Below are 72,089 nucleotides of genomic sequence, written 5' to 3' on the forward strand. Positions count from 1 at the left end.
TGGATCAATTTCTTTGCTGAAATCGTTGAAATTACATTTGCAACACAATCAGACTTTGTAGATTTAGTTGAGATGAATTCATCATTCTTACATTTTAAATCAATCTATTTTTGTCTACAGTTCACAATAGTATCATGAACAGTCAACCAATTCATTCCAAGGATAATGTCAAATTCGTTAAATGGTAGTAACATCAAATCAGTAGGAAAGCCGTAACCTTGAATTTTCAGTGGATAGAGTTTGCATATCAAATCAACTACAACACTTTGGCTTAATGGATTTGTTACTTTAACAACATAATAATCGACTCAACTGGTAAATTCTTTTTAGTTACTAATATTGTGCATACTTGTGAATGTGTTGATCTAGGGTTAACTAATGCATACACAGTAACATCAAAGATAAAAAAAAGGTACAAGAATAAACATTTGGAGCTGAGGCCTCCTCACGTGTGTGAATCGCATAAGCTCTAGCTGGAACCCAAGCTTCAAATCGAGCATTTGTATCTTTGGTCCAACTTCTGCGAACTCTTGCAGCACCACTATTTCCTGGTCTTCTGCCTCTAGTAGATGTAATGGCTGGTTTTGCATTCTGATATTTGGTTGAGTTAGTTTGCTTTTGACAATCCCTTTTGAAATGACCAGGAGATCCACAAACAAAGTAGGATCCATCTTTCAATCTACATTCACCGAAGTGATTTTGACCACAATGATTATACTCTGGTTTGTTTGTACTTCGAACGCTACCCATGCTAGCTACTGAAGGTGTTGATGATCTCATATTGTTCTATCTAGATCGATCTCTGCCCGAAAACCCAGTTGGTTCTGAAACACGATCATCAGATTATTTCATCCGCTTCTTTGAAGGAGCATAAAATGTTTGATTTGAATTTCGTTGATGAAAGTCACGATCTTTCATCTCTCTCTATTTCTTATGATTGTGCATCGCTTCTATCTTATGAGCTCTATCAGAAAAATCCACAAATTATCTTATTTCTATTACACCTACTAAACATTTGATCTCATCGTTTAAATCGTCTTCAAAATGAATACACATTTCTTCTTCCAAAGATACAATTTCACGAGCATACTTATTAAGTTGAACAAACTCATGCTCATACTCTGCCACTAATCTGTTACGCTGTTTCAACTCAAGGAATTTCTTTTTCTTCATATCAAGATATCTTTTACTGATGTATTTCTTCAGGAACTCAGTTTTGAAGAATTCCCAATTCACTTGTTCCTTTGATGCAACTGTAGTTAGAGTTGGCCACTAGTAAAAAGCTTCCTCTTTTTTCAGGGATGCTGCATATCTCAAACAATCCTAAAGAGGACACAACATTACATCTAAAACCCTCTGTGTGTTCTCTAACCAATATTCATTTTTAACTGTATTATCACTCATATTACCATGGAACTCTTCAACCCCACACTTTTTAATCTTATCAATAGTAATTCTATGAGTATTTGGTCATATAGGGCTTGGAGGACGAGCGAGCAGAGGTTGTTGGAAACACGAAAATATACACACTTTTTCATGCCCTTTTTAACTCAAATCCATGCAGTTTCGCTAAAATTCTTATCGAAAAATATATAATTATTATAAAATAATTATTTTGTACTTAAATTATTAACATTTTGAATTTTAATTAATTTTATAATTAATTCTGATTAATTTTGATTATTTTCGACAGATTTGCACAAAGGGCAAAAAACGACACGACTGACACTACTAGAAGCACAAAATCGAGAAGCAATTTTGAAGCATCAAGGCAAACTAATTTTTCAGCCTAAGACGGTCCAAATTATGTGTATTAATTCATAATTAATTTTAATTTTAATCCAATTTAATTTTGGTTAAATAAATTATTATTAATTAATTATGAAAAGAGGCTCAGTTGAGCTGAATCGAGAAAATCAATCTAACTGAGCACTGGAATGCCCAAAATCGTCCCACATGCTGACCCAATCAGCTTGTTTGGCTGATTATTTGCCTTTCAAAATGGCCCTTAAAGACTCCTTCAATTTGCATTCAAACCCCTCCACTATTCATGCCTTTCAAGATTTGCCCCTACCTAAAAATAGCATCTTTGAAATCTTCAAACATGCCACATGTGTGGCCAGCCATGGGGGGAGTCTTTGGCTACTGATTTTGGCTATTTTTAGCAGCATTCTCAACCTATAAATACCCCCTTGTCTGCTCACTTCAAACATATCTCAAAGTCGTTCATTTATTCACTTCTCTCTCATTTTTCTCTCTTCATTCCCTTCCATCATTCTTCATTTTCTTCCCCTATTCCCTTGCTGATTTCACCTCTTGAAAAAGAATAATTAAACCACCATTTGTAGCAGCATTCAAGTTTTCATGGAAGCCTCGGTTCAATAAGAACAAGCAGAGAAAGAGGAGCGGAGCAAACTAGTCAAGCCTCGGAGAAACACCGAATTTGATTCTTGTTCCCTATCCTTTTAATTTTGTTGTTATGATGAGCATGTCTCTGAATATTTGTGATTTTGATATGTTTAATTTAATTAACATGGCTTAAATTTAATTTGTGTTAGGTTGATTGCATTTTGTCTACTTAATTTATTAAAATTGTGTTTGTGTTGTTATAGGCCTCGGTAAGATGTTTGATTAAGTACAACCATGACTAAGTTATTCTTGCATTACAATTGTAAGGTAACTAATGAATTAATTATTTAAACGAATTGAAATTGTAATTAATTGACACGATACTTAATTAGTGCATGTTTAATCATCTAAGGTGGCTGGGGGCTAAATTAGCAACGGTATCTAACGATACATTAGCCTTGCATAACTTGCAAGATTATTGTGATTAAACTGTTTCAAGGTAGAAATACATTGTTACCTCACATAATCTTTATATGCTTATAAGATTGAATTAATTGTTTGAATTGGCATAGAGATATGTATAAGAGATTATTTTAATTTCATAAGTATGTATGTGCATTAACACATTTGCTTATTAAAATTTGTTTAATCGGTTGAATTGATGTAGAGATATAGTCAAGAGATAAATGGATTTTGGTAGGTACGTATGTTCATAAGTTAGCAAATTACTGAGCTGCCGTGAATTTAATCGTAACAACATGAACATTAGTTTAATAATTCTAAGTTAATAAATGTAATTAATCTAACGCAATTTTGTCATCTTGATTAAAATCACCTTTTGAAATCGTGCATTGGAACTTTTATTTTATTTTTATTTATTTTACTTTGTTAAAATCCTAGTTTTTAATCACCTCTTCAAATCAAAATATTTTTCTTCACCAAAGTATTTTTAAAATTGCATTCATAAATAATTCTTTTCACAGTCCCTGTGGGTATGATAACTCGACATTTACTTGTCACTTTATTACTTGTTGCGATTATGTACACTTGCACATTTTCGTTGTTCCAAGTTTTTGGCAATGTTGCCGAGGACTATTTTAAAAATTCATTATTTGTTAATTTTGCATTTTGGTTTATTTTTCTATTTAATTTTAACTTAATTAATTTTTCTGTATTTATTTCAGGTGTTTATGAGCATTAATTGAATCATCGATTTACTCCCCGTAGACCTTGAGATTGAAAGAACTTTTCGACAACGAAGAAGATAAGCAAGTCAAAGAAGGACCGAAGAATGAACTTTGAAAATTTTGATGATAGGGATAGAGCTCTAAGACAGTATGACGTGTCAGTGTTTCATGATCTTAATCAGAGTATTAGGAGACCTGAAATCAAGGCACCACAGTTCAAACTAAAGCCAGTCATATTCCATATGCTTCAAACAGTGGGTCAATTTAGTGGAATGGCTACCAAAGATCCTCACCTGCACTTAACACAGTTCATGGAGGTGAGCGATTCTTTCAAGTTAGCCGGAGTACCCAAAGATGCACTACGATTGAAGCTATTCCCATATTCACTAAAGGACAGAGCTCGAGCCTAGTTGAACTCATTGCCACCAAATTCAATTTTTTACATGGCAAGAAATAACAGAAAGATTCCTCATGAAGTATTTCTCTCCTAGCAAGAATGCTAAGTTGAGGAACGAGATCACTACTTTCCAACAAATGGATGATGAGTCCTTGCATGAGGCATGGGAAAGGTATAAAGAATTATTACGAAAGTGCCATCATTACGGAATCCCATATTGCATCCAACTTGAGATGTTTTATAGCGGTCTCAATGCCCACACGAGGATGGTAGTGGACGCTTTTGCTAATGGTGCTCTCCTTTCTAAGTCTTATAATGAGGCTTATGAAATCATTCAGAGGATTGCCAACAACAATTATCAATGGCAAACCAATCGAGCTGCGTCAGGAAGACGAGTCGCTAGAATACATGAAGTAGACACTCTCACTTCACTTGCATCTCAAGTATCCTCGATTTCCTCAATGCTTAAAAATTTTACCACTAATGGGTTTAATAGTTTTGCAGCACAGCCACAGAATCAATTTGAAAATATAGCCTATGTCTATTGTGGGGAAGATGATTTGTTCGAAGAATGTCCATCGAACCCAAGATCTGTTTATTACATAGGAAAGCAAGGACTACAATCCAATTCCTATAACCCATCGTGGCGAAACCACCCTAATTTCTCCTAGAGTAACCAAGGGGCTGGACCCAGTAACACATACGCCTAACCTAGACTGACTTAGCCACCTATTTTTACCCAACAAGTTCAAAAACAACCTTAAGCTGAACCATCCAATGGCTTAGAAAACTTGTTGAAGGCATACATAGCCAAGAATGATGCCTTAATCCAAAGCCAAGCAACTACATTGAAAAACCCAGAAAACCAAATAGGCCAGCTTGCAACTAAACTCAAAAACTGACCACAAGGTGTTTTACCTAATGATATGGAGAATCCGAGGAATCTAGGAAAAAAGCATTGTAAAGAATTGACATTAAGGAGTGGAAAGACATTAGAGCCCAACACCGTCGAAGTTTAAAATGAGCCAGCTGATGCTCAAGACTCAGAGGAAGTTCAACCAAGTGTTGAAATTTTAGTTTCACTGGAACCTGAATATGCAAAATTTGATAAGGTAACTTCTGATCTAGCTAATTTTGATAAAATAAAAATTTCGTTAGATGCAGAATTGCCACAGAAGACAAATCAACCAGTTCCAGTAAAGAAGCCTCCACCATCCTACCCTCAAAGACTTCAGAAGCAGAAGCAAGAAGTTCAATTCAAGAAGTTCCTAGACGCTCTCAAGCAACTTCATATCAACATTTTGTTGGTTGAAGCACTTGAAAAAATGTCGAACTACGTCAAATTTATGAAGGATATACTGTCAAAAAAATGAAGACTTGGAGAATTTGATATGGTAGCCCTAACAAAAGAATGCAGTGCATAACTTCAAGATAAACTACCCCTAAAAATGAAGGATCCTGGATGTTTTACCATACCTTACAGCATTGAAGCAACATATTGTGTTAAGGCACTATGTGATTTGGATGCGAGTATCAACTTGATACCCATGTCAATATTTAGGAAGTTGGGGATAGGTGAAGTTAGACCTACTACGGTTACACTTCAATTAGTAGATCGATCCTTAGCACATCTAGAAGGAAAGATCGAGAACGTATTGGTACGTGTAGAAAAATTTATTTTTCCTACTGACTTTGTTATTCTAGACTTTGAAGCAAACAAAGAAGTTTCAATCATCATAGAAAGGCCTTTCCAAGCAACTGGAAGGACCTTTATTAGTGTGCAGAAGGGCGAGCTTACTATGCGTGCTCAGGACGATCAGGTAACATTTAATGTTTTTAAGTCTATGGGATTTCTTGGCACAATTGATGATTGTTCAGTAGTGTCTAATTTAGAGGAATTAATCATGGAAAAGGAACTCAACTATGTTGAGGACCCATTGGAACAAATTTTGACATCAGACCCTCCAAATGATGAAGAATATGATGAATACTTAGCTTTTTTAGAAGCTAATCAAAGGGGATTTAATCCGTAATCCCGTTTTGAATCTTTGGAGATAGAGAATAGGGTTTATGCCCAACCAAAAGCGTCAATCAAGGAGCCACCTATATTAGAACCGAAGGTACTTCCCTCATATTTAAAATATGTTTATTTAGGTAACGCTTCTACTTTTCCTGTGATTGTTTCAGCGGAATTAACCGTTGAGCAAGAAAAGAAACTCATCCTAGTATTGAAACAATTCAAGAAGGCTATTGGTTGGAGCATAGCCGATATTCGCAGCATTAGTCTGTCTGTATGCATGTACAAGATCATCATGGAAGATGGCGAAAAAGGGATGATTGATGGACAACGAAGACTGAACCCCATCATGAAGGAAGTGGTAAATAAAGAAATCATCAAGTGGTTAGATGCGGGTATAATTTACCCCATCTCAGATAGTTTGTGGGTAAGTTCGGTCTAGTGCGTGCCAAAGAAAATAGGTATTACGATCATTAAAAATGAGAATAACGAGTTGATACCGACTAGAACAGTTACAGGATAGTGAATTTGCATCGATTATCAGAAGCTGAACAAGACGACTAGGAAAGATCACTTTCTTTTGTCATTTTTGGACCAGATGCTCGATAGAGTCGCAGGGCGAGACTATTATTGTTTTCTCGATGGATACTCGGGGAATAATCAGATTACAGTAGCACCATAAGATTAACACAAGACAACATCCACCTGTTGCATTTAGATGCATGCCATTTGGTTTATGTAATGCACTTGCTACATTTCAAAGATGTATAATGTCTATTTTTACTGATATGGTTGAGAAATACTTGGAAGTTTTTCTGGATGATTTTTCAGTATTCGAAGATACATATGGTGATTGCCTAGCCAATCTAGCCAAGCTACTAAGGCGATGCAAAGAAACAAACCTCGTACTCAACTGGGAAAGGTGTCATTTCATGGTATGAGAAGGTATTGTTCTAGGGCATCGGATAACGAGACATGGAATCGAGGTAGATAAAGCAAAGTTAGACGTTACTGAGAAACTCCCACCTCCAACATTTGTAAAGAGTGTTAGGAGCTTTTAGGCCACCCCAATTTCTATCGAAGATTTATCAATGACTTCTCCAAAATTGCTAAACCCTTATGTAAATTATTGGAGAAGGACATGACATTCAAATTTGATGAAGAGTGCTTAAGAGCTTTCAAAGATTTGAAGAGTTAGTTAGTTTTGGCACCCATAATCATCACACCAGAATAGGATTTACCATTTGAATTTATGTGTGACGCAAGTGACTTCACGATAGGAGCTATCATGGGCCAACAAAGGAACAAATGTTTTTATCTCATCTACTACGCAAGTCAGACTCTAACAAGAGCTCAACTGAATTATACGATAACAGAGAAAGAGTTACTTGCTATTGTGTTTGCTTTTGACAAGTTTCAATCTTATCATGTAGGTACCAAAGTGACAGTCTATACGGACCATTCGACAATTAAGTATTTACTTGCCAAGAAAGACACTAAGCCGAGACTGATCCGATGGGTACTTCTACTTCAAGAGTTCGATCTAGAAATTCAAGATCGAAAGGGAGTAGAAAACCAAGTAGCAGACCACTTATCCAGATTGGAGCCGTAAGAAAGGAATTCTCCACTTATACCTATTTAGGAGACATTTCCAGATGAACACATACTAAAGGTAAATCATGTCCATAATACCTCTTGGTTTGCTGATATTGCTAACTATTTAGCTTATGGTTTGATGCCGATTGATAAGAGATATCATTAAAAGAAAAAGTTTCTTCAATATGTGAAGTACTATTTCTGGGAAGAACCATACTTGTTTAAAAACTGTGCAGATCAAATGATCAAGAGATGCGAGGCAGAAGATGAAGTACATAAGATTCTATATCATTGCCACTCAACTCCAACTGGGGGACACTTCGGATGTACATGTAATGTGGCCAAAGTATTGCAAGTCAGATTCTTTTGGCCAACACTATTAAAATATGCATATGCTTACATAAAGAGTTGTGATCGACGTCAAAGGGTTAGAAATGTCACCAACAGAAATGAGACGCCCCAGACAAACATCATTGAGGTAGAGTTATTTGATGTTTGGGGTATTAACTTTCTCGGTCCTTTCCCTCTGTCTTTTGGTTACAAGTACATATTGGTAGTAGTAGAGTACGTGTCTAAGTGGGTTGAGGCTGAGGCATATCCGACGAATGATGCTAAGGTTGTGATGAAGTTTTTTCAGAAGCATGTGTTCACAAGGTTTGGAATCCCAAGAGCTATCATCAATGATGAAGGGTCCCATTTTGTAAACAAGTGGTTGAAATGGTTACTCGAAAAACATGGAGTGAAGCACAAGGTTGCCACAACTTACCATCCACAGACGAATGACTTGGAAAACAAAGAGATCAAAGGCATACTCGAGAAGGTAGTTTGCCCCGACCCACAAGATTGGTCCAAAAGACTGGATGATGCTTTATGGGCCTACAAGACAGTATACAAGACACCTTTTGGGATGTCACCCTATAGCTTAGTCTTTGGGAAATCCTGCCATCTGCCCTTAGAGTTAGAACACAAAGCTTACTGGGCTCTCCAACAACTCAACTTGGATATTAAGCTTGCTAAAGAGAAACGGATGCTCCAACTTAATGAGTTAGAAGAGTTCCGAATGTTCTCATACAAGAATGTCAAATTACTCAAGGAAAGACTTAAGAGATGGCATGACAAGGACATTCGGGTTCGAGAATTTGAAGTAGGTCAGCAAGTCTTGTTATTCAATTCCAGATTAAGGTTCTTTCCAAGTAAGTTAAAATCATGTTTGTCCGGTCCATTTACGATTCACCAAGTTTATCCATATGGAATTGTCAAACTTTAAAGTAAGGGAGGTAATTTTCGAGTCAATGCTCAACACTTAAAACATTACTAGGGAGATAAAATTGAACGGGATCAAATCTCGTTCATTTTATCAAATGTTTTCAGGATTAGTTTGTTTAAATAAATTTTGTCTTGGAGATTAGAATTTAAGTGGGACCGCTTGTGACCCCTCCAATCTTTCCTAGGAATTGATTTTAGCATAATCTTCTGAGAAATTGTTCCTTAAATGGAAAAATAAATTTTTAGTTTTTCAAATAAAATGGTCAATTTTAATCCAAGTTTTAATTGCAACTCAATTTCAAATTTTCTTTAAGTCTAGGTACTTAATTGAACTATTTTCAAATTTTGGTTGCTCATTTTGTAAATACTAAAATTAGATTTTTTTGTAAATTTCAAAAGGCATCTAGAATAAATGTTTTTATTTTAATTTAATAAATAAGATGATAATCATTAATATATAATTATATCGATTACAATATATATTAATTATTATCAACTTTGCATAGAATTACGATTAGTTTAAATTTGATCATATTTTATTTAATAAGTATTTATTTTAATAAATTAATAGCAAATAATAAGTTAATATGCATTATATTAATTATTCATTGTTGTTAACTCTATGTAGATTTAGAACTTGGAATATCTTAATTATTAATTTGTTCTAAGAATTCTAATTAAACTCCTACTCCCTTTACTATAAATTTCACCCACCTTTTCCATTTTTTTTCACTCATCCCTCCATCAATCCTAGCATCCAAAACCCACCAAGTACCAAATCACCTAGTGCCAAACTCTCTAGCCGCAACACCACTCAGCTCTACACGTCACCCCCACGCCTAGCAGCAGCCCCATTGGGCGAGAGCCCACACGCTTTCAAACAACTTACTGCTGCTCTTGCCGCTTCATGCCAGACATTCTCATGCATCTGCTCGTGCACGCCAATGCACCAGCCCTGCTATTCGCCAAATAGTGTCACCTGCTGTTCGCGCATCTACTCACACCGTGCCTTGCTACTCGCACCAACACCCTTGACTATCACACCACACCATCAAGGCATCCTACAACCATCCCTAAACCAACTCCTTTTGCTTTATATTATTTTCTTTGAGTTCTTAACTTTTATAAAAAGGTGGTAAGACAAATTTTTCTCCTAAATTTCAATTTTATTTAATTATTTAATTTTTCAATTTATTGAATTATTAATATTTTATACTAATTAAATTTTTGAGAAAATATTTATTCTATCTTATAATCAGGTTAATCATGCCTCACAAGATAACTCGTGCCTCTGCTCAAATTGATGAATCACAAAACAAATTTCACTGTGAAGAAGCCAAAGCGAGATACGAAAGCGTTTTCAAGAATCAACAGATGCACATAGAAAAAGGCTTTACGCTGAAAGAAAGCAACTATATTGATTTCATGGCGCGCAGCAACTATATTGATTTCATGGCGCGCATTCGACAAATTGATGAAGCTCTCAATTGGGAATTATTTTGTGAGAAAAGACCTAGTGCAGATGAGGAGTTAGTTCGTGAATTTTACGCGAATTTGACCTCAAGCGAATTGACGGAAGTATCTGTTAGCGGAATCAAGGTATTGATAACCTCAAATGCTATTAATGAATTCTTTGAATTACCTGATTTTGAAGACGACAAATATTCCTCCTTGATAAGCAATATTGAGTTTGAAAATCTACAACAAAATCTCAAGGAACTTACATTTCCAGGTTCTAAGTGGACAGTGTCAAAGCAAGGAATTCACACTTGTCGCAGAGAATATTTGACACCACTAGCGAAGGTATGGTTCTATTTCATTCGATTCAGCCTTATGCCTATTTCACATAGGACTACAATTTCATTAGAGCAAATAGTCTTATTATACTCGATTTTAACTGGAAAGACCATTGATGTAGGAAAAATCATCCTCAAAGAAATATAGAATTGTGCCGCTAGACGTTCTAGCCCAACTTACTTTCCCTTTACGATAACAATTTCATGCTTTAAAGCCAAGGAACAATCACAGATTGGGACCTCTACCGAATAGTTGGAGACTTTGTTCTATAGCAACGAGTTGAAGAGAGCGAGGATCCCAAAGAAGAAGAAGATCCCACAGAGATCGAATCAATGCAGTCAGCTGAATGTTCAAGACTCAATCGCCTCGTCCAAATCTTCGAGATGAGCTGTCAAAGTTGATGGACATAATGCAATATATGCAGTGGCAGCAACAAGCTTACTGGAGATATTCAAAAATACGAGATGACTCAATGAGAAGCGTTTTTACAAAAATATTCAATGACCCATTTATTTTTATACCTAAGTTTCCAGGTTTTATATTTGAACCATGGAGTTCACTATCAAAGAGGGAGCGAAGCGATCCATGCAAAAACAAAGACAATGGAGCAAAAGATGAGTCAAATTCAGAGGGATCTGCAAATAAATAAAAAGAGGGGATCTTGACTTTATTTTATTTCAGTTATTAGGTTATTTAATAGGATTAAGTTTTATTAGGAATTTTTATTTTTCGCATAATAAAACAAGAGGTGGAAATCATTAATAAAAATGAACAAGTTGCAAAGTATAAAGTGTGGCAATAGATATATACATGTCTAGGATTGGATCTAGAGAGAGCTTGGTACTTAAGCAGTCAAATTGACTCACCTCCTCTTTTTTAGGATCATACCTGGTATATAGTATCTATTAACTTTTAACCATGAGGACATTGTTCATCTTAAGTAAAGGGGACCAAAAATTTGAAATTATTTCCACTCAGAATAAATTTTTCTTTCAGTTATGATTAGGTTATATTTTTTTCAAAAATTTGAAATTTTGTTAAGTATGCTTAACTTCAGTATGAATAAAGTTCGATTATTTCAATAATTGTTATGTTAACTGAAATATGACATAAATGTATTTTTAATAAAGCATGCAAATCATACCATAAAATTTTTAGTTCCTTAGGAAAGTTAGGATGCATGAAAGTTTAAGTCTCTAGAATTGACTTAGTAGTTTCTTGAGGCGAAATCCTAGGAAGCATGCAATGTTGAAAATTATTTAGGCAACTTTTTGTTTGGACTGTTTAAGCCTTTCAAGCCAACCTTGATGAATTTTTATCCTTTGAAACCCAACTTTGAGACTATATGGCCTAATTTTGTTTGAACCCTTGCAATATTTAGCCATCACTTTTCTCTTAATCATCTTTAAATTGTCCCAAACACTAGACTCAATACTATTCAGAATGTTCTTTGAAAATAAGTTTGGGGGAGTTGAAAAGAAGTATCAAATGCTCAAAAAAATTGTAGTACATATAGTAAAATGCTCGTGAAAAAAAAAGAAAAAAAAGAAAGCATATGTACTTGAAAGAAAATAGATGTACAAAAGAGCATGTGAAAGCAAAGTAAGTTGGTGTATTAAAGGTAATTATTCCGAATGTCCAAGTGAAGCTGAGTCTAGGGTTTTTAGCCTAAATTTATCTATCTTTTACCTACCCCTAGCCTAGCCACATTACAACCTTTTAAAAGACCTATGGATTCAAGTTTCTATGCTACCTATATTAGTGGGGAGAAATTGCTATTTTCAACATATGAAGGCATAAATTAAACTTGATGATTTTAGCTTAATCTTGAATAAGAAAATAAAACCAAATTGGTAGGGATTTAGCATGTCTTTATTAGGAAGCATTTAGTCTATTTTTTCTATCATAATAATAATTGAGATTAATTTGAATGATATGTATACATAAGTAGCATAAATATCAAATTTCTTGTTTTTGAGCATAAGTATACTAAAATCATGATTTTGGGAAGAATGTTGTTCTGGAGGAATTTTTCCAAGGGGTTTTTTAGAAATTCTTTTCAAATTTGTGCATTACTCGGGATGAGTAATAAATTAAGTTTGGGGGTGTGAAAACACAAAAATATACACACTTTTTCATGCCCTTTTTAACTCAAATTCATGCAGTTTGGGTAAAATTATTGTCGAAAAATATATAATTATTATAAAATAATTATTTTGTACTTAAATTATTAACATGTTTAATTTTAATTAATTTTATTATTAATTTTGATTATTTTCGACAGATTTGCACAAATGGCGAAAAACGGCTCGATAGACACTACTAGAAGCACAAAACCGAGAAGCAATTTTGAAGCATCAAGGTGAACTAATTTTTCAGCCTACGAAGGTCCAAATTATGTGTAGTAATTCATAATATAATTAATTTTAATTTTAATCCAATTTAATTTGGGTTAAATAAATTATATTTAATTAATTATGAAAAGGGGCCGAGTTGAGTTGAACCGAGAAAACCAATCCAATAGAGCACTAGGCAGCCCAAAACCGTCCCACATGCTGAATCCATCAGCTTGATTTCCTGATTATTTGGCTTGCAAAATGGCCCTTAAAGACTCCTTCAATTTGCATTCAAACCCCTCCACTATTCATGCCTTTCAAGATTTGCCCCTACCTAAAAATAGCATGTTTGAAATCTTCAAACATGCCACATGTGTGATTGGTCATAGGGGGAGTCTTTGCCTGTTTATTTTGGCTATTTTTAGAAGCCTTCTCAACCTATAAATACCCCCTTGGTTGCTCACTTCAAAGACATCTCAAACCTGTTCATTTCTTCACTTTTCTCTCATTTTTCTCTCTTCATTCCCATCCATCGTTCTTCATTTTCTTCCCACATTCTCTTGTCGATTTCACCTCTTGAAAAAGAGTTATTAAACCACCATTTGGAGCAGCATTCAAGTGTTCATAGAAGCCTCGGTTCAACAAGAACAAGCAGAGAATGAGGAGCGGAGCAAACTAGTCAAGCCTCGGAGAAACACCGGATTTGATTCTTGTTCCCTATCCTTTTAATTTTGTTGTTTTTATGATGAACATGTCTATGAATATTTGTGATGTTGATATGTTTAATTTAATTAATATGGCTTAAATTTAATTTGTGTTAAGTTGATTGCATTTTGTCTACTTAATTTATTAAAATTGTGTTAGTGTTGTTATAGGCCCTAGTAAGATGTTTGATTAAGTAAAATCATGACTATGTTATTCTTGGATTACAATTGTAAGGTAACTAATGAATTAATTATTTAAACGGATTGAAATTGTAATTAATTTGTCACAATACTTAATTAGTGCATGTTTAATCATCTAAGGTAGCTGGGGTTAAATTAGCAACGGTATCTAACAATACATTAGCCTTGCATAACTTGCAAGATTATTGTGATTAAACTGTTTCAAGGTAGAAATACATTGTTACCTCACGTAACCTTTTATGTACTTATGAGATTGAATTAATTGTTTGAATTGGCATAGAGATATGTACAAGAGATTATTTTAATTTCGTAAGTATGTATGTGTATTAACACATTTGCTTATTAAAATTTGTTTAATCGATTGAATTGATGTAGAGATATAGTCAAGAGATAAATGGATTTTGATAAGTTAGCAAATTACCGAGTTGCCATGAATTTATTCATAACAACATGAACATGAGTTTAATAATTCTAAGATAATAAATGTAATTCATCTAACACAATTATGTCATCTTGATTAAAATCATCTTTTGAAATCGTGCATTGGAACTTTTATTTTATTTTTATTTATTTTACTTTGTTAATATCCTAGTTTTTAATCACCTCTTCAAATCAAAATATTTTTCTTCACCAAAGTGTTTTTAAAATTGCATTCATAAATAATTCTTTTCACAGCCCCTGTGGGTACGATAACTCGACATTTACTTGTCACTTTATTACTTGTTGTGATTTGTACATTGCACATTTCCGTCTTCCAGTTGTCAAGCCGTAGTATTAGTTCGTATATAAGCATTAAACATGTCTTTCATCATGTGAAAGAAAGATTAGAAGACTATTCTCTAGGCTCTTGAAACTCAGGTACATTACGAGCAACCCCTTGATTGGTGGTTGAAAAATTACTTTGTGCGTCAATGGGTACTGTTCGATTGAAATCAGTTGACATTTTTAATCTATTAGAAAATAAGTCAAACTGATCAGGAGTCATCACACTATCACGGGCTATAAAATGGCATGTATTCCTAGACTCAATACATGCTACCTTCTGTCCTAAAATCAACTAAACCGTAGCTCTAATACCACTAAATGTAATACCCTATACCCGATACAATTACTGTCCCGAGCTGTAAGATATTACAGCTATAAAACTTTAACATATTTCATAAATTATATCAAACATAATCAAAATAATTCATCACCAATCATTTCCATTCAAAGTCTCATTCCTTATAACCGTTTCATATATTCGTTTCATTTTATACATTTAACACCCGATGAACCAAATGAAATAACGTCAGATACTCAAGAACAATGCTCACAAAAAGTGTGACTGTAATTGTAACTGTAAATGCTTACACTAGCTATGAAATGGGTCAGTTCACACGAGCTGTGTGTCAGGATCTTAGGCTAAATGATGCTACTCACACGAGTCGTGGAGAATCCACAACAAATGCAGGACCTCAGCCAACGGTAGGATATTCAAGACCAGCACCCAAAACTGTAAATAATCCCTAATGACATGACATTTGCATCCTAAGCATTCACGAGGTTCATATGGACCATTTTTCATATCTATATCATTTAGTCATATACATATTATTTCATCACAAGAATTCATCCATGTAGTTTCCCATTTTCAAACATAACCTTTAATTTAATTATCATTTCAACTTAGTTCATTTAATCTTTTACCATTTAACCAGTAAATGAACTCAATCATGACATATATAGATAGATTAATATCACAAAACAACTAATTAATTTTTACTAAGTTATGAACTTACCTCGACTAACATGGATGCAAAAATAAAGCCGACGACTAATCCAAAACCTTAGTTTTACCATGATTCAAGTCTAGTTTATTTGTTTCTTGATCTAAATAATAATTTAACTCAATTAAATAATTCAAGTAGCTTAAATTTAAAGATTCTAACTTATAACCCATTTTAATGTAAAATTACGAATTTACTCCTAACATTTTAACTTTTGTTCAATTCGGTCCCTAAATTCCAAACTCACGATTAAACCACAATTAATGAAATATCATAATGATTTTCTTTAACGTCCTTTACAACCCATAGCTTTCATCATTTCATAAAATTACCATTGAATTTTACCATTTTCTCAAATAAGTCCTTAAGCTCAAGTTCATAAAAAATCACTTAACAAAATGTGTCTATTTAACAACCAAGCTTAATAATCTATCAATCAAATTCACTAACACTACAAACTCATTCATGGAAAGTCCCTAAACCTTTAAAAATTTTACAAATTAACCCCCGGGCTAGCTAGATTAAGCTAATACGAACTCGAAAACATAAAAATTACTTCAAACTGGACGAAATATTATACCATGCATACCAAGATAGCTTAGCCGAAACTTGAAGATGAAAAATGGTGGTATTTTCCTTCTTAATTTTTGATGATGGTGGAGAAGAAAGATGATAGCTTTCTTTGGTTTATTTTTGTTTTAGTTTAATTTATTTAATTACTAATTTACCCTTAGATTATTAACTAATAACTAACAAGAATTTGTCCATAAATGTCCACTAGCCACTTTCATGGTTTATTTACCATGTAAGTTCATTAATTTACTTTTTTAAAGTTATTTAACCCTTTGAACTAATAGAAACCCACTTTTGCAACCTTTACAGTTTAATCCTTTTTACTAAATTAACTATCTAAACCTTAAAATTTCTTAATGCAAATTTAATACAACTCTAATATAGCTCTATAGGCATTAAATAAACATTAAAATACCAACTTGCTCGTCGGAATCGTGGTCCCAAAATCACTATTTCTGACGCCACTGAAAATAGGTTGTTATAACATACCTTCATTAATACTCCATACTTATGTTCATGGACAATCTTATTAATTAGTTTTTAGTTGATTACGCCCTAAGTACACTTAGAGACAATGGTTGGATACTCGGGACCAATCAGCCAACACACCATAATAATAGAAATCGTGGCATTAGTGTTTGAAAACCAGATTAGAATCACACCAAAGTGCCATAAATGGAAACACCAAAGTGCTAATGACAAGAGTGCCAAAGTACTCATATCAGGAATCCCTTATTGGCAAGCTAATAGTATCCAAGCCAACTCACTAAGCTACTAGGGCTCATTTATCAATCTAGATTGCCAGAAATTTTTTTTACAATAATTATTCGTTTTAGTGTTGATTTTCATGACTTATGTTTCTATAACAAAATTTAGTAAAAATTCCATGGCTTATGCCATCATAACATGATTTAATAGAAATCTCACTCCATGTATTATGCCAATATCATTTCTGTCATAAATATGGTTTTTAGCCATTTTGTAACACCCCAAACCCAACCTAGACGTTATAGCCAGATTTAAAGGTGTTACCATAAATCAATTGAAAACATAATAGAAATCTCACTTCATGTATTATGCCAATATCATTTCTGTCATAAATATGGTTTTTAGCCATTTTGTAACACCCCATACTCGGCCTAGATGTTATGGCCAAATCTGAAGGTGTTACCGTAAATCAATTGAAAACCTAGAATTCGTTTGTCTTGAAAAGAAACCATTAGTTTATATTTTTGTAGAAATTCGATTTATTAGAAAATGCATCTTTCCTCCTCGATTGGAGAAAACTTTTGTTCAGATTTACATATTTTAAAATGGTTGAATTTGCAGCAGAAAACTTTTAGTTGAGTGCAATTCTGAAAACAAGGTTGTTTAGAAAAGTCCAAAATTTTGATAATCATATTCAAATTAGCCGAAAAGCTTAAATAATTAAAACAGAAAATACACAGCAAAAATAAAGTCCAAACATGAAACAGTCCAAGATAGTCCAAAAATGCCGAAATAATAAAATTAAGAAATATATAATGATTAATTTATTTATTTTAACCAAGTTCCGTCACACCGACCCATCCTAAGTATGAGGGTTACCTAATTGACAAACAACAGAAAGTGAGTTTTTGAAACTTATTGTGTAGCATATCATATAGAAATCAATTAGACATATAGATATATATATATATATTAGAAGCAGAGCTTATCAAAACATAACAGATGCAAATATATATAATCCTATCCCCATCCACTACACACCATCTCTGCCATCCCAACACTCCATATAGGGTATTATAAACCCATCCAACCCTACACACTGTTTAGTGCTGGTATGACACTTTTCAGAATATTTGCAGCTGAGCTACCAATTTATTAAGTGATTTATCGCTGTTTACAAAAAAATATATGGTTGTGCCACCAATTACGATAGAGATAGCCTACACTTCTATCATATACACAAGTCCCATCCCAAATGCAAATGCAGAACTAACAGATGTCAAATATTTTTATGATATACATGCTTATCATGACCAATACAGAACATACATAACACTTTTCAGATTATACATACTATAGATTTATCACCTCATATATGCGTTCATATGTCATATTTTATGCTGACAGATGGTCAAATTTCATGTTTTATAACTTCATTGATCACATACAAACCCTATGGAAGGCCTACATTCGATTCAAATGATATTTACGGCCTTAGGCACGCGTATGGCCTACACGACCTCACACATGCCCTTGTATGGCCCACACGGCCCAATTGGCCTAAACTATGTGTCACACACAGCCCAGCACACAGCCTGTCACATGGTTTTGTTGTTCGCTAATTTTCAGGTTTTTCGTTACACTCATTTATTGTTTCTGAAGTGAATCCACTCGCAAGACTTCCAAAACCTAAAATGATTAACCCACCTGATTAGCAATGATTTCCCAATTTTCCAACTAACACTTCCATTCAAAAACGTTAGTATAAACATTATTAATCTAAAATTTAGACTCTTAGGTGTTCTAACACTCACCCAAAAATCCACAGCAGAACCAAGTACCACTGACTCACAATAGGAAAATTTTGAACTTCTTGATTAACACCTAACAACAAAAATTTACGAGATTAAACCACGCTCCAATGATAATTAAGCTATTAATCACAACCCTTATACAAAACTATAGAGAACACTTACCTATGAATTCCCGTAGAATCATAATCGCACAAAAGAATAAGGTTGAACCCCATACCAATTCACAAGGAAGAGATTAAAACAAAATAACAAAGAAATCAAGAACAAAATAGCACAGGAGGCGTAAATGAAAGAAGGGAAAATAAAGAAAGTACAAGAAAGGAAGGAACAAAAAGAATAGAACGTGGAAGCACAATTGGGAAATGTGGGGAATTTGGGAAAGATTAAATGAAGTAAAATAAAATAATAAAAACCTTTTTTTTTCTAGCCATTTAATTTTTGAAAAGAAAACAATAAAAGAATCATGATAACCATCTATCAGATACCGATAACCACACAAAATTTTTTAAGAATTTGAATTTAACTTATTCACGAGAACAAGGCAAAGCATAAAAATTTTCCACTAGCTCGTGCAAAAAGTCGAACACATGATTAAAAGGTTTACAAGGACTTAACCATTGAACCATTAAGCTTATCATTAACACAGATTGACCAAAAATAATTTTTAACCCCAACAAACAGAGTTAGGTCTAGGGAAAAAATACTTGAATTTTCCCCAAAGATAGATTTGAACCCAAGACCTCAAATACATAAAGAAGTCTGGAAGCATGCTCTCTTATGATCCAAATTTAAGATTGCCACTATGGCCATCGCCAGAGGCTGCTCGAAAAGGCATAATGAGTATATGGGATCAATCGGACATTATTAAGGTATGGTTTCTTTTTATCATGAGACTCATTTATGAAATGTTCGTGCTACTGCATTCATTTGCTGCTAACCTAAGAAAATGCAGGTAAGCGAGGATGAAATTACATTCTTAACCGGAGGTGATGACCCTTATGATGATAACGTGGTGATGAAGAAGCTTTTTCATCCTAATCTTAAGCTTTTGGTTGTAACCGAGGGATCAGAGGGTTGTAGATATTACACCAAGGTATGATTATCTCTTCTTTGCTTTTCTTTGAAAAAAGATTGGATGTTATGAATTTCACTAATAATTCTCACAATCCAAGTGGACTTTTTGTGGACTATAAAATCCTCTATGGAGCCAATGCCCTCAACTAAAGATTATCCGAGTTCTAATGATGCACTGATTAAATAAGTGATATCAACCTATATATCCTTTGCAGGCATTTAAGAGCAGGATTCCTGGCATTAAAGATAAACCTGTAGACACGACAGGTGCTGGCGATGCGTTTGTCAGTGGCTTATTGAATAGCCTAGCTTCTGATTCAAAGCTATTTCAGGTAGTTACAGTTGTTACATTGGTTAAGATACATCATTTACAGTATCTTCTTTCCTAATGGTTACTGATAAATTCCATATAACTAAACTTACCCCTGGAACATTGTTAGTGCAATTTATATGTTGTGTGTATGTGTGTATTATTATTATATATATTGGGTTTTTGTTTCTTGATTGTTAAATATGAAATTAGGCATAGGGTTCAAACTTTGGCGAGGGTACTTTTAGTTGTTTGAAACTTCTTTGGTTTTACTCGACTTGCATTCTTTTTACAGTCATCAATATATTTTTTACATTTCTTCCATGCAGCATGGAGTCACAAGAAGTAATTGATGCAGAACTCTCAGCTCGTGTTCTGCAGTTGATAAATGTCACTGATAGTGGACTGCACAGTCAGGTACACTGAGCATAGTAGCTCGGTTTTGATGATATTTATTTTTAATATATATATGTAGTATGATTTTAATGTTGAAATCTTCATTTTCCTTGTATTATAATGTTATAACTGTTGCCTGGACTTGTCAAAATTTATCACCTTTGTCGTCAGGAGGATTTAGGATGTATTTCTGGGATAGTGAAAACCCAAGACTTGTCTTCACGAAATGCCAACAACCTTGTGGATGATAGACAGGATCTCTAGATTGTCGGTGCCATACGGGATAAGGATAGAAAAATTTTAACTACTTCAATGAGAGAAGACATGAAAACATGCAGATGAGAAAACTTCCAAGCAAGTTCATCCTCATATTATGCATTTTGGTCTACTTTTTTAAACTAGTGCAATTTTCCTCACTCGTGTAGATTTCGTAATACATAAAACTATTTAAGGTTGTTTAAAGTTGTACTGACTCATGCCTACTCATTGCCATTTTGAAATGTAATTAGGAAGTTGTTCCGAAACGCACAATACAGATGGAAGAAGTCATACAAGTTTCTCATATGTATTATTTATCTTAGCTTTGATCCTAAATTTTTATTTTTACTTTAATATTTACGACAACTTGAGTTCTAACTTTTGGATTTTAATTGTGTTATTAATTTATTATTTTAAATTCTAAAACTAAATTCATTAATTTTTATATTTAGTTTTAAAGTTAAAATTTTATAGAAAAATTTAATTTAAATAATATTTTTTATTTATCCTTAAAAGTATATTTAAAGTTCAAATTTAGAAAATAAAACATAATATAATATTTATCATAAAAATAAATATAATTTGATTAAAATAATTTTTTTAAAGGTTATGTTTTTAGCGGCGTTTTTGCAAGAAGCGCCGCTAAAGGTTTGATCTATAGCGGCGTTTGTGGTAAAAGCGCCGCTAAAGGTCTTGGTCTTTAGCGGCGTTTGTGGAAAAAGCGCCGCTAAAGGTCTTGGTTTTTAGCGGCGTTTGTGGGAAAAGCGCCGCTAAAGGTCTTGGTCTTTAGCGGCGTTTGTGGGAGAAGCGCCGCTAAAGGTCTTGTTCTTTAGCGTCGTTTGTGGGAAAAGCGCCGCTAAAGGTCTTGGTCTTTAGCGGCGTTTATTTCTAAAAACGCCGCTAAAGTTAGCGACGCTGTCATTAGTGGCGTTTTTTGCGGCGCTTCTGAAAGCGCCGCAAAAAGTATTTGCAAGCGCCGCTAAAAGCCTATTTTGGTGTAGTGAGATAAGTTGATAGGGGTTCCAATTGCCATCCATTCATGTTTAATTTTTGTCAAATTGTGGCCTAAGCCTTTAAAACAAGATTCCAACGACCCAAAATAATTTTAGATATCAAGTATCATATTTAAATATTATTTCTATCATAAAAGTTTCAGGAATTGACCAAATTACCATTTTGCTCTTTTTGCATTTTTTAGTGATTTCTTCTCGAAATTCAATACTTAGATCAAACCAAGTTCATAATTCATCATGAATTTTTTTTTATATAAATATGTGAGTAATGAAAAGCGCACTTTAGGTCTTTTCTCAATAAAATGGGAAAACTATAATTTAGTCCATGTACTATTCAAAATTTTGAATTTATTCCAAAAGTGATTTTCATCCTTCCAAATCACATTCCAATTCATTTCATGACAATTAATCCATAATAATTCATATTTTTTCACTTTTGGGTAATTTTGCAGAATGGTCCTCATACTTTTCAAAACTTGGAATTTAGTCCTTTTAGTCACATTTTCACTTTTTAAATTCTTTTTACATAGTCCCATCTCCAATATCAAATTTCTTTCATAATTTTTTCATTCCAATTATTTTATAATTTCTTTTAATAATATTTTCGATGTTGGAGCTCAAAATCATGTCATGTATCATATTAGAATTTTCAAGGCATTATCATAACAGTTGAAACGATGATAGAAATTGAAGGATATAGTTGACGAGAAAAGGCATAAACGAAAAATTTGTGAGTGGAGAGAAGAATGTTAATTCGGGTCTAACCTGCATGAAATAGGAAATGATTTTAGCTCCTCAAATTTGATAATAGTTTATCAGCTACATGGTGAAGGGAACTATCCTGGATGAAGAAAGTGGCACAGAAGATTAGGAGGAAAGAGAGATTGAGTTCGGTGGTGGATGTATTAACACAAGATTTGCCCTAATCTTATGAGAATGCAAAAGATTTCTGAATTTGAGGGATGAAAATGCGTTGGTTCTATCCAATTTTGAATTTGGGAGATTATCTATATTTCATTTTAATGGGCTAAAAATGCCCTTAAATGTTGGGCTTTTAATAGCATTTTTCCTTGGGTCGAAAAAAATTGAATTTTTTTGGTATAAGCTGACCTTTTGTTGTACCCTCACCAAAAGATTACCAATAAAAAGTGCTCTTGTTGTAGCGTCTCTTGTTAAAAAAACGTCCCAAAAAATATATAATGTAGGAATTGAATTTCCCTAAAAATAATTTCTTTGGAATAGTTTTGGGTTAAGATTTTACTGTGTATTTAAGATATTAAAAAATAATAATTAAGACATGTGATAAAATTTCAATTCCATTTTTTACAGACTTGATACCGTAACTAAATTATGAATACAATCCAACAATAAAGAATTATCCCAAAAAGTCTCTTATATTGTAGTAAAAACTGTTAAAAGATTTAATGTTTAATGAAGTAGATGATTTAAAATAGAAAAGGAATGCATGTGCATAAGATTCTTTGTACAAACAAATTTATAATAATCCTTGTATGTCCAAAAGAGGGGTTGAGATGAAATTGTCCCTAATCAAGTTTTAAAATATCTTTTTTTGTCTTTTAAATCATTTTTATGGGATTGGTTGGGAATTGGGATTACCATTGCCATTCCTGGACTTCTAAAACTCCTTACTCCATGAATGGGTATATGAAATAGAAATTGCATTAGATTCTCTCTCTCTCTTCAATTTAATCAAATAATTATGTTTCTACTTCCATACTTAATATCCATTCCATAATTTTTATATTATTTGTTATTTTTAAATAATCTGATTGTTAAATAATATATTCTTTTAATATTTATTTAAAATTTTCAATAAATAGCATACATAATAAAACTATCTTTTACATATATAATTTATTTTATATCATAATTATTTTAAACATATTAATAATTTTGTATGAAATTGTTATTGAAAATGGAATCTTCAATAAATAAATAAATAAGAGAGTTAGATATGTACATTAGAATACAGTGGTAAATTTATATTATTCTTTTTCATACCAAGCATATTTAGAAAAACTATACTCCGTTTGGTTTAAAATATATGTACTATTTTTATTTTCTTGGAAAATAGAAAATATTCAAGAAAGCATATCTTGTTGAAAGGTTTTAGAAATTATTTTAAAAATGAAAATGAAAATATATGAAAATCAGAAAATAATAAATAATTGTTTTCATTAAAGATGCAATGTAAAACTGGAAATAATGAAAACAAGCGTCTTTAATTTTAAATGAATTGAACTTGGTGTACAAGCCCATTTATGGTCCAAATAACCAAAACCAAATCAAATTAAAACCAGGCCCAAATAAATCCAATCCAGAACAAGCCTAAAATCCTCAGGGCCCAACTAACCCAATTACCCCAAACCCATTTCTAGCAGCCCAATACAAACAAAAGAAAGAAAGAAAGAAACAAAACCTAACCCTAGGTGCGCCGCACCTAGGGTATTCTGACCCAACTGCCGCCGCCCTAGCTCTGCCACCAACTGCTCCGCCGCTCCCACGCCACTTGCGCCACTTGCACCTGCAAAATCAGAGAAAGAAGTGACAGCAAAGATTAAAAATATGTAAAAAAAAATCGGCTATATAAGCCGTTCGAACCATTGTAAAAAGGAGGGATTTTGGATGATTTTCGAAATAAAGAAAAAAAACAGATTCAAAAAACAAAAACAATCAAGCAAATCGAAAAAAACGAGGGAAAGGTTGAGTTCTTTTATTTCGCGCCGTTTGTTCTTCTTTACTTTTTTATTTTTAGTTTTTTAGGAGATATACATATATAAAAATATATAAAAACAAAAAAATTACCTTTTTTCGAACTTCCGGCCGCCGTATGCGGAGACGCCGGCGCCGGCGACCGGTGTGGTGGCCAACAGCCAGACCCCTGGTCGGATCTCTTGAGGGAGGGGGTTTTTTTTTTTTTCTTGAGAGAGTTTCAGATATTTTTTTTAGAGGAGAGAAATGAATGTTTTTGAAATTTTTTTGGCTTAAATAGCCCAAACAAAACGACGTCGTTTTAGTCGACGTCCTTAAGCCCCAAAACGGCGCCGTTTTTCCCTTAACCGGGATTTTAACCCGACCCGCCTGGAGGATCTGCGTGTTTTCAACCAATGGCATATTTGCGCGCTCAGTCCTTCCGTGTTTATTTTCTTTTAAATTTACTCCTTTTTGTTCATTTTTATTTTCTTTTAATTTAGCCCCGAAATTTTGTTTGATTTCTGATTTCGTCCCTGATCCTCCAGTGCACTGGACAACAGACACGTGTCTAGGTTTGGGTTTTATTACCTGTTTGGTCCTTGACCTTTGCGCGTATTTTGATTTTAGTCCTTTTTTGTTTGTTTTATTGCGGTTTTTACCCTGTAATTTTATTTTTGCTCCCAATTTCGTCCCTATGTTTTGTTTATTTGTTAATTTAATCCTTTTCCATTGTGACTTTTATTATTATTGAACTAATTAGATTATTATTATTATTATTATTATTATTATTATTATTATTATTATTATATTTCTATTTATATTTACTTATCTAAATTTTAAATATATTTTGTCTTATTATATGTTATCATTATGCAATTACTTATATCTTTTGTTTTTTTTTAACTATAGATTATTTACTATTCTATTATTATTATTATTATTATTATTATTATTATTATTCACTCATTTATATCTTTAATTTCATACTTTGTTATATATATACATATATATTTTATATATATATACATACATATTTATTTTATATTTTATAATTTTATTTATTTTCTTTGTTGTTATTATTATTTTACTTGATATTTATTTATTTATTTATTTATATGTCCATTATTATTTTTTAAATGTTTTACTTTTATTTGCTTATATATTTGTTACTTTGTATGCTATTGATTTGTCCTTTTATTTAACTTATTTTTGTTGTTATTGCTCGTATTATTTATGCTTACATCATCGTATTTATTATTGTTTTGTCACGAGCATTAACATCGTGTTTTGATTTCTACTATTACTCATTAAATTGTTTTTCATTCAATGTATAAATTATGACTCTTGAATAAATGAAATTTCGTGTTTGGATTTGAGAAAGTCGTATCCTAACTTACTGGGTTTCGATTTTCGCAATAAATCTTAATACACGAATCTTTTTAAACTTATGCTTCAAACGGTCTTGGAAATTAAGAAAAGATCAAGTCCTAACTTACTAGGCCTGATCTATTTTTTTAATCTGAGACATCTAAATATATTTTAAACAAGCAATTTTTTTAGCATTCATTCGCGTATCGAGAATTCAAGACATTATGTCCTAACTTACTGGATATGATTCTCTTTCTCGATTAACGTAAAATATGTTTTTTTTCAAAAATTTTTAACATTTTAATACAAGGATCGTATTTTAAAAATTTTTCAAAGTTTTTAATTTTTGACACTAAGACATTAATTAATCAACTAGGTACCAATTTTGGGCATTACGAGTGTGCTAATTCTTCCTCGTACGTAACCGACTCTCGAACTCGTTTTCCTGTATTTCGTGGACCAAAATTGTTATTTTAATAAAATCAAACCATTTATTAAAAACAACTACTTTTCGAGATGACCCGATCACATCTCATCAAAACAAAGATTGGTGGTTACTCCCGTTTTTGTTTTCATTTTTAAAATCTAAGTCGACCCCGTTTTATCAAAAAAATGGTGTCAACACTTGGTTCAAACTTATATAAACGTAAAAATATTTTTTTAATAATTTTTTCAAATTTTAAATTTGATTTTCTAGTTTGAATCTATATAAATGTATTTTTTTTATTTTATTTCTCATATTTTTATTATAAAAATAGGTATCAAACATGTTTTCATTATTCAAAAATATTTTTTATTTACCGAACATTTTTTCAATTTAAAAAATAAAAATAAGAATTATTTTCTGAAAAATAAAATGAAAATAGAAAATGAAAATAGAAAATATTTTCATAAACTAAATGCAACCTTATAATTTCTATCCTTTCACTTTTTACTCATTTAATTTTTCATCTTTCTAATTTTCTTTTCATTTTATCCAGTAAAGCCTTAATCCTTAAAATAACATGTGATCCTTCAAAGTACCACTATTAATGGATAATTCTTTTCATTGCATGTGTTGGTCCTACTAATTATTTATGTATTAGTATTATTTATTCTCACGCTTAGTATTAAGTTAAATTTTGGGTTAAATTATAGAGTAAAATTTAAAGCTTATGATATATTTGGAATTTAGTTCTTATACTTTTGCTTTCAAGAATTTAGTCCATTTACTTTTCAAATTAAAAAATTTACGACCAGTTGTTATTATTATTAAATTCACTGGTGTGACATTTTGAAATTAAAAATAAGCTCTCTTGGCAGCCATGTGACAAAAAGAAAAGACATTGTAATTTACCTAAATTTAACAAAGAATCTTAACGATGCCAACATTTATAAAAAGACCTTTGGTCCCTGACAATCTTGATATTAACCAAATTGGTCCCTCTAAAAAATCAGAGCAATTTACTCCCTATCAATTTTGAAAGTGAACAACTAATGATAGTTAATTACAATGTTAATGCTTTTCGACAAGTATATATTGATATTATAAGAAATTTAACTTTTAAAGTTTATACATTCTATCAATTTGATCTTGATTAAATAAATTTAACTTGCAACATCTACTCATTCTATCAATTTGGTCATGAATTAACTATTGGAATGTTGGTACAACCCATGGCGTAGTGAAAAAAATAATTCAACAACTGTAACTCATGAATTCATGTGTGAGGAATGAATCTGGGTTTAAGGTAAGTACCAAAGTTATACCTTCATCAATCTGAATAGAGAAATTTTGATGATGGTAGTTTGTTTTGATGCAGTAATCAAACCACAACCACAACGTTTTGATTCAGCCTCTTAGGTATCCATCCTGGAAGAAAACAATTAGAAAACTCTTGAAACTTTGTTTGAGGATTTCAAATTTTTTTCTTTGATGCTAGAAAGATACCATTTTGAGTAACTAATCATGGTAAGAAAATAAGAGAGTTGTCTTTTCTTCTTCAAAGCATTACCTTTTTGAATTGACATAAATCTCGAAGGGGGATTTTAGGGATCACATTCATAAACCTTAGACACTTTCCAAAATTATATCAATTTATATCAATCCTTTAAATTCTTCTTTGATCGAAATTATCGAATAAATTTATTTAATAAATTCGTTAAAATAAATTTATCTAGATAAAATAGAAACATATTTCGCAATATTTTAATTTGACCACTTTATGTGTGTTAGCATGCATAGATATCGTATATAATTTTAACCTTATCAAATTAATTTAATTTATTGACAAGTTAAGTATAATCCCAACTATCTTGGACTCTGATCATTCCAATCATAATGTGTAACTATATAGGATCCTTTAACCTAGCAAGTAATATTAAAACACTTCCAATATTATGAATAGTAAGTGACAGCTAGCAACACATCACTGCTACCTAAATTATAAGAAGTTGTGTGGTTCGACATAGCCTTTCTATGATAATAGCATCATGTAGTATATCCTTTTTTTCCGTGAAATCTATATTGAACACAAGTCATGGATTAATCAAACTTGTATAGTCTAATCTTTTGTTTATTACATCTTGAGTAGACTTAGATAAATAATTATGTATGATAGCTGATATTAACTCATTTGAACATGATTATGCATTTTTAGTCTTACCCGATCAAAGGGCTAGAGATATCACTCCGATTATATAGGAGGGACAAATCCTATATTGATCATTCATATCGCACTACATATATTGTGGCATCCTCGACACCAGTCTTTATAGTATAACCATTTATAGAAGACGTTTGGCTGTGTCAAAGCATACGACTTACAATGTTGGAACTGTGATGATCTCAAGTCTAAAAACCATATGTATAATTATCAATCACTATGAGAAATATCGTGACTATTACATAATAATCCAAGAAGCATTCTCATGGTATATTGTTCTTTAACATATACTTATGTTGAGTTGATACCACATATCCATAACAACATTTTGTCATCATTCAAGAACATATTAGTCTCAATGCATTAATGTTGTCCAAGCCTACAATAATACTTGCCTAAGGACATGTAAAAATAATCATATTATTCTTAGGACTTTTTATTAAACAATTTATTTAACCCACGAAATAAAGGCTAAATGTAATAATGCCAATGTCTTTATTAATTAGCTAGGTAAACAAGTATGTTATTACAATCATCACATGATTGGTCTTTGAGAATACTCTAACATTAAAAATTTAGGTTGTAACATTTACACATATCATCAACATTTACACGAATATATAAATATTGAGAAATAAATTTGTTATTATACCAATCGAAATTATGTACAATTAACGAAAAATATTAACACCGTAATTAATTGCCATTAGTTGCTAATTTGATAAGAATTAAATTGCTTCAAGCTTTTTATAGTGATTGATTTGCTCAATATCGAAATTGAGAGAGATTGGAGAAGTGTTTTACGCAAAAATTCTTAAAATTCATGTCAGCTTTTTTTTATTAGAATAAAATATTTAGATTAACTAATGACATCGTAAAAGTTAAGACACTACACCAGAACAGGTTTTTAGCGGCGTTTTTTAGGCCTTTAGCGGCGCTTAACGCCACTAAAGGCATTTGCGGCGCTTAAAGAAGCGCCACAAAAAATGCTGCTAACGACAACGTCGCTAACTTTTGCGGCGCTTACAGAAATAAACGCCGCTAAAGATCATGTTCTTTAGCGGCGCTAAGGAAATAAACACCGCTAAAGATCCTATTATTTAGCGGCGCTTATGAAAAAACGCCGCTAAAGATCATGTTCTTTAGCAGCGCTAAGGAAATAAACACCGCTAAAGATCATGTTATTTAGCGGCGCTTAGAAATAAAACGCCGCTAAAAGTAATGTTCTGTAGCGGCGCTTGGTCAAAAACGCCGCTAAAAGTAGTGTTCTTTAGCGGTGCTTATTTCACAAAAGCCACTATTTGATATGACTTTTAACGGCGCTTTTTTAAAAAACGCCACTAATTTTGGGATTTTTTAAAAATAGAATTTTCTATTTTTTTCAACCCTCCTTCAACAACAAATCAAAAGCAACCAGATCTAAACTAACCAAAAACAATAAATTTATATAATATTTCAAATTAAATGACTAAAATAATATTAATTGATATAAATAAAAGTGAATTCATACTTTTCTTTACAAAAACGTTAAAAGTTAAAATGATAAAAATGTAAGTGCAATATACACTATGACGGCGGAAGTTGCGAATGCTGAAACATCTTCATCATAATCTGAAGCTGCTGTTGAAGTTCGTCGTACTTTTTGCTCTGCTCTGCTTCTCTCGATACCGCATCTTTTTGAAGTCGTAGCTGTAGTTCTTCACATTTCTTTTGAACCTCTGCTTCTATCGCTGCTTCTCTCGCTGCGGCCTCTGCTTCTCTTGCTGTAGCCTCTGCTTCCCTCACTGCCGCATCTGTTTTAAGTTGTTGCTGAAGTTCTTCATATTTCCTTTGAACCTCAAAAGTGGTCGCTTGCATCTGAGCCATCTGGTCTTTTAACCTCTGAACTTCAGCTTGAGATTGACTCCCCGAAGCCATGTATTGGTGCGAGCTGGATCCAAAATATTGGGTTGGGCTGATAAAAGATCCTTGAAATCGAACCCGACCATACTTTTCAGGACCCAAAACTTCAGTAATAATTCGGTTATCAATGTCTTCAAGATTAACAGAATTATCACTAGAAGCAATCGCTTCGTACTCCGTCTTTTTTTCATTTAGTTTTTCCTAATAAATAAATCACATAGTTAGGAACGCAATATATTAAAAAAAACAAATACAATATAACAATAGTCACATTACAAGCAATGAATTAAACCATTAAAAAATAAACACTATAAATAACTAAAACAAGTCAAATGAACATTAAGTAAACGTACCATAATTTCACCAGCTTCAGGAGTCATAGCAGATCCATCTTTCTTCTTATGTGTAATTTCAAAAAGTTGAAGGCGTCCAACTTTTTAACCGGACGACCGTTCCTACAATATAGTAGTAAAAATATTATTTAATAGAAAGTTATACATATTTGAGAATATTAAAAAATTAAAAATACCTCTGCCTCAGCTACACATGCAAAACTTCTCGACCCGGTTGTGTGAGTGAATTTTTGTTGCTGCCGGCTGCTTTTTTCAACTTGTTCACGATCCTACGTTATAAAATTTTTAGTACGTAAATAGTAAATACTATAAACCAAAATAATTACAATAGTTTGGAAGTACGTCGTACCTCGCCTTTCTGAGAATGCCAAAATCTAACCGCATCTTCCCATTGGTACCTCAACATACCCGGTGGGACATTTTGCAATTTCTCATCGAGGGTTGTTTTTGTCTTATAATAATTTTTCTTCAAAGTATTTTTATTGTCTCTCCATCTTTTTCCCAATGCCTTCTTTACATAAGCATCCGAGACCTCTAAAGCAAACCTCGCCTACAAAACACACAAGTTAATAAAGTAAATATAAATGAAACTATTTCCCAAGCATTACAGATGACATTAACATTTTGTTACCTTAATATTATCGAGGGCTTGATTTTGTTGCTATCGGGCATTTGACGCCATGACTCGTAGTTGATAGGCAACATATTCTCATTTCGTGCTAAAATGCTCATGTATCCTGCTAAAAGTCGAGCTTCTGATCCAACAGGCTGACCAAAACTGTTTCTGCATACCTTGACACGCTCGACTGGATCTAACTCGTATAACTCTCTAAGTAGCGTACGTCCTCAACCTCTGCGCGTCCCACCATTTTCAGCTACAAATGGTATATTATAATATAAGAATTTGAAAAATAAATCAATTATAAGTCAACACGCATGTAAATTAAATGTAAAATTACTTTGAACTTCCGTAGGATCCTCAGGTGTAATCAGAACATTCGAAGATCCAATTGCTGTCTGTTGTTCAGTACTATTTGTTTCTGTGGAGTTTGGATCATTTTGAACAATGCTTTCCCTTAGAAATTTTCTTCTAGGCATTTTATCTGCAATACATATAAAATGTAATTAAACTTAATAACTAATTACAATAATAACAGCACATATAAAATAGTTGAAATATATAATAAGACCAAGATTTAAATTATGATATTACATATAATTAAACAATCGTAAAATCTTACTACATCATTATTCGTAAATATCTTCATCCGTATCCTGACGAACCCATTGAAATTGTGCACTAGTACTAGGGATATTATCGTTTAATTTTTGTTCTGGAAATGGCAAAGTTTCTAATCTGTCATCGATGTTATCTCTACTTCCACTGCCCATGTCAAACAAGTCTCTAGGGATGTTACGGAGCACAATGTACCAACCCTCATCAGTTGGATCTTTTGAGTAAAAAACTTGTTTGACTTGAGATGAGACTACATACGGCTCATCTATCAGTTGTTGTCCTGTGTGAATCAATCGGTCAAAGTTCACCATTATAAAACCAAATTGATCTTGCTTGATTCCACGAGCTGTATTAACATCGGCCCAATCACCTCGAAATAAGACAACTTTCCATTTGCCGTAGTAATCCAACTCAATTATGTTAGTAAGATGTCCGAAATATTCCACATTTCCCTCGAAGGATTATTGTCCCTAGCACTAGCATAACTTGTAATTGCAGAATTAACAACTATTCCACAATTTTGCGTTCTCCTCAACCTCTCGCGATATTTTGTATAAAATCTGAATCCGTTGATGAGGAACGCACTATATCTTTTAACCACTCGATTTGGATCTTGGGAGAGCCATTTAACTTCGTCGTCTACGTTCTTCCCACTCCAAACCTTTTGAATGGAAAGTAAACTGAGTAATTAAAAATGTTATGAAAAAACATTATTATTTGTAAGCGGAAACTCCAACTGCATACCGTTTGGCTTAACCATTCATAAAAAGATTCTGTAAACAACTTATCGATATCTCGATGTTGTGTTCTTCAGGAGCGCGAACGAGATCTCAATATTTGTTTGTACTCACTGTGTTAAAAAAATGTTCACTTTGTTAGAAGATAAACAATTATTAGTTTGATAAATATTTATCAAATTTGTAGAACTTACTTCCGTATTCCAATGATTAGTGGTGAAACAGAACATATCGATGTGTTTGTACCCACGATAAATGATCTAATTCTGCAATTTCAACTTTGCCGATTGGTTCTCCAAAACTTTGGAACAAATCGACTAAGTTATGGTTAGCGAGTCCAGCATTCCTATTTGGTCTGTTCAACCTTGTTTCAACATCTTCCAAATATCTTGAGCAGAAGGTCATACATTCCTCGCTTAAGTAGCCTTCAAACAATCGATCCTTCGGATATCGCATTGCGGCGATAAGACTTTAATTTGGATAGGAACCTAAACACAATATACAACATTATCAAAAGTTGTAACTAAAGGCATAGAGGTGAATGAAGGAAATTTTAAAAATTTTAATTAACACCTTTCTATGGGATACATCCATCGATAGAAAACAGGTCCCTCAAGAATTGCTTCGTGCGGGAGATGGATTATCAAGTGAACCATAATGGTGAAGAATGAAGGTGGGAAGATTTTCTCCATGTTGCATAAAGTCAAAACAGCTCGATCCTGTACCTTCTGAAGTTCTTGAACATCCAAAACTTTGCCACAAATGGCTTTCATTATATTGGATAGTTCAATTATACAAGACGTCACCTTCTTAGACATACAACATCGTGAAACAACTGGCGATAAATCTTGCATTAAGATGTGATAGTCATGTGATTTCAGCGAATATAATCTTCGATCTTTAACACTAACACATCGAGATATATTTGATGCATACGCATCTGGAACCTTTATATCCTTCAGCACCATGCAAAACAGTTCTTTCTCTGTCTTGGACATTGAGAAAATAGAAGGCGGCAACCGATATTTCCCATTCGGAAGTGGATTGGGATGAAGATCAGGCCGAATTCCCATTTGGACTAAATCAAGTCGACTCTGAAAATTGTCTTTTGATTTTCCGTCGACATTCAAAATTGTACCCACAATGTTCTCGCAGACATTTTTCTCAATGTGCATAACATCAAGATTGTGTCGTACAAGGTGATGCTCCCAATAAGGCAACTCAAAAAAATACTTTTTTTCCACAAGTCCGCTTCATTAGGATCGTCCTCTTCATCAGAGTCCTCATCAGCTTCATCATTTGATCTTCTATTTCTTTGCGTGTTTGGCGGTTGGTTCATCTTTCCATAAATGAAATTCATATCTTCCAACATGAACAAGATTTCAGAGCCACTGGTCTGTGAAGGAGCTTCTCTGAACTCTTCAGTACCGTCAAATGCAGAACTCTAAAATCTAAATCTATGATTTTTCGGTAACCACCGACGATGGCCCATGTAAGAGAACTTCTTCCCATTGTACAACCATTGCGAACATGTTTGTGCAGCACAACAAGGACATGCATAACGACCCATGGTACTCCAACCGAATAAATTGGCATAAGCGGGAAAGTCATTAATGGTCCACATCAAAGCTGCACGTAAATTAAAGTTCTCCTTTCTCAGTACATCATATGTCTCGACACCAGCCCATAATTGTTTTAACTCTTCAATAAGTGGCTGTAAATAAATGTCGATATCATTCCCGGGCCCTTTCTCTCCAGGGATAATCATAGATAAGATAAGGGAAGATTGCTTCATGCAAATCCACGGAGGTAGATTGTAAGGAACAAGCACTACTGGTCAAGTACTGTAGGCAGTGCTCATGATCTTGAAAGGATTAAATCCATCAGATGCTAGCCCAAGCCTCACACTCCTAGGATCGCTTGCAAAGCTTGGAAATTTATTGTCAAATGATTTCCAAGCTAAAGAATCTACCGGATGCCTTAGTAATCCATCATCGGTTCGTCCATCATGGTGCCACGTCATTGACTCCGCTGTCTTCGATGACATGAAAAGCCTTTGAAGCCTTGGTATCAACGGAAAATACCGTAAAATCTTAACCGGCTTCTTTCTTGACTGTGCATCATTTTCATCTTCGTTCCCATCTTCTGTGTTTCTATTTATCCAATGGGAGTGGCCGCATACATGACAGCACTGTTGGTTTCTTCGATCGCCCAATACAACATGCAGTCATTCGGGAAACTATGGATTTTGGTGTACCCAAGACCTAAATCTTTTATCATTTTCTTCATATCTTTGCAGGATTGAGGAATTTTTACAAATGGAAACATCTCTCTCAAAAACTCTAACAGCATTGTCAAAGAGTTCCCCGTCTACCCTCCCAAACATTTTAACTGAAAAAGACGAATACAGAAAGATAATTTTGAGAATTTTGATCCCTCATACAGTTATTCGTTCATGTCATTAAGTAGCGCGTAGAACTTCGCCGCTTCTCCATTCGGCTCTTCATGATGTACACTTCTTCCGGGTTTGGTAAAAGTATTTCCACCGAGATTACAATCATCAAATGCCACAAAGTCGGCTGGGAACGACTGTAAACCATGATTGTGAATATTAAATGCATCCCGCAACATCCCTTCCATGTCATCCCCTCTAACAGACTGATGGTAAGCAGTACTATCATAAGATACATCCATCATTGAAGAGGAAGTACTAGGCGGGCATTCTCCATGAAAAAGCCATTGTTTATAACCCCGAATAAACCAATCAACAATTAGATACTCATATACAACTTCACGATAATGCCAGTTTATGTTGACACACTTCTTACACGGGTAAAGAATCATGTTCTCTTGGCTTGCATATTGAAATGCAAAATTTAGAAAAGTCTGTACTCCATTTCGATAACTGTCGCTTACCCTTGACAAATTCATCCAAGACCGGTCCATTTCTTATTTCTTGAAGTCTGATTTTCACCAGAAATTACAAGGGTAAGTTGTTCAGTGGTAAGTATAAATGAGTTATGTAGGTATATCATATGTTACATAATTTATGTATTAAGTAAATTATGTAAGTTATGTAAGTTATGTATTAAGTAAGCTATGTAAGTTGTGTATTATGTATTTTAATAGTTATCAAAGTAATGTATGTTATGTAAGTTGTAAGTTATGTATTTTATGTAACTTATGTAAGTTATCAAAGTAATGTATGTTATGTAAGTTGTAAGTTATTATGTATTATGTAAGTTAGGTAAGTTATGTAAGTTATGTATTATGTAGGTTATGTAAGTTGTGTAAGATATTTAAGTTATGTAAGTTTTGTATTATGTAAGTTATGTATGCTATGTATTATGTAAGTTGTTATGTTATTATGTAAGTTATGCAAGTTTAAATATAAGCTTGTAGATAACTTATGTAAGTTAATATGTAAGTAATGTATTATGTAAGTTTATATAAAATTTTATATAAGTTATGTATTATGTATGTAAGTTATGTATGTATGTTATTATAAGTTTGATTTAAGTTATGTATTATGTATGTAAGTTATGTATGTATGTAATTTTATATAAAATTTTGGTTTAAGTTATGTATGTAAGTTATATATAAGTTTATATATAACTTATGTAAGTTATTATGTAAGTTATGTGTTGTGTAAGTTTATATAAAATTTATATATTTTATGTATGTAAATTATGATATGATTTCCAAGCTTTTCAAATATATATAAAATTTTAATAAATATATTAAAGCTGTATATAAATATATATATCAAAGATGTTTTAAAATATAACTTTGAATACATTTCATTTAAAAACAATTTTTGTTATTAAAGAAAATTACGATTTGAATTGCCATTACAAAATATATATATTTGAAAAAGTATATTTTTATTTTAATAGAAAATATAAATAAATAAACAAATTTATTTGTATGTAAAAGATTATTAATCATTAACATAAAATCAAGTTGCAAATATAAGATCGATAATTTTATAAATTTGAAGTAAAATTTATAATTGCAACACATAATATCGAAATCGATGATTTATAAACGCTAAATCGATTAAACGATTAGCCCATAATTTATTCAATTACTCAAATATATAAAGTTATTTAAGAGTTGTATTCAATTTTAATAGTTTAAAACAATTGCCTTTGCCGAATAGCAATTCTTAAATTTAAACATCAAATAATGTAATAAGTTGCAAAGTCAAATGCAAATTTAGCTAAAATGGTAATTAAAACTAAAATATACAACTAAAATATAACAAAAAATTAAACAATTTGACTTTTTTTATAAGAAAACTAAATAGAGAAACATAGGAATAAATACCTTAAATTTCCTCAATTTGAAGCAAATCACGGAAAAAAATGAAATTCATTAGTACCGAAAAAGCGAAGTAATTAAAGCCAAAAACTAAAAAAAAGAAGTTTATACTCACAAAGTTAGCTAAACTAAAAAACTAAAAAAAACTAAATGCATAAATGATTTAAAGCCATATCATATACATTGTTTCTTTTAAACCAGCACATATAAAAACTATTACATTATTTAACTATAAATAACCTATCATCAAAACTGATCAACTTGCTACTGTAAAAAAGGTACATGACAGTGAATTAGATGATATTAGAGGTTTAAAAATGAACATATGAATATATGTTGAAACCTAACCTAACCAAATCATGCGGGAATCACATTTTCTTCTAAATTAAACATAAAAAAAAAGTATGTTAACTGCCAATTTGTTTCAGTATTGGACCCATCAATAATATAGAATGCAAATGAATTCAAGAAATAATACATTTCCCCTTAAATGGATGCTGAAATAACTCCATCGCCAATGATATTAAAGAAATCATGATTAAAACAAAACGAAAACCATAATTTTAATAATGATTTCTCAAAATAAATCATGATTAACTATATTTAATATTGTGTTTTATATTTAAACGCAGCACATATAAAAAGCAATTGTACGATTCAATCAATTGCAGTGAATAAATCGGAGGTTGTTCCAAGGTTATTGTTTCAACTCTCCAGTAACAAAGAAACTCACAAATCCACAATTTCCTATTAACACTGCTATACACCAGTTATTTATCAACCACCAATCAAAACAAGCTCCAAATGCAGATATAATAAATCTAAAACGGATTACAACATTCATACCACAAATCAATTTTGGTGTACCTCACTTTCTAATTTGTAAAAGAATTTGTCGATTGACACCAGAAATCCACAAATCGGGTCGGATAGGGGTTTAAGGAAGGAGATGAAGAAGAAGCAACAACGCATCAAGGCAACACGGAAAGAAACCTTAAATTTTTTTTTCGCTTTTTATCTAATGATTCACCACATTTTTGATGTTGTTTAATCGAAACCCTAAAACCCCAAATAACTTAGACTGACCTAAAACCCAAAAAATTTAATCGAAAAAGAACAGAAACGGCTTACCTATTCAATCGACAAATCTAGCAGCTGTGCCCACCTTGTTTCAAGATCGACTCCGACCACCTTTCTTTCCTTTGGATTTTTCGTGAAAAGTTTTCTCCCCTTTCGACACTTAGAGAATTTCTCTCCTTTCTCTGCAATTTCCCTCTTGCTGAAACAGTTCCTACGACACAGATAAGTTAATTTGTCCTCTGAAGAAACGGCGCCGTTTAAGTAATTTTAAGTGAGTTTTGCGGCGTTTTGTGGAAAAACGCCGCTACTGATTCCCTAACACGAACGACGCCGTATATTGCAATATTTGCGGCGCTAGAGGAAAAAATGCCACTAAATTTTCAATTACACAAAGAAGCGGTGCCGTTTTCACAAAATTGTAGACATAGTTGTGGCGTTTTCCCGAAAAACGCCACTAATAGAGTACATCATTCAACTGAAACGACGCCGTTCTGACAAAGTTTCAAGAATATTTGCGGTGCTTCCCTATAAAACGCCACAATAGGAACTGATTCCCTAACACGTAACGACGTCGTATACTGCAATATTTGTGGCGTTTTTGACTAAAACGCCGGTAAAGGATACCTTTTGCGGCGTTTTTATATAGAAACGCCGCTAAATTTCTCTTTTTTTTTGTGTCTTACATTTAAATAATTAATTACCTATTTATTTAACAAATACATAATTACCTACTTATTTATTTGTTTATTTATTTATACCAAGATTATTTTGGTCCTATATACAAATTCAATAATTAATAACTATATATATATCCATATATATCAAAAATATATCAAATGGTCATTAATTTGGGTTAAATGTTTTAAATATATAACTATTATTAGTTATAATATTGTATCATTTAACAAATCTCAAATTATAAATTAACCTTGTAATCTTCATATTAACCAATCAATTTATGTAGCTACGTACATGCATAAAGTGATCATCTCGCTATTATACTCAAAACTTATCTTAATATTAAATTTATTCTGGATCTATATTTTACAAATATATAAGAACATATATATTTACCTCCAAAATTAATCAATCTAATATTAACCTCTTAAGAAACCCTAAACCCCGACCAAACCCCTAAAACCTCTCTAACCCTTAAATCCCACTAAATCCTAATTAATCCTGTCCCTAACCCCTAAATTCACGTGTGTAACCCCTGAAGCATAACCTAGCCCCTAACTCTTAAACCATAAATACCAAACCTTAAATCCATATATACCGGCCCGTACTCCTTAAAATACCATGCATCGACCAAAATATTCCCTAAATATTCTTTAATAATAAAAAAATATAGTGAAAATCTATTAAACAACAAGTTAAATATATATAGTTAAAAATGTTGTATAAAGTTGAAATAAGGTAGCAATATTATATTTATGACAAATTTTCGTATGAAGCTTCAAATGTCCTCTTAACAAATGGATGAAATTTGTTATAATAAACTTGGTACAACAAATTTTGTCTCTTTATATAAAAAACAATTTTTTTTATAAAATTTGGTATAGAAAATGCATTTTTTTTCGATAATAAATTCGTAAAGGATGAGGACACGGGTTAAATGGCCTTTAAAGAAACAGCGCCGTTTAAATTAATTTTAAGTCATACTTGCGGCGTTTTTGAGTAAAAACGCCGCTATTGCATGCTCTTTTGCGGCTCTAGAGGAAAAAACGCCACTAAATTTTCAATTACACAAAGAAACGGTGCCATTTTCACAAAATTGTAGACATAGTTGCGGCGTTTTCCCGAAAAATGCCACTAATAGAGTACATCATTCAACTGAAACGACGCTGTTCTGACAAAGTTTCAAGAATATTTGCGGCGCTTCCCTATAAAACGCCACAATAGAAACTGATTCCCTAACACGTAACGACGTCGTATACTGCAATATTTGTGGCGTTTTTGACTAAAACGCCGGTAAAGGATACCTTTTGCGGCGTTTTTATATAGAAACACCGCTAAATTTCTCATTTTTTTATGTCTTACATTTAAATAATTAATTATCTATTTATTTATCAAATACATAATTACCTACTTATTTATTTGTTTATTTATTTATACCAAGATTATTTTGGTCCTATTATACAAATTAAATAATTAATAACTATATATATATATATCCATATAAATCCATATATATCAAAAAATCAAATGGTTAGGGTTAAATGTTTTAAATATACAAGTATTAATAATTAATTGTATCATTTAACAAGTCTCAAATTATAAATTAACCAATCAATCGACATGCATAAACTGATCATCATGATCTACCTATTATAATATTCAATATATTAAATTTATTCTGGATCTATTTTACAAATATATAAGAACATATATATTTACCATAAAAAATAATCAAAAACTATTATTAATCTAAATTAAACCCTAACATGACCGTTGAAACCCTAAATCTCAAACCCCTAAACCTCTAACCCCTAAATTAACCTTAAATCCCAAACCTTAAATCTATACCACGTACTCCTTAAAATACCGTCCATAAAAAAAATTCCCTAAATCTTTAATATATATAATCATAAAATATAGTCAAAATCGATTAAACAATAATTAATTGTTAAAATATATTTTGTATAAATTGGTGTTTTATATTAATTCCTTTTATTTATTTAGTCGAACACTACTACCAAAATTTATTACTCTTATAAAAGTTAATTCTATTTTTAATTTATTCTTTACAATACAACAATTTAAGTTTTATTATATTTCATTTTATTCATAATTTAATATATTTTCTCTCGTAAAGTAGTTTAAATCAACTGTGATTGAAAATTAGTAATAAATAGTTAGTCATTATATATATCGACTTCTCTTTAATAAAAACTTTTGTATTAATCAATATTATTTGTTAATTATAATTTAAATGTAAATTGTACCACTATATAATAAATAGAACAAAATATTAATTATTTCAACTTATATAAGATTTTTTTACTATTAGCGACGCTTCGGCAAAAACACCGCTAAAGGTAAATGCATTAGCGACGCTTACACAAAAGCGCCTCTAAAGGCCACAGCATTAGCGGCGCACAAACAAAAATGCCACTAAAGGCCAACCATTAGCGGCGCTTAGTTAAAAACGCCGTTAAAGGCTAGAGAATTAGCGGCGCCCAGATAGAAACGCCGCTAAAGATCCGAGCATTAGCGTCGCTTTTACAAAAACGCCGCTAAAGGGCGCTTTATATAAAACGCCGCTAATTCCTACTTTTACCGGCACTTCTGTGAATATGCCGCTAATGCTCCATTTGTAGTGGCGCTTTTGTTCCAAACGCCACGAAAAGTGCCGCTAAAAGCCTATTCTGGTGTAGTGAGATATCAAATTATGCCAAGAAGTATAGAGATTAAATCTTAAATTTGAGTTAGCATAGGGATCAAAACTAGCATTTGATCATTGGTATATAATTTAAAAAAAATAGATGAAGCATAATTGAAATATAACCATTATCCTATAAAGTAAAAAAAAAAAAAAAGAAAAAAAAAGAGATTTAGATGAGTGTCATGCAAGAAGGCGATGCATTATAAAAATTAAAATTGAGTTATTAAATTATATAAAAGAAAATAAAGTATAGATCAGGCGCAAAGTTAAGAAAATTTGTTGGAGAGTTGAAATTAAATTGTAATTTTAAGATAGTAAAATATAATTTTATTATTTAAATAATTTATATTTTATAATTTTAAAGGATTAAATTAAATTTTATTATTTTTAAAAAATACTAATTTAAAATTTAAAAATCTATATAAAAAAATTTCAATTTGAGGGTCGAATCTTAAAACTAAAATTAAGTTCAACTGTTGTTATATAATTAAAAAAAAAGATAAAGAGCGTGTGCTTGGTTAATATTTCGTTTCTCTCAAGTACTAGTAGCCTGATAACTAGTTTTTGAGAGTGGTAGGGTTTTTGACTGGTCAAAAAACTAAATTACTCTCCGTCCACGAGGAAATTGTGTGAAGAAAATCTCAGACTTTTAATCTTCCATTCCATTCTCTCACGACACTTGAACAATTTCTTACAACATCCTTCATCACACATGAGACCTTGAGAGGGTCGATATCGAGATTTATTTATAAGACTATTTCCCATGCATCCATCCATCCTTCAATCATCTTTCGTTAGCCTTAATTAGAAGCTAGCTACCTCTTCACAGGCTTAATAATATAACAATATAGTTCTCCAATTCATTAATAAATAAATATAGGAAAACGTTAATCAATAAAAAATCTTCAACCAATGCAGATAATCACACGGATTTAGTAAACCAATAAATATAAATAATGGTATAGTTACGAGAAAAAGAAGAAATTGTACCAACACTTAACTTGGAACTGGGAATCACGTGATGCCATTAATTAAGACAAAACCCCCCGACCAAGTGACTAAATTAATTTGAAAAGAGAGACAGACAGAGCCTTATAGCATTTTGAAACTAATGATTCAGTCCAAAATTAAAAAAGTAGACCAAAAAATTTGTAATTTGAACTCTTTAGGGTTATGATTATTTTCTAAGTTTTTGTTTTTGCTAACATAGAGGAGATCTCTGGGGAATGCCTTTTCTTCTACTCATGCTTGTAGCCATGTCCTCATCAGACACCTTGGAAGCTGATCTTCCGCACAAATACAGCCCACTTCTCTTCTTCCTCACAATCTGGTGCTGACCAGAATTGTATGCCATTGCCATTGCCATTGCCATTGCCATGCTGGTGTTGTCTGACCCTGACGACAAGCTTTGTGGCTCATTGCTATCCACTACTGTCGAATGTGGTGTCTCGTTTGTCATCTCATCCTCTCCCATGTCTTGTGGAATCAGAAAGTCAGGGCTGAGTGTCAAGGTATTGCATGTCCTTAAGAATGGTGTGAGGTCTTTGTAGTGTTTTACCACAAAATCCACCTGATAATTAATAATTCAGTTCTAAAAGGTTAAACCTCATTTCATTGCATGCTGCTGCTGATCAGTATTAACATTAGGTTAGATTAGAGTATATACCTTGCAGCTCAGAGAGCAATGGATAAAAGGGTCTTGAAGACTTCTGTCACAAGAAGTACAGTAGTTTCCAGCGCCTTTGAATTGTCTGTTTTGAGGCCTCTTCTTGATGAACACCACTTTAGCACTGTTAATAGTATATGCCTGACCCAATTCAAGTCATAATCATCAGTTACCAACTCTGAGCTGAAAGGCAAACTCTAAGTGAAATAATGAACTAACCTGAACATTAGAGCAATCGATAAGCTTCTGAACATCTTCCAATCTGACAACATCATGATAGACGTAGCGACGAACCTGCAGAAGCCTGTGAAAGCGATGTGAGGGTATGCAATGAGGGCAGATACTGATGCAACAATCCAAGCAGCACACGTTCTTTTCATTCTTCTTTGCTGTCTCATGGTAACAACACCCCACGAAGAATTTTTGTGTGTACAGTGCTTCTAACCATGCAGGCTTTTCAATTCCCTAACCCACCAACATCAAAAACAATCAATATCCAATTCAACCGCAAAAGCCAATAACAATTTTGATAGACAAAAAATAAAAGAAAAGAAAAGAAAAGACAAACCATGATCACCATAAAACAACAGATTCTTCTCCTTGTGCAGTAGTGTTTATCAAGACAGTGGGTCTGACAGGAGAGAGAGAGAGTGAGAGAGAGAGAGGGGGGGGGGTGATGGTGATGGTGATGAGAGTATTTATGGAGGTTCACAAGGAAGAGAAAGAGGTATATATTAATTCCTTGAAATACACTACATTTTGTCCATAGGTGGGATTAGAGTTAGTTTAAATTTTGCTATTAATCTTTCTGAACTTGATATTATAATTTGGTGATTTTTAATTTATATTTTAAATATTAAAATTTTAGTCACGATCAAAGTGTAATTAATAAATTTATTAAGTTAAATTTTATATTTTTAAATATGATATTATAAATTTATTATCACATGTGTAATGTCATGGTAGCTTGCTAGGTTCATATATCATTCATAAAAAGTTAATTAATAAATTTAACTGCAGTAGTTTTATGAAGACTAAAATCTCAAAATTTAAAAATGTATAAAGACTAGGAAAGATCTAATCAGAGAATATGAATTAAGTCTGCAACTTTATACATTATACATGACTAATAATATGATTTAATCAAAGAATTTTAATTGATACTATTTAAAGAAATTTAATTGATACTATTCAAAGTATAATGTATAATAACAATATTTGACATTACAATAACATATGGGCTAATGAGGGGAAATCGGGAAATGGAGAAGGGAGATAAATAAGTAAAGATAGTAGGAGAACGTGGGTTGTGTTTCCATGTCTCCCATAATACACCACCCCTTTTCAACTAATTTTTTTTGGGGTTATATGACCTTGGCTTAAGAGCTCCCTTATTTCTCTACTAAACTAAATTAAAATATGCACCTCTTGATTTTGGTCATATGATTATACTCTCTGATTGGTGTAAAGAGTTGGCTCTTTTGCTGCCAACAATTCATGAAATTAAACAAAAACATAAATTAATATATAAGTAGAAATTAGAACTCCAAAAAAACACTTACCACCGACTAGGATTGATTTATCAAGCGATGAGCTTGAGCTTCATATCAGAAAAGCAACTTGTAAGAATATACAGGCGTGACCAGCTAGTTAAAAAAAAACCCCACAATTTAAAAAAAATATATTAACAGTACTAATAGCACACCTTTTTCTTGGAAACATGACATATATAAATGTTGTTTTTGCTTAACACATTCTCTCAAATTTGCTATGAACCATGGGCATGACTTGAAAGGTAAGTAAATAGTGCAGGCGATGAGAATGTGAGTCCAAGGATTGAGTGAGTGTAAGAAAATTTCAATTAGGAGGTGGTAACTAAGGTGGAACGGCAAATGAAAGAGGTAAAATAAGAAAAAAGAAAACCAAAAGATTCTGAGTTCCAGGCCATGTAATGTAAAATGTGCAAGTTGCAGTGTTATACACAACCAAGCATCCTTGTAAATGGGGAAATCTTTGACACGACCGAGGACCAGGATCCAATCACATTCATTTTATGTTTCTTTTACTTTTTCAATTTTAATTTCAAATGTTTAATTTATAATTGGATTATCTGCCTATACATATTTCTTTAAACCAATTCATTACAAAATCTTGGCATCAGTAAAGTTTTTATTTCGCAAAACACAAACATCAGTTGTTTTAGATATAGCAACCTAATATGTTAAATTTTGATATAGAGAAATTTAGGTGTTAGGGAATTGGTATGGTAATACATGGAGGTGATTAGAGGGTAAATTCCATTAAATCGTATAGTTTCCATTGCAGCAGCAGAGGGAGACAAGTTGGGGGAAAGCAACACGGTTTTTTGGGATTCAAACATGGGCAACATAAACATTCAACTGCTCCACTAATCAGCAGATTATTATTAGCTTGGACAGACAAACAGCACTAGACAAAGACACTCGACTCATATGGTCTAATTTTGGATTATTAATTAATTAGTTTTTACAAATTTTGAGGTCATATGACCTGCCTGCTTAGTTTTTTGCCTTTAAGCTCCATCCAAGAGCTAACCTTGGGGTTTGCTGCCCTTTTAGTCTTTAATTAAAACCTCCTAATATTGTAAGCTCACCACATCACCAATGCATATAAAACAGGGTAGGCTTTGATTAATTACTTCTTTAATCTTCTCTAGGAAACTTCAAACTTATTTACAGCCTTGCTAGGATTAGCTTAATATAATGGAAATCCCATTCTTAAACCAAAATATCCTCCAATTTTCAGTCTAATTTCAATAAACCAAAGAAATTGTTTATTCAGGCAATTGCTACTTTTTATAAGGGTTAGCGTAAGGAGATATTCAAAGATGGAACTAAGACTATTGTGATGAACTCAAACCTTAGAAAGTGCTCCGCCTACAACTTAGTCAACACACAATTGATACTTAAGGTGTGTTTTAAATGAAGATATAATTAATAATAAATACTTGAAATTAGTATAAATAATTTATAATAAATATTAAATATAGTAGGTCTTCAATAAAAAAAATTAGATTATTTAAACGAGATTAATACAATAGCATATAATAATTTAAAAATAAAATATATTCAAAATTACAATATTATTATTATATAAATATAACTTTTAAACTTAAATAATGTATAAGTGTGCTTGGAAAGCCATAAGGTGATTGTGTTCAAGTGTAATTGCTCATATAATACTCAAATTTCTACCTCTTAAGAACTAAAGAATATAATTAGGTGTTCCAATTACATTCAATTAAATGAGATTCACTAATTACGATGATTATCCAAATAAGTCACACATATTTAATTCTAAGCAATTACAATAGTTGCTCAAAAATTAATATGACTATCAAACACACGTCTAAAATATTAAAGGTGTGTTTGACAAACTATTGAAAATTTTAATTTTCTACATTTAGTATTTTAAATGTGTTTAATAATCATATTAATTTTTCATTTAATATATTTTTTTAACAACAATGTGTTGAATATATTATAAGATTTTTATCCAAAATAATATAAGATATAATATAAATAAGATTAAAATTAAGAAATAAAAAATTAAATCAATATTTATAATTATATTCCATACTTAATTTTTATTAATTTATCTTTTTTAATAAAATGAGATTATCAAATTATAAATCCAAAATAATTTAAAATATTGCATATATAATATTAAAATTAAGAAATAATTTACTTTTATCAAATAATATAATTATATTAGTATTTAATTTTTTTAATTTTAAAAATCTAATATAAATTATAAAATGTGAACACTTAAATTGAACGTTTAACACTTTTGTTGAACAATATTTGTTTTTTTTTTCTAATTGAGATAATATGTGAGGTTTATAAAGATTAAACCCGAACATAACATAATAATCATCTTACCAGTAAATTAAGAAATTGATAGCTAAGTATCTTAAAGCAGCTATGTTAATATTTTATGAATGAAGCAAGGCCTATTATGTGAGCTTTAGGACTTTGAACCATTCCCTTTCATAAAAACAAAATTAATTGCCTGATCTCTTCATAAATCAGGAGTAAATGACACTACAATTTTATTCAGACAAGGGAAAGTGAAGTGCTTAACAATCCCTTCCAATTACAGAATCAATAAACAGCTTGTAGCTGGAAGAATTCGTGTATAATCTGAAAAGAAATGGAAAAGAAATATCAAAGAAATCAACAAACGGAAAATTGGGGCATGTAAAGGTAGAACCTCATATGCAATAGACCCACTGGGAACTGACTCACTTTGGCAGCCATTAGCTGAAGGTGTGCTAAAGTGTTGTTTTCTTTTTCCCAACAATATTGGTTCGGTCAAATGTGAAGGTCCATTATAAAGGCCAAACCCAGAATCGATTGGCAATTGCGATTAAAGGGAGGAGAATATAACTGTGGGAGAAGGAATAGAGAGTGGGTCTGCGTGTAAGCCTCGCCAGGGATCTCTCTATAGCCCAATTTTTCTTTTTTCTTCTTAGAAGTTTGAAATGTACTCGAATTTCTTTTTTTTTTCTTTTTAAAAATCTAATTCAACATTTTTTTCTTAATTAAATTCCTCATCTATGAAAAATGTATTTTAATTATTTTGACTAATGTTGACCGTTAACTTTCATGATTGATATTTTCAATATCTTTTTTGTGTTTCATGCCACCATTTCATAACATTAATGTTCACCATTTCAGTATTTTAGGTGGCAGGTTTATAGTGTGGAGAAGTATCAAGTAGGATTGTACTGCTGACTCCACTAAGGAGGCCGAATATGTGGCTACTTCTGAGGTTACAAAAGAAGCAACATGGCTTCGAAAGTTCCTTATGGATATTGAAGTCGTTCTTGGCATGAAAAAAGCTATCATACTATATTGTGATAATAGTTCGGCAATAGCTAACACCAAGAAAACCATAAACCACAAGAAGACGAAACAAATTGATAGAAAGTATCACATCATAAGGGAGGCAATAGCAGATGAAATCGTAAATGTAGTCAAAGTTGCATCAATGGACAACCTTGTGAACCCGTTTACCAATACTCTACTAGCTAGGATTTTTGAGAAAGACGTGAAGAGCATGAGAATGCATAATATGACTCATTTACTTCACTAGGGCAAGTGGGGGACTATTGGATCTGGTGCACTAAGTGTAATATATTTGTTTGTATACTTATATTTTTTCAAACAAATTAATTTAATACAATTATTCATGTTAAATTAATAGCTTTTGTATATTGTCCTCAATGGATTTTCCACGTAAAGCAAAATGGAAGCAAATATGAGCTAATTGGTTATCTAATGTTTAACTAATACTAAATGGTATTATGTGGTCAAATTGTAATATGAAAAGACAACTTATATTAGTAGATGAACTTAAACATGTCCTTAGTCTAATACATGAGCAAACCGATTGAAAAACTAATATGCCCTCTATCAAGTCCAATTGAAGAGATGATTTGTCTTAAGCATCGAAGCGGTTGACTTCCAAAAGATAGAGATATAGATATATTTGACTAAACTGACAATACATTGGATATGACCCAAGTAGAATAGATCCTAAATCTGTTTATGGACTTATTCACTTGTGACGTTCATAGTGTGACATACGTCAATCTTAAGTGAATGATGGACTATGTATGCGTGACTCTTATACTTTGATGTAAGTAGAAGCCTGAGTTCAAAATCAATAAGGAACTGAAAGTTGGTGCATTGGGTATACGACTTCTGAAGTATGTAACATAATTCACAATAGTGGAATTCATAGCCAAAGAATTGAGTAAATGATATCCTCTCATTGGCATTACATGATAGATGAAAAGTAAATGTAGCCACGGGTTGTTTGCCTCTGTTATAAATTACTTAATTACTATTTGATAGTAATTGACTTTTCATGAACGAAAATGTAATGAATACCATGAGAAAAAATAGGATCGTATTGGAAGAACAGATTTATCCCAAAGAGATTAATGGTATCCTATGAGGATAAGACACTAATGACAAGGTCATTGAACGAGCACTAATCAAGTAGCTTTCGTAATGATATGTAATTGAGGAGAGCTCGGTCACGATATTATAGTGGAATGACTTCATGACTAAATGAGTTTATTATTAATAGGCAAAAAGATGAAACTTAATTATAAATTATTTGAGCCATAATCACATATTTCCAATTGTTCCCTTTGTTAGCTCATTGAAAGAAGAAATGAATTTCATATAGAGTCAAATGAACAAAAATGAATAGAAATGACAAAATTAGAGAAATGTGTTACATTTGGAAATGCATATGGTTTCTCACTAAGTATGGAAATGACCTGAGAATTAATTTAAGTTTTTCAATTATTATTTAATTAAATAATTAAAATTGAAAATATAATTAAAGTAATTGGTTATTATGAATCCGTTGAATATGGAAAATTAAATATATTTTCTCTTAAATTATTTTACGGTAAAGTTGTCATGACTTTAATGGAATTAGAAATTGGTTGAAAAATTATTTAATTGAAATATTAATTAATTTAAATTAATTTAATAAATAATATTTAGAAAAGCTTGTATTGGATTGGATTAAATTATAAAGTGTTGGGTTAAAAGTCCGGAAGCACATATAATTGGACCCAATACTACCCTTCTCTCCTAGTAGAACTAGGGACTAGTTTTTCTATCATATAAGTATTATTTATATTATACTAATTCAATAAGGATTCTCCCATCTCTCACTATAAATAGATAGAACTAGTAGGGCTAAAAACACATAACTTTGAGATATTGTTATTTTGCTAAAAAATAGTGAGAATTTCTTTTCTAGGTATAAATTCTATTTTTTGGGAAAAATAATTCTACCAGTTTCTATTGAGAGAGAATTGCTTTTCCATTGAAAGTAAGAAAACCATTTCCAATTTTAAGTTTGATTTGTGATTGTTCAAGTCCACACTCAAATCGATACGTGGTACCAAAATAGTGTTGGAAAAAAACCCAGTTTGAAAAGGGTTTTCTTACACAACGAAAAATTAAAATTTTAAAAATTGACCCAGTTTGTGATATTTATAACAATAAACCTTAATCAAATTCGTACCTATGTTTTTGGATAAGCAGATCCTTGATGTTTTCTGGCTTTCAGCCAAACGATCTTTTCTGCTATTCTCGTACTATAAACTACTTCGAGTGTGGGCTCAAACCAATTGAATCAAAACAGAGAACTAGAAAAAGTTTTCCTTTTTGGGGTGAAAATGAAAATTCTCTCTTCTTTAATAGAAACTGAAATATGTTTATAAGTTGAGAATAAATTCTCTCTATTTTTCGGCAGAATAACAATCTCTCAGAAGTTGTGTTAATAACTCTACCAGTGCCATCTATTTATAGGAAGAGAAGGTAGAACCCTTGTAGAGTTGTTGATATTTATTTTAAATAGAAAAACAACATCTTACTTAGAGTAAAAGATGGGTGAATGACTCACCCTTGTATTTCTACTAAGATTGCTGACCACTTCATGTTATATGAAGGGTTTTGAGCCTCTCTCATATCGGGTATAATTACGAGTACTTCTTGTGCCTTTTTGAAACAATACTATGTAATGTGATCCAACCTGATTTAGTTTTTCTATTTCCTAAAATAAACTTTACTATTTACATATTAAATAATTTTCTCATCCCAATTTTACTCTAGTAAAATTTTGACGATTTTGTCCTCTGATAAAATTTTGATGATTTTACCCCCGATAAAATTTTGAGAAAATTCATTTAATATGTCACAACTCAACATGTTCACCTTGGTCGAATGATTTATTTTCATTTTCAGACTTTGAAACAGTTTAAAAACATAAACTCATTCTTCCATCATTTTTTAAGTAATCCTATATAAGATTGCAAGTTTCCATTTTCATTTTCATTTCTATTTCCATTTTCAAAAACCTACATTCATTTCCAAATGATTTAGTTTCTCCATTTTTGAGAAAATCACAATTATTCATGAATGTTTCTCATTTCTCTTTTTCTATTCATTTCTATTCAAACACACAATTCATTTCTGGGTTCAACGAGTTAGCAAAGGGACCGGTTGAACATATGTAGTTGAGGCTCAAATGAATTATAATTAAGTTTTGGTATTTCGTCTATTAATTATAAACTCATTTAGTCATGAAGTCATTCCATTATAGTATTGTAACTGAGCTTTCATCAATGACATACTATTATGAAAGCAACTACTCAGTGCCTGTCCAATGACCTTGTTATAAGTGTGTTACCCTCATAAGATATCATTGATCTCTTTGGGATAATATTCGTTATCCTAATATGATCCAATTTTACTTAATGATAACCATTACATCTTCCTTCATGTAAAGTCAATTACTATCAATTAGTGATTAAGTCATCCATCACAAAGACGGACGACTCATGGTCACGTTTACTTTTCATCAACTATGTAATACTAATAAGATCATTTACCCATGTTTTGGGCTATGAATTCTACTATTGTGAATGATGCTACATACTACAGAAGTCGCACACCCAATGCACAAGCTTTCAGTTCCTTATCTATTTGAAATCAAGCTTTTACTTACATTAAAACGTACGAGTCACGCATACATAGTTCGCCATCCACTTAAGATTTATATATGCCACACTATGAACGTCACAAGTAAATAAACTCATAAACGGATTCAGGATCTATTTTGCTTGGATCCTATCCGATGTACTACCAGTCCATTCAGTCACATCTATGTCTCTATCTTTTGGGAGTCATCCGTCCGATGCTCAAGACAAGACATCTCCCCAACTGGACTTGTAGATAACATATTAGTCTTTCAACTGGTTTGCTAATTTCTGATTAGACAAAGGACATGTTTAGGCTCGTCTACTAATACAAGTTGTCTTTTTGTTCTACTATTTGACCATGTAATACTACTTAGTATTAGTTTAAACAATAGACAACCAATGAGCAACATTAGCTTCTATTTTTTTTCACGTAAAAACCATGTAAAGGTAATTATACAAAGTATATTAATGTAATCAATAAATTTATTTTATTAACCAATTTGCTCAAAAAAAATACAAGTATATATTGACGAAAATACTACACTTAGGGCACCAAATTGTTGGAAAATCATGTTTGGAAAATGCAGCAGAAAATAAATTCAAGGAAAAAACTAGAGTTTTAAATTTTTTTCCAAAACAAGAACTTGGTTGTGATATCTAAAGTAATAAATACTTAATCAAAATTGTACATTTTCAATTCGTCTAGGATGAATACTTCAATTGAGTAGTCTTCTTTGCTATCCTTAAGCTCGCGTCTATCGAGTGTGGGCTTGTTTCGAATAAAAAAAAATTCACAAAAATTACTAATGGGGTAATTTCATAAATTTTCTAAACTTTTGGGCCAAGTTGAAAATAAGAAAAATATCTTTAGAAATTTTTTGAAATAATTTCTTTAGAGAATTTTCTCTCTACAACTTTCTCTTGAATTCAAGAGTGTGAAAAATAATGACCCAAGGCTCTCTTTATATAAGGAGAGTTTAGAGAGTTCAACTATTATTAAACTTAATCACTATAATATTAAATTAATCTAATATTAAATTTAATATTAAATCTTATTAAATTAATAAAATATTTATCAACAAGATAAACTTTAAATTAAATTTAATATTAAGATAATCACTTTAATATTAAATTAATAAAATACTATTAAGATAAGTATTCAATTAAATTTTATATTAAATCTATCAAAATAATATTATTTTTGGAATAATTAATCTGAAATCAAATTCTTTGATAGAGTTCCAGTAGGATCGTATGTAGCACCCCAAACTTGGCCTAGACGTTATGATCGAATCTCAAAAGTCACATTTCTTTACGAAAGCAATTCATCCAACTGCATTGTCCAATGACCCTGTCATGTGTGTGTTACCCTCATATGATATCCATGATTTCTTTGAGTTAAATTCATACAATCCTATTTTATCTCATTGTCACCATTGTGTCTTCTTAATGGTTAATATGACCACTATCAACAAATAACTATGATAAATTGCTCATTCGAGAACAAGCAACCTGTTGCCACGTTCCATATTTATCAATCCACACAATGCCAATGAAAGGATATCATCAACTCTTTCATAGAGCTATGAATTTCACTGTTGCTAGTAAAGTCATGCCATACACAAGTCATGTACCCAACATACCAGCTATGGGCTCGATTATCTTTAGAGCATAAGCCTCCACTTATATCAAAGCACCTGAGTTGCATACGCATGGTCAGCGAATACTCAAGATTTAGGTAAATTACACCATGAACATCACAAGTATTCACAAACGGATTCAAAATTAATTCATCCTAGATCCAGTCTAATGTACCATTCTACCAATGAATACATCCATATTTCTACTTATGGAGTCAATTGCTCCGATAGCCAAGACTAGCCATCTCCCCAATTAGAATTGTAGACGACATAATAATCCTTCTTAGTATTTGAATCAAATGCTCACTTTGATTCTTTTATGGGATTACGGACTCATTTAGATTATCTACTGAAGTAAGCTGTCTTTCTTGCAATGTAAACGTTCTTACAGTGCCACTTATCTTCAGTTTGAACTTAGACAATCAATGAGTTAATATTTGTTTGTCACAATTTCACTATGCATACAAAATATGAAAGACAAAAAATACATAAGACATAATAGTGAAATGTGAAATTAACTTTATTTATTTATTCATCATTCAAATAAATTGAAAACATTTACATGTTTACTACAATATTGACACATTTCCCAACAATCTCCCACTCGCCCTAGTGAAGTAAATGTGTCATGTTTTGCATTCTCATATCCTCAACGTGTTTGTTAAAACTCCTAGTTACAAGAGTCTTTGTAAACAGATCTGCAAGGTTATCTTCAGAAGCTACTTTAATCATATCTACAATTCCTTCAGCTACTGCCTCTCGTATCAAGTGATACTTTCAATCAATGTGTTTCGTTCTCTTGTGACTTCTCATTTCCTTGGTATTAGCTATTGCAGCACTGTTATCACAATACAATGTTATAGCTTTTTCCATACCAGGAATAACTTTAAGTTCGGTTGAGAACTTTCGAAGCCATATTACTTCTTTCATTGCCTTAGAAGTAACCACATACTCGGCCTCCATAGTAGAGTCACCATTGCAAGTTTGTTTTACACTTCTCCATACTAAAGCTCCACGACCTGGAAGGAATACATTTCCCGACGTCGATTTCCTCAAATCTTTACAAGTTTGGAAGTCTGAATCTGTGTATCCAACTGGAATAAGGTCCTCCCCAGAATACACAAGCATATAATCCTTGGTTCTTTTAAGATACCTTAATATATGTTTTACAGCTTGCCAATACCAATTATCTTCAGTTTGAACTTAGGCAATCAATGAGCTAATAATTTGTTTGTCACAATTTCGTTATGCATGCAAAATATGAAAGATAAAAAATACAAAAGGCATAATAGTGAAATGTGAAATTAATTTTATTTATTTCTTCATCGTTCAAATAAATAGAAAACAGTTACATGTTTAGTACAATGTGGACACATTTCCCAACAAGTCGCAAGATCTGCTATATCGCTTGTACTGGTTATTGCATCACCATCCACGGGAGCCCTAATTGTATTACAACATCTTCCAATGTGATGGTGCATTCCCCACACGGTAAATAAAAGTTGTATGTCTTTAGGTGCCACCACTCAACTAGTATCGATATTAAGTCAGCCTAAGCTTCAACACACAGATTAATGCCGCTCACCAAAATCCTGCGGCATCTAAGTAGGGCATAACCCGTGTGTTCGCCCGGTAGCTCGGACCATGACCACGTGGCCTCAACACGCAGTACGAACACTAATCATATTACAAAATTGGTAAGAATGTGAAATTAAAAAAAAAATCACATGCAACCATGCTAAAAATTACATACAACATTAGAACATGCTCTTACTGGTAAATGGATCGTTCTAACTGTGTGATCTTCTACAATAATTAAAGAACTCATATCGATATCTGCAAAAACAAATAAAATTTTCTTATTTGACTTAACAAATAAACAATATAAAATAATGCTTTGAATTAATACTTAAACTATTAATTTTATCTAAATTTATCTTAAAAATAATACCAACCAATAAAATGTGAAATATAAAATAACTACATATCTAAAAATATTAAACTTGTAACACAATTCTAAACTATTAATAATAATTAGAATAATAACAAAAAAATGTTTGTAATATAAAAAATTAAAAATACAAATTAATTATTACAAATATCTACTAATATAACTAATTATACTAAAAAAATTACCGTATTTTTTTACTTGATTTTCAGAGATAATAAATTAAATACTAACTTCTTAATAAAGTATAACATACTTTAAAAATATTAAACTAGTATTAAAAAAATTAGTTTAAAAAAACAAAGGAAGGGAAACCGAGACTTACCTTCGATGGTGCTGGTAGGGAAGGGGGAACCTTCAAGTATAACAAAATTTTTTGTGTAGGGGTTGGGGGACCAAACCAACCCCCTTTTATAATAAAATTTTTTTTATTAAAATATTAAAATTGGAATGAGAAAAGTTGGTGTTCTTGGTGTTAAATAAGGGTGCCGCCCATTGGTCAAGCTACACCAAATTTTAAAAAAAATTAAAGTGGTGCCGCTGATTGGTTAGGCGACGCCGATATTTCACTATTACAAAAGCATATTCTCGTAAATATTAATCCTCTTATCCTACTCTGGTATTTATTTTATATTATTTATGAAAAAAAACCCATAAAAGGGTGATTCTCAAGTAAGTACTCCAAACTGATCATTTTGTGATCGTATAATTATGTTGATGTGATACAAGTTGATTGTGGAAATATGTTTACATTCCAATACTCATGATCTGTGATATATTAACATTATATGATATTCATGATATATAAATCATGCCATTGATATTGAAATTAAGATATGATTCACATGTCGACTGTGTTGATTGTAAATTCGATTCGTATGTTAAGTATGCCCAATAAAAATAATGTTCATATGCCATATCACATGCATGGGGTTGGGATGATTATGAAAGGAGGAAGACTTTGGCAGTTTTACTGCAATATTGAGTGGTTTGGGCACAACGTTATTGAGTGGTTTGTCCACAACGTACAGCTTGACTGCAATATTGAGTGGCTTGGCCACAACATGGTGTGTTATTGGATGAACGAATTCTGGGGAACTCTTTATTGGTGTGTAGTTGAGATGGGTAGGAATTGTTTTGTAAAACTTGCACTGATTTCTGAAAAAGTTGCATCGAAATTCTCATGCACCTTGTTATATGTGATATTATGTGGAAATATATGCGTTGCTATATATATATGAAATGTATGACTTAAAATTTTGTTTCTTTTATGTTGAATTCACATAGAGCTTTGAAAGCTCACCCCTTCAATTTCCTGATTTTTCATATAACCTTCGAGGTTAGGACATGGGTTGGGCTTACGGAAGAGTACTAAGATATTTTACGCATACACTTTCAAACTTTATTATTCGGTATTTTTGGGGAGTATTTAATTATTATTTATGGACTGTGGTATGGACACTAATTTTAGATTTTTAGGACATTTTGCATGATTTGGTTTAACATCATTAATTAAAATGGTTTACCAAATCAAGACGAAAACCAAAATTTTCAACACAATTACAATTTTGACTTAGAAACTTTATTATAAATTGAGTGTATACTTTTAGGAAAATTAAACCTAATTGCTTAAATTTTTAATATTTTATGAAATGAATCAAGTAACAATTTTAGTCAACAAATAAGATTTTTATTAAATCTTCCATTGTGACAATTTCAAAGTAATACATTTACTTTCATTACTCAAACTTGGACTTTTCAAGCTTATTCAATTTATGAAAATATCTTTACTACAAATTCAAAGAGTTACCTAATTTTTCTCAAGTAAATCAATATACTAATTTTTAATAAAAGAGATAACGATTTTTGAAATGAAATAGTTAATGGTTTTCCGTGCCATTATCATGGCCAATGTGATCTTCGAGATTCAACCATAACATCTAAGTCGGGTTTAAAGGGTTACATTAAGTTTTTGTTAACTTTTATAGTTTTCATTTATGTTGTTTAGTTTAAATATGTATTTCTTTTACAAATGTTAGGGTTTGAACATCCAACATCAAATTTGTTTCTTCTTGAACTTTGAAGTATCAAAGAATTGTTGAATGAGAAATCTTTTAGTGAAGAACCTTGGATGAGATTAATGGTAGATAAAAAAATGAACAAATATTGGGGTGAATGAAATTTTTTTTTATCTCTATTGCTACTAACTAAATTTTAGAAATAAGATGAAATGGATTGACTTTACTTTTCATGTTATTTATTCCGAAGAAGAAGTTCTAAGACAAGTTCACATTGTGCGTGAAATTCTATATGAGTTTTAGAAGGAATATATGGATGATTATGCAACAACTAATGGTGGTAAATCAATGGAAAATGATGTGCAAGAAAGTGACATTGTCACCTATGGTTTTGCCACTAGTGGATTAGGTAAGGGAAAACTTATTATGGTAGGGAGTTCCAAGTATGAGAGTTGTATTAGGAGCATTGATACTAGATACATACTTGGAAGAACATGTGTCCATTTGCAAGGAAAATTGTGGTGATTTTGATGCTTTAGAATGATGGAAGGTGAATAACCTTAAGTTCCAGATTTTGTAAAAAATGTATTGTGAAATCTTTTCCACTTCTATTACCACAGTGGCTTTGGAATCTACTTCTAGTGTTGATATTAGAGTGATTGCTGCATATTGTTCATCTTTAGAAACTGATACAGTGCAAATGCTACTTTGTAGTAACGATTGGTATCGAAACTTTTACAGGCTAAAAAAGAAAACCAAAGTGAGTAATTTTCAAATATTTATTTAATTTAATTTATATTTGAAATATTATTTAGTTGTCATCTTATATTAATTTTATATAAAGAGCAAAGTATAAGTTAAAAAGATTTTCATACTTTTAAGTTTGAAGAATTGAAAGGTATGGCTCACAATACCCATAAAGAAAAATAAATATATAAACTATACTAAAAAACAATATACAACTAAGCTCCCATTTGAAAACTAACTCTCTTGCGAACATATTTTAGATGCAACTAATAATGTTTTGGTTTTATGTTTTAAGGTTTTTATTATCATGTTTTAAGCCAACTTGTGGCCTAAAATTTCAAGTAAATGTGAGTTCTGGCTACGTGAAGTTAGCTTATTGGGACATGTGATTTTCGTTGATGGTATTTGAGTTGATCTTAACAAAATATCTGCAATTTTGAATTGTAAAACTTCAACAAAATGTTTCTGAGGTACGTAGTTTTCTAGGATTGATAGGATATTATAAACATTTCGTTAATGGTTTCTCGATGATTGCGCTACCGTAAACAAAGCTAATGTAGAAAAATGTTGGTTTTGTTTGGTCTAAAAAATGTCAGCAAAGTTTTGACTTGTTAAAAACAATGTTGACAGAAGCACCAGTGTTGACCCAACCAAAATCTAGAAAAGAATATGTTGTTTACGGTAATAGCCTATGCGTCCCAACAGTTGAAACCTTACAAAAGGAATTATTTGACACACGACTTAGAACTGGCTGCAGTTGTGTTTGCACTGAAGATTTGGTGGCATTATCTTTACGCTGACAAATGTCACATTTTTGCCAATCACAAAAGTTTGAAATACTTGATGACCCAAAAAAAATTGAATCTGAGATAGTGTAGATGGCTTGACCTGTTGAAAGATAATGATTTGGTGATCAATTACCATCCGGGTAAAGCTAATGTTGTAGCTGATGCCTTGAGTCAAAAATCTTTGCTTGCATTGAAGGCGTTCAACGCTTAGTAAACTTTGAAGCGTGATGGTTTTGTTTTAGTTGAATTGAAGGCTAAATCGTTATTTCTTCAAAAAATTTATAAGTTACAGAAAAATGACCCAGCATATTAGCTAAGCAGGAACTAGTTGAAAGTGATCAAACTACTGAGTTTAATATTGGTATTAACGATAGTTCATATTTTTGTAATCGACTATGTGTACCGAATGATGTAGGATTGAAACGAGATATTCTATCTGAAGCCCATAGTAGTATTTACTCAATTCATCCGGGTAGTACTAAGATGTATTGTGACTGAAAATAAATGTACTAGTGGCTGGGAATGAAATAGGAAATTTATGACTTTGTGGCTAAATGTTTGGTATGTTAGCAAGTGAAAGCCGAACATTGGGTTCCATTTGGTTTGTTACAGTTATACATTTATGGGATTGTTAGATTATACGGTGTACCATTGTCCATTATTTCTTATCGTGATCTGAGGTTTACTTCTAGTTTTGGAGTAAATTTACATGAGGCTTTAAGTACTAGACTAAATTTCAATACAGCTTTTCACCCATAGACAGAAGACTAGTCCGAACGAGTTATTAAAACTTTAGAAATGCTTCAATGTTGTATTATCGAGTTTGAGGGAAGTTGGGAGAAATTCCCACTGTTAGCTAAATTCGCTTATAATAATAGTTATCAATTCAGTATTAAAATGACACCGTTCAAAGCTTTATACGAACGTAAGTGTAGAACTCTATTATAACGGTCAGAATTGAGTGAAAGAAAGTTGTGACTGATTTGATCCAAGAAAGTGAAGATAAAGTCCACATTGTTTGTGATTGTTTGAAAGTTGCTTTTGATCGCTAGAAATCGTATGCTGATTTAAAAAATATATATTGAGTATCAAATCGACGATAGACTATTTCTAAAAGTATCCCCATGGAAGAAAGTATTACGGTTCGACAGAAAAGGAAAGCTTAGTTCAAGATTTTTTAGGCCGTATGAAATTACCGAAAGAATTCATCTGGTGGCTTATAGACTAGCATTGTCTCTGGAATTTGAAAAGATTCACAATGTTTTTCATGTTTTGATGCTTCAGTGATATAGGTCGGATCCTTCCCATGTGATTACTCTTGACGGGGTAGAATTACAGCCTGACTTCTCTTATTTAGAAGAACTGGCTAAGATTTTAGCTCGGGAAGTGAAAGAACTGTGTAACAAACGAGTACTATAAGTAAAAGTTCTATGACAATGACATGATATTAAGGAAGCTACGTGGGAAATGGAATAATCAATGAAATCTCAATACCCGAACATATTTTCAGGTAAGAAATTTCAATGACAAATTTTTCTAAGAGGGGAGAGTTGTAACAATTTGTTTTCGGTGGTATCAAAAATGGTAGTTCTGAAACCCCGTTTTCTGATAATCGAGTCAATAAATATTATTTATTAATATTTAATAATTTATTATAGAGTTATATTAACTTTAAGTCTAGTAAATTTATCGATTGAATGGTTAATTAGGGAAAAAAAGACTAAATCATAAAAATCATAAAAGTCAATCATTATTAATTTATATTAGTTAAAGGGTCAAAGGGTAAATGTTTAAGGATTTAAAAGGAAATTATGCCATAATCTTTTATGGTGGACGATTAGTATATGTTTTAAATGAAATTTTATGTCAATTGTAATATTAATTTATAATTAAAAATAGTTAAAACATAAAACAAAGCATGTGGTCATTTCATTTTCACTTTATTTTCTCCTTTCTTCTCTGAAACTCCATTGTTGTGAATAAAGAATTTCAGCCAAGCACTCAACCATGCATGTAGGTGAATTTGATGTCCATTTTCATAATTTTTATGTTTTTGAGATCGTTGTAGTTTAATCTAGCTAGTCTATGGACTATTTCATAAAACTGTCAGTTTTAAAATGTCTCCATTGATGATTTTTGATGTTTTTATGGTTAAATAGCTTGGTTGTAAGCTTAGATTTGATTATGGATTAATTTGTAAAGTGAATTTGGTTAGTTTTGAATTTAGAGACTAAAATGAAAATATTATGGATTTGAGATGAAATTTCTATAATTACTATTTCTATAGGGTTAAAGAAGGATGAAATTGAAAATGGAGCTTAAATGTGAAAGATATGATAGTTTTGATTTTAGGGACTAAATTGAATAAAATGTAAATTTTAGGGAAATTTCAAAAACTAAAATTTAGTTGACATAACATTGAATAAGATGAGTTAAGGTATTTGGCACCGATAATTTAAATTGAATTACCATATAGATCAAGATTTGAACCAGCCAATAGATAATCGAGGAAAAGGTAAAGTTGCAGATTAGACCCTGACACTTCTACTATTGCTGTTTGTACCTGGTGAGTTCATATGATAAAATTTTATATATAATTGTGATGGTTGTGGTTGTATAAATATTTTATGTGTATTGATTATACTGTGAATTGTGTGTAAATCGGTACGAAGGTGAGAAACAGACTAAACTGTATTGAATTGTACTGATATGTTAAATTGTGCTCGGATGAACAATAGGATAGAATACAATTGACATGCCAATAGGGTTAGTCAGACGCTTGTACGGGATTTGCACTACGGTGCCTACTATTCTGCACTTTGGTGCCTATTGGTGTGGTGTAGTTACCTGAGTATCTGTATTTGTTCAATTAGTTCATTGGGGTAACTGTTTAAAGAAAAATGTATTTTTTGATTCTGTATATTGATTGGAAATGAATGTGTTCATATGGTTATATGTACTCTTATGCTTGAATTGAGTAAAATGGTGCATTCAGTTGACAGTCCTAATGAAAAGGTATTGAGTTGATTTACACGAATGAATGAATGATTTATATGGTTGTATATTAAGTGCTCACCTTTCAATTGTGACATATTGTGACAAGAAACTTAGTTAAACTTGTTATTTTGATATGAAGTAAGTTTTCTATTTTAACACCTATGAGCTTACTAACCATATATAATGCTTACTCGGTTATGTTTTCCTGTCTTGTAGATATATTTTGCAGAAAGTGAAGATAAGATAAACTGGGAGCTCACACTATCCAGCTTCTATCTCAATAGATCTTTTATAGTTCAAATATCAGTTTTGTGGCATGTATATAGGCTTAATTTGTACAAGTGTCATTTTGGTTGACGATAGTTTGGTATGTGCATAACACTTGTTCATATCCATAAGATGATATGTTGATAAGCTATGTTAAATGAATTGATTGAAAGTAATTGTTCTAGTAACTATAGTGGCATCTTGCAACTCGGGTCCGTCAATCGGACCAAGTAAGAGGTGTTACACCTTTTGTCGGGAATATTTTCATGTTTTGTTTGTTTGTTGTTATAGGTTTGATGTTATCTTTTTAAGACTTCTTTTGTGAGTTTTTAAGATCAAACAATGTGATCTTTTAATATTTGACTTTTTTATGCAATTACAATAGTTGTAGCTTATTAGTTCCAACAAGTAGCACTGCGTTTGTAATATTACTATATTTACACATTTTATCTAATATATCATTGTGTTAATGTGAACTACTTGTTAAAATGATGTTCTTAGTTTAGTTTAGTATTAATTGGTTTGTTTGCTTGTTTGTTTCTGAACATGTTTATTTAATGTTTGTGAACATGTTTGATTATCTGTTTGTTTTTATTCTTTGCAAACATGTTCGTATAGTGTTTGGGAAAAGGTTTGTTTAGTGTTTCAGGAACATGCTTGTTTAGTGTTCATAACGTGTTCATTTAATGTTCATAACAATTAACTGAACCGAATCCAAAGTGAGTTTGAATCGAGCCCAAACATCCATATTAATAAACGAACCGAGTTTGAATATAATGTTACAATTTTAAACAAACATAAACCAAACATGAACAACTTAAACAAACAAACAAACACAAACATGTGGTTGTTTGTTTGAGCCAGGTTGATTTACACCCCTAAACAAACTAAATCAGCCTAAGAGACCTGTTTGTAAAGCTTAATCTATGGAAGCAATCAAAGTTGTTAGTTGCTATTAAAGGAATATTTAAGAGCATCAACAACAATATTTCCCCTATCTCTCCTACAAACGGATTCCTAGATATCACTAGAACTTGTTAAATATCTCAACTTCTTCCATCTTCACAGTCGCTCAATGTAGAAAAAAGTTAGGATTCAAGTTTGGGGTTCAGTTTTGCTTAATTGGGTTAAAAAAATTGCTAGTGTTGGAAGGGTTTTTTTTTTCTTGTTAAGAGTCTGAAACTGAAGTTAAACCATGTTAAGGAATACGTGAGTGACCCTAAGACTGAAGTTAAAAATGAAATTATACTTCAACCCAAAATGATGTGATTTTGCTTAATTGATTTTTCGAATATTTGAATTGTAAAATTCAATTTAACTCGAATTTGAAAATTAAATCGTCTATTTGAATTGACTTGAGAAACAAAACAATTCAAATACCTTAATTTAAATAATTCAAAATTTAATTTAATTTTTAATTTTTCAATTAAATCAAATTTTACTCCTTTCAATAAATATTATATACCAACGGTGGTGTTCTCATAAATGTTAATATATCATTTGAAATTTAATTTTAGTTTTAATATTTAATTAGTATTTAAATTAAACTATATTATATGATCATATGAATATTTGACATATATATTCTAATAAAATATATAAATACTTAATTAGGCTAATAAAAGAGTTCAAGAATTAAATTTAACATTAAAACCGAATTTAGATAACTAGGAAAAAAATCAAATATCAAATTGAAAAAAAAAACTCAAGTCACCAAAATGATCATTGAAACCAAAATTAAGCATCAAATTGAGGAAAAAAAAACTTAAGAACTAAACTAAACAATGAAATCACATTTCCAAAACATTTGATTCGCTTTGTCAGAAGAATTCTTTCTCATTTTTTCGGTGCACTTGGATTAATTTCCTATACATGTACTTCTATATAGGGCTAAGCAAGAATAACCAAAAACCGACTTGAATCGAGATATTTGAACGGTTTAAGGAATATAAATTTAAAAAACACAGTTATTCGAAATTAAATCATATTATATTTTTAATATATAATTAGTTTTAATTTTTTATTATATAAAATAAATATTATTTATTAAAAATAGCAAAAATAACTTAAAAATTCTTGAAAGTTATTGGGTTTTAGAAATATTTATAAAAAGATTTTGAAATTTTGTCTAATAAAATTAAAAAAGCCATAAAATAAAACTTATTTTGTTAAAATAAATCTAAAATTTCAGAATAAAATTAATATGAAAAATTTAAAACCAAATTGTGTTAAACTAAATTACTATGGACAGTTCAAAAATTCAACTCAATCGAACAAATATCAACCCTACTGCTACTATTTCCTATATACATTTAATAGACAAATGTTTTCTGAAAAAAAAAAACAAGGCAAATGCTTCGACATTAATCAATAATCTATTAAAAGGATAGGTTAAAAGGGTCCAGAGAACCCTTTATTTAAATTATTATAGAACGTGTAAAAATTATAAAACGTGTAAAAATTATAAAAATGATTTATTATAGAACGTGTAAAATTATTATGAAAATTATAAAAAATACTATAAATTATTATAGAACGTGTAAAAATTATAAAAATAATTTAAAAATATATAAAAAAATTTATTTCATCCATAAAACTATTTATTGTGCTCCTCCACCATGAACCTCCCCAAAGCTTGCGCCCTTTTATTTATTTTTGTGTTGTTAACCAATGTTCTCCCTCCCACTATTGTTTGTACACGTTACTACCATCAATGACAAGAAAGTTTTCTGAGATTTAAATTAAGGTGGGGAAATGACAATCGAAGTTATATATAAAATTGTAAATACTTTTAATTTTATATAAATTTTATCATTTTTAAAATTTTAAATAGCTTTTATATTTTCTATTATAATGTTATGACTTTTAATGATTTTAAATTTAAAAAATATTATTTTTCACCGCGTGGCACAATTCTAAAGTGTTAGGTGACGAAAATGGGAAAAAAATGGAAACTGTTACTTTTAATGATCAAAAGATATAATTTCTTAAAATTTGAATGTTTGATGATTTAATTTAGGTAGAGTTAAAAATATTTTTAAAAAGTGTTTTTGACCATGGCTGTCCATCAGTACTTTTGAAAAATAAAATATTTATTTAATTAAAAGATAAAAATGTAATTTTATAATAGTTGAAATGATGGTTGGAGGAAAATTGCTTTTTATCCTGGGGTGTGTATTTGGATGGAAAAAAATCAGAGGCTCCGTAACGATTTAGGCAAAAGAATATAACCAACAAAAGAAAAAAAAAACAAAAACATATAAGTTGGGCAGTTAAAAAGAAGCCAACACCTGTAATGTTTCCAAATGGAAGAATGGCTGAGCTGCAATTAAATCCAATAATTCGCTTTTCTCTTCATTTAAAAAAGGTATCATTAGACTGAAGTAAAGAGGAGATGATGCCATGCCTATTATTATAACACTGCTTTTTCTTCTTCACCAAGAACTCCATTTGATTTGATATACAATATATAAACGCTAAACTACAATTTCCGGCTAAAAGGAAAATATATTTAACAATCCAATACATAGTTTACTATCAAGACACACGGAATTATATTCTTGGATTCCAATTTTAGGCTCTAGTTTTCTTCCACTTTAATGAATAAATTTATCAACATCCAAAGTACATATACTAATGAGACGCGGTAAATTTTAATTTGATGCCACAGTACCCTCTTAGATGTATTGTTGTTGCACAAAAGACTAACACGGAGCAAGAACTGGCAGTGTCTACCAGACTACACATGTATTATAACTTCCTGCTCTTTATAAACCCAAAGGGACCCTTTGCTAAACGTCACCTTCTCTCTTAATTATTAGTTTTCATAAATATCTCATTTCCGACAAAGTCTAAATTTTTTTATAAAGCAATAATATTATAATTATTTAATACACATAATAAAGTATTACAAATTAAGATGCAATTAGAAATATAAGTAAAAAAATAACATCTCTTCAAAATAAATTAAAAGTTTCTCTTCTCTTCGCATACAAATAAGTTATGTGAGTAACTAAAATTACTAATTGTAATTAGTTTATAACTAACCAATGATTCAAACATGTAAAAAAACAACGCTCCAACCAAACATAACATAAATATAATTTTGAGGCTATTATTTTTTCTTTTTTACATAAATTTAAAAAAAAATGCTGATGCGATCGTTGAAAGCACTAAATATATCCTATCCCTAATAAATAATGAAAAAGAATAGTAAAAGGGAAGTAAGGTCGAATCCTTAGGGACTGGATTTGCACAACATCTTGTTCCGTGAAATCCCGACAGAATCTTGCCCAAGAAAACCTGCGTGCCTAAAAAAACTAAAAATAACAGAATTAAAGGTTTGGATATGGAAATGAAAAATAAAATAAAAACATAATTAAGAATATTGAATCGAAAATTCGAGAAATTAAAAATAGAGTTAAGAGAAAGGAAATTCTTATGAGAGATTCTAGCCTTCAGTTGTCTCGTTCCGCTTTGGGTTCAATCCTCGGCTTTTAGATGATCCTTCCCAAACCGAATAAGCCAGTTATAGTGGAAGAGGACACCTACGACAATCAGCTCCAAGGATTTAGACTTACGAATTAGTGGAACCTGATTCTAACCAACAATCGCTTCTGTTGGATTGTCTTATGCTAGATCAACGCTTCTCAATGGTGAATCCCAAGCCATTTTTTCTCTTGGGCTCGTCAACCTCTGACGCAGTAAGCTAACAAACCGACTGTGCAACCTTCCCAAAACATACAAAGCGACTGCCTTTGCATATGTTGAAAAGCTTACTTCTTAAGGGACATGGACGGAAGGGTCAACCCCGTAGTGCGGAGAAACGATGAATACTCAGCGAGGAGGCTAAGTACGGACTCTAAGCCTCAAGAACCCTTTTTGGGGAATATCGACAACCTTCGGCTAGATGGGTTTAGTGGCTCATGGTTGTGGTGGAAAAGAAAATAAATATAAAAATGGAGATTTTATTGAAAGGAAATATGAGAAGAACAAAAGCCCTAGACTTTTGGGGAGAGAGTGTTTACAGAAAAAGATGGATCTCTTTTGAGTCACTTCACCCCCTATTTATAATTCTAGGGGAGATAGTCTAATCCTACTTAAATTCCCAAAAGATAAATACATTTAATTGAAGATAAATAAAATAAAATCCTAAAATTAAATAATCCTTAATAATTATCTTAATATTAATTATCCTAATATAATTAAAATAGAGTCTGATAGAATAAAATCTCTTCTTTTTGCATTTCAACCCTTGTGTCTTCCATGCTTGCACTTTTGGCACCAACTTTTCCTTGTGTCGCATATTGGCCCATTTTATCTCTAAATTCACGCTTTTGGCCCTTAATTTTGCTTTTGCCTCAAATTTAGTTCCTATGAGATAAAAGATCATAAATAGCTCAAATTAGCAGGATCATACTGAGAATAAATACATAATTAATACATAAAAATACGTTATTCTAGAGTGTTATTAAATTTTCCCTACTTAGCCCATGCTTGCCCTCAAGTATGGTTCCTATCTACTGTGAAAGTTAGATTCTGCCATAAAATAAATACCACTCCAAAGTTTTATAAAAATCAGTCAAAAATGCATATGAAAAATAAAGAGAACCCTAAGCTTGTTTTAAGTAAAACAGAAAAAGTTTTCCAATTAATACACACAAAAATTAGAATTGACTGGAATTATTTAATGAAAATTAGGTAAATTACCAAACCTACCAAGACACCCTATTTGTTTCCTCCTTTAGTCCCCAAATTATATTTTTTTCTTTTTTATTTATTTTGATTTTGATTTATTTATTATTTATATTTTTTTATGCTTTAGGAATATACTGAACCTTTTGACACGAAGAGAGATGACAGCCAAGCACCCCACCCTGATTACTCAGCCCAGCAGACTCTTAATTTATTATAATTTTTTTTTAAGAACACATCGAACCTTTTGACGCGAAGAGGGATGACAGCCAAGCACCCCACCCCGGTTACTCAACCCAACATGTTCTTAAAAATTAATTTCTGTTAGCGGAGTTTTACCTAACACGTCACACAACCTTTTGACGGGAAATAGGATGACAACCCAAGCACCCTACCCCTGTTACTCAGTCAGTCACGTTTTGAAGCTGCACTCATAACCACAGAAATATTAAACAACATTTTAATAATAACTTTTTTTATGAGGACTTTAGAGAAAAAATAATAATAATCAAGTGTCAAAAATAAGTTTCAGTAATTACCTTAATAGTCATGAACATATTTTAGCATGCAAACATATTAAGTGTCCACTTTGTATTAAACTTGATCAATTTTACGAAAAGCAAGATAAAGTCAACTCTATGAATCACAATTATTTTTAGCCTAATAAGAATAAAACAGTTGAAATGACATCAATTATGGAAAATCCATAATTTCCTCAGAAAACAAGAATCATGCTTGTAGGTCAAACAGTAGCCAATTCTTGGTAAAAATCTTGGGCATGAAAAGAGCCAGGAGGTTCTAAAAAAATAAATATGGACAAAATGGAGCCTCAAGCAACAACACCAGCCAAAAATAATCATAGCAATAGCAACAACAACCAAGATCACAGCAGAAAATGATAGTAATAATGAAGAGTACCTCCCTCCTACTGAAAGCACATTGTCCCCAATGTGGACGAAAAGAAATAAATAGGTACAAGAATTTAGAAAAACTCCCCGTGTTGTTATTTTCGATCGCATATAATGGCAATGAGCTCAGTCAGTTGCTGGCCAAAGGTTTCAAGTCGAGCCTCAATGCGCTCTAAGCGTTGCTCAACGGTTTTCTTAACATTTTCACTCTGTTTTATCTAAGCAAAAGAAGAGAAATTTATTAATATCCAAATAAGTAATAAATAATAAAATAAAGTAATAAATAAAGTAATAAATAAAGTAAAGAAAAAATAAAAATAAATAAAAATAAAAATTGGGTTGCCTCCCAACAAGTGCTTATTTAACGTCGTTAGCTCGACGTCGTTATTGGTTTTATGGTGGTTCCAAATGGATTTTCTCAACCGTGTGGGCTTGAAAATTCTCATAAAACGGCTTCAACCACTGGCTATTGACTACGAACTGCTTTCCAGATTTTTCACTCTCTATTTCAATCGCTCCACGTGTGAACACTTTAGTAACAATAAAAGGTCCTTGCCATCGTGATCGAAGCTTACCTGGGAATAACTTTAACACGGAGTTATAAAGTCAAACTTTTTGTCCTACCAAAAAATACTTCTAAACTATTCTCTTATCGTGAAACAACTTTGTCTTGTCTTTATAAAGGTGAGCATTCTCGTAGGCATCATTGCGAATTTCTTCTAACTGTTAGATGTCTAATTTTCTTGCCTTTCCTGCGGATTCTAACTCCATGTTACATTGTCGAACGGCCCAATAGGCTTTATGTTCCAATTCGACCGGAAGGTGGTAAGCTTTGCCAAAAACAAGTCGATACGAGGTCATACCAATCGGTCCCTTATACGCAGTCTAATAGGCCCAAAGTGCGTCATTTAGCCGAAGGCTCCAATCCTTTCTGTTAGGATGAACTGTTTTCTCCAAAATAGTCTTGATTTCCCTGTTCGAGACCTCGGCTTGACAGTTCGTTTGGGGATGGTAAGCCATAGCTATATGGTGGTGGACTCCGTATTTTGCCAACAGTGCCTTCATGACCTTATTGCAAAAGTGGGTGCCACGATCACTGATTAGAGCTCGAGGTGTGCCAAACCTGGAAAAAATAGTTCGTTTAAAAAACTCCATAGTAGTTTTGGCATTATCATTGTGAGTAGGCTTTGCTTCTATCCATTTAGAAACATAGTCTACTGTAAGAATTATATATACATTGCTAAACAAAGAAATAAATGGGCCCATGAAATCGATGCCCCATACATCAAAGATTTTACATACATGAATCGGGGAAAGGGGCATTTGATTTCGTTTAGTGATGTTACCTGTATGTTGGCACCTATCGCAAGACACAGAAGTTATATGCGTCTCAAAAAATTGTGGGCCAATATAGCCCACATTTTAACACCTTATGAGCGGGTGACCTTCGCAAGCTTCAGCATGCCAAAAATTAAGGATAGAAGTTACCTCGGTTTCTGGAACACATATTCATATTATGTGGTCTAAACAGTGTTTCCACAAGTATGGGTCATCCCAAATGTAATATCGAGCGTCGTGTCTAAGCTTGTCCCTCATGGAACGTGCTAACTCAGTGGGTAACGATCCTGTGGCTAGAAATTTTACTATATCTGCATACCATGGGAGATGTGCCTCGGTCGAGAATAGGCTCTCATCAGGGAATTCTTCTTTAATAGGGATGTCGTCAAAAGGTACTTTTATTCTGCTTAAGTGGTCAGCCACTACATTCTCGCATCCCCTTTTGTCTCGAATCTCGATGTCAAATTCTTGGAGCAACAAAATCCACCTAATGAGCCTCGATTTTGCTTCCTTCTTTGCGATCAAGTACCTGAGGGCTGCATGATCAGAAAAAATAATTACTTTAGATCCCAAAAAATAAGGTTGAAATTTGTCTAAAGCAAATACAATGGCTAAGAGTTCTTTTTCCGTAGTGGTGTAGTTGCCCTGCGCAGCATCTAGGGTTTTCGAGGCATAACATAAGACATGTGGTTTTTGTCTATCCTTTACCCCAATACGACTCCTACACTATGCTCACTGGCATCGCACATAATTTCAAATGGGTATTTCGAATCTGGCGGTTGCACTATAGGAGCGGAGACTAACTTTTGCTTGAGTGTATCAAATGCCTCCTTATATTTTGGGCCAAACTCAAATTTCTTATCCTTCTGTAACAACTCACACAGTGGTTCAGCTACCTTCGAGAAGTTTTTTATGAAGTGCCTGTAGAACCCTGCATGGCCTAGGAAAGAACAAATTTCCCTCACAGTGGAGGGATAAGGCAAAGAATTTATAATATCAATTTTGGCCTTATCGACCTCAATTCCTTTAGATAAAATATGACCCAGAATTAAACCATTGTCTACTATAAAATGACACTTTTCATAATTCAAGACAAGATTAAATTCTATGCACCTACTCAAAGTTATCGTTAGGTTTTTAAGGCATTCATCAAAACAACTCCTATATACAGTAAAATTATCCATAAAAATTTCGATAATTTTTTCCATATATTTGGAAAATATACTCATTATACATCTTTAGAAGGTGGCCAGCGCATTCCAAAGACCGAATGACATCCTTCTGTACGCAAATGTACCGAATGAGAATGTAAAAGTGGTCTTTTCCTAGTCCTCCGGTGCGACTGGAATTTGAATGAAACCTTAGTATCTATCAAGACAACAAAAGTGAGTTTTTTCGGCTAATCTTTCAAGCATTTGATCTATAAAAGGAAGAGGGAAATGATCTTTTCTAGTGTATGAGTTCAACTTCCTTAATCAATGCAGACGCGCCACCCATTTTGTACTCGGGTAGGTACCAAGTCACCTTCAGCATTTTTCTTTACTGTCACGCCAGTTTTCTTAGGCACGACTTGTACCGGACTTACCCACCTCCTGTCAGAAATAGGGTAAATTATGTCAGCGTCCAGAAGCTTGATTATTTCCTTTTTTACTACCTCCATCATATTCAGATTTAGCCATCTTTGTGCCTCTCGCCTCGGTTTTGTGTCTTCCTCTAAGTAGATCCTGTGTGTGCACGTCAAAGGGCTTATCTCTTTTAAGTCTGCAATGGTCCAGCCAATCGCTTCCTTATGACTTTTTAGTACATGAACCAAACTTTCCTTTTCATGTGTGGAGAGTCTATTGGAGATTATGACTGGTAGGGTATTACCCTTCCCCAAAAATGCATATTTCAGATGCTCAGGAAGCGGTTTCAACTCCAACTCTGGTGCCTGTATAATAGAAGGTAGCAGTTTAGTATTTGGAGATAATAACTCATTAACAAATTCAAATTCATCAAGTTCAGAATTATCTCC

General features: G+C 31.9%; 2 protein-coding genes, 2 long non-coding RNA genes and 1 other non-coding gene across 5 annotated transcripts; 1 reads left to right on the top strand and 4 right to left on the bottom strand.

Moving 5' to 3' along the window:
• Positions 1-4,037: 4,037 nt before the first annotated feature.
• On the bottom strand, positions 4,038-4,144 carry LOC128032228 (small nucleolar RNA R71). The gene has a single exon (XR_008188356.1). It is a non-coding gene; the product is annotated as a small nucleolar RNA R71 (small nucleolar RNA).
• Positions 4,145-17,713: 13,569 nt separating this feature from the next.
• On the bottom strand, positions 17,714-19,096 carry LOC128042946 (uncharacterized). Its single transcript, XR_008198565.1, has 3 exons — positions 18,877-19,096; positions 18,715-18,784; positions 17,714-18,589 (listed from the first exon to the last, which is right to left on the bottom strand). It is a non-coding gene; the product is annotated as an uncharacterized LOC128042946 (long non-coding RNA).
• A 221-nt stretch (positions 19,097-19,317) lies between these two features.
• On the top strand, positions 19,318-21,088 carry LOC105791063 (probable fructokinase-7). The gene is made up of 5 exons (XM_052634461.1): positions 19,318-19,583; positions 19,667-19,807; positions 20,004-20,120; positions 20,428-20,515; positions 20,666-21,088. Exons 1-4 carry the CDS (start codon positions 19,482-19,484, stop codon positions 20,449-20,451), a joined length of 384 nt encoding a protein of 127 aa, XP_052490421.1. The 5' UTR covers positions 19,318-19,481; the 3' UTR covers positions 20,452-20,515; positions 20,666-21,088.
• Positions 21,089-23,989: 2,901 nt separating this feature from the next.
• Positions 23,990-24,867, bottom strand: LOC105793591 (uncharacterized). Its single transcript, XR_001133491.2, has 2 exons — positions 24,592-24,867; positions 23,990-24,310 (listed from the first exon to the last, which is right to left on the bottom strand). It is a non-coding gene; the product is annotated as an uncharacterized LOC105793591 (long non-coding RNA).
• Positions 24,868-42,441: 17,574 nt separating this feature from the next.
• LOC105793592 (protein RGF1 INDUCIBLE TRANSCRIPTION FACTOR 1) lies at positions 42,442-43,855 on the bottom strand. Its single transcript, XM_012622478.2, has 4 exons — positions 43,745-43,855; positions 43,396-43,641; positions 43,177-43,317; positions 42,442-43,080 (listed from the first exon to the last, which is right to left on the bottom strand). The coding sequence occupies exons 1-4, from the start codon at positions 43,754-43,756 to the stop codon at positions 42,712-42,714; spliced, it is 768 nt and encodes a 255-aa protein (XP_012477932.1). The 5' UTR covers positions 43,757-43,855; the 3' UTR covers positions 42,442-42,711.
• Between the last annotated feature and the right edge of the window lie 28,234 nt (positions 43,856-72,089).

The sequence above is a fragment of the Gossypium raimondii genome, chromosome 8 (assembly GCF_025698545.1).
Source record: "Gossypium raimondii isolate GPD5lz chromosome 8, ASM2569854v1, whole genome shotgun sequence".
NCBI lineage: Eukaryota > Viridiplantae > Streptophyta > Magnoliopsida > Malvales > Malvaceae > Gossypium > Gossypium raimondii.

Bases quoted from the DNA above. Each gene is read 5' to 3' on its own strand.
- LOC105793592 (XM_012622478.2), bottom strand. The intron at 43,318-43,395 runs GTTAGTTCATTA...GAATTGGGTCAG, and splicing joins TCGATTGCTCTAATGTTCAG to GCATATACTATTAACAGTGC. The intron at 43,081-43,176 runs GTATATACTCTA...ATTAATTATCAG, and splicing joins ATTGCTCTCTGAGCTGCAAG to GTGGATTTTGTGGTAAAACA.
- LOC105791063 (XM_052634461.1), top strand. From the start codon at position 19,482: ATGCTCTCTTATGATCCAAATTTAAGATTGCCACTATGGCCATCGCCA. The intron at 19,584-19,666 runs GTATGGTTTCTT...AAGAAAATGCAG, and splicing joins ATCAATCGGACATTATTAAG to GTAAGCGAGGATGAAATTAC. The intron at 20,121-20,427 runs GTAGTTACAGTT...TCTTCCATGCAG, and splicing joins CTGATTCAAAGCTATTTCAG to CATGGAGTCACAAGAAGTAA.